The following is a 70,686-nucleotide window of genomic DNA, read 5'->3' as shown; positions in this document are numbered from 1 at the left end:
CTCCATTTGGGTCGTTTTCATCTAACTCCCCACTTTGCCCTGTGTTGTCTACCTTGTTCCTTCCAGGGTTTTATTTATTACTATTGTTGTTATTATTATTTAAAATATGCATTTTATTTATGTGTATGTGCACATGTGCACAGGGTGCAGGAGCCTGGAGAGGTCAAAGGAGGCTCCAGAGTCCCCAAAGTTGCAGATACAGGTGGTTGTGAGCTGCTAGGTGGGTGGTGGGAAGTAAATCTAGGTCCTGTGCAAGAATGGCAAGTGCCCTTAACCACTGATTCATCTCTCCAACCCCAGATTTTTTCATCTTTTAGTTTGTAAAATATTCACCAGATCTTAGTAGCTTTCCCTGGGACAGGGAATGAGACAAGGGGGACACAGGAGCTTAGACAGCTCTTGAAGTTTTGAAAACTGCACTAAGCCCACGTATTGCTCTTTCACACAGCAGCCAGAGGGCGGGGTCAGGACCCATAGGTGACTGCATGCCGAGCAGCTTAGTTGCCTGGTAGGTTCTGCTTGAGCTCGGAGAGGTGTGATGCAGAGAGGTGTGGGAACTCCAGGTTCATTTGTTAATCTTGGGAAGTACCTGAGAGCAGGAAAGAGGAGGCGAATGACAGATGACAAGAGCCAAACAAAGCCATTCTGTCTCCAACTGAGTCTTCCTTTTCCCTCTCGTGAGATTTAGAATGGGTAATTTGTCCCTTTGAAAAGTGCTGGCTATGAGAGAGGTGCCTTCCTCAAGTTGATGTGCTTTCTTCCCCCAAGTGTGATGTAAGACTAAGCAACGTGGGTTTAAATGATCTGAAGATTGGATACACGGGTGTGTGGGTAGATCCGGGAATGGGAGGGAGTGCCTAAGGGGACTCTGTGTCCCCAGGGACGCTCACTGATTGTCAGGAATGGAAAGGCATCTGGCTTTTGGGGAAATGGACAAAATAATTTTCTTTTCCTGGGCTTGGGAGGAACTTCACAGAAGAATATTTTGGGTTACAGATGTGCATCTTGGTGTTCTCTTTGGCTCTCAGGGGTGAAAACAGACCACAGAGTCAGTCCCCTGAGGCACTGCAACTGAGAGAATTCTGACTTCAAGTGACTCCTGGGAGTGTATGGGATGTCCTTCTCCCCTGTCATCACCCCCCTCCCATTGCCACTTGCAATCTTTGAGACTGTCTCCATTGCCATGGCTTTGATCCTTCACAGACTGATGACCCTTGACCTGTTTCTTCCTGAGAAGTTTCTATTCCCTGTCTTCCAGCTTTCTAGGTATCTGTTTCCTTCTCTGCCTGGACTTAATATTGGTACAGTGAGAAGCGAGGCATTAGCAATGTGCTTACCTTCGTTAGGTGAAGGGATGGTATGTGAAGGTTGTCACATTAGTCAGGTGCATATTTTGGAACCTGAATTTTAAGATGATTTATCTGGAAGTGTGTTGTAAAGAGGATGACTAATACTGTTTGGATTTCCAGTGCTACCTTGAAGTTTTGATTGATGGCCACTGCTCTAGGCTCTCTTCTGTGTTTAATAATTGATCAGTACACATCTCTACTTGGATGGCCTCTGGGCACTCATTGCAGTTAATGCTGATCTTAAACTTTTGTATCCTTTGTCTTCTCCCCCCAAACTTACTTCACTTCAGTTTTCTTTTTCTGTCTCAGAGAACACCACAATCTCATAATTAACTAGAGTTAATGCTTTTCTTTTGAGGCAGGGTCTACCTTTGTAGCCCTGGCTGCATCAAACTAGTCTGCACTTTGTAGAGATCCATTTGCTCCTCCCTCCTGAGTTCTGGATTAAAGGTATGAACCACCTTGCCCAGCCCTCAAATTAATAATTTTGAAAATACCCCCAATTCTTTTTCCTTTCTTGTATTTTGTTTCTAGTTTATCATTAAAACCAATAGTTTCCCTTTTCCTAATATTTAGGATGGACCTTCTGAAAGTCCTTTATTCTTTTCACAAACCTGTGAATATCTATACCCATCTAAATACTTTCCCTCACTTTCAGACTAAGGTGTCCTCACTCCTATTTGAGACAAATTCTTCACGTGTGCTATAGATTCCACCCTCCCCCTCATTTCTTAAATTGTGTCGTAAGTTGCCCATTCTATCCTCCATTTTCAAATACTTCTCGCTAGCCTATACTCTTGTCCAAGTCTCTTCCAAGTCCCTAAACAGCTTTGCCTGACACCATGTTCCTTCTATCCCACATCTCTGCATTTTACTTATCTACAAGTCATAAAGGTGTTTTCTGTAATCTGACTTATTCAATTGACATGATGCTTTCCAAGATTGAGGATTTTTGAAAAAATATTTTGAGATTATAATTCCCTCATTTCCTCCTCTCTTTCCTTCAAACACTCCCCTATGCCCCTCCCTGATTTATTTCAAATTTATGACTTATTTTTCATTAATTTTTGTTACATGTATATATGTATGTGTCCCTAAATAAATACATAAATATACCCTGTTGGCTATATATATACATATATGTGTATATATACATACATACATACATACATACATACATATACATACATACACACACATATGCTTTTAAGGTTATTTGGTACTGGATACCAATTTGGTGTGCTCTCCAGCATGCCATGATAACCCTAAGGGTACAGTGGTGCATGCATAGCTTGGCACAACCAAAACCTCTCTACTTGGACTTAAAGCCCTTGGACAATAGGGAAATCATGCCTCATACTGGAAATATAGCTAACCATTCAGGACTCATGAGTTCATGGATCTTGAAGGAGAACCCGCAACCACCAATTTACTAAACCAGCACAATACTTAACTACATTCTAAATTTTTTTCACACATGGGTAAGTGCAGTCCTTGCCAAGAAAGAAACTTCTCTTTGTGTCTGATGAGGACCATTACAGAAGCTGGAAAGAACCCAGATGCCCTTCAACAGAGGAACGGATACAGAAAATGTGGTACATCTATACAATGGAGTACTACTTAGCTATCAAAAACAATGATTTCATGAAATTCATAGGCAAATGAATTGAACTGGAAAATACCATCCTGAGTGCGGTAACCCAATCACAGAAAAACACACATGGTATGCACTCACTGATAAGTGGCTATTAGCCCAAATGCTTGAATTACGCAAGATACAATGAAGCTCAAGAAGAAGGATGACCAAAGTGTGGATGTTTCACTACTTCTTAAAAAGGGGAATATTCATAGGAGGAGATATGGACGCAAAGTTTGGAGCAGAGACCAAAGGAACGGTCATTCAGAGCCTGCCCCACATGTGCCCCATATATATACATACAGCCACCAAAACTAGATAAGATTGATGAAGCTAAGAAGTGCATGTTGACAGGAAGCAGACATACATGTCTCCTGAGAGGCACAGCCAGAGCATGTCAAACACAGAGGCGAGTGCTAGCAGCAAACCACTGAACTGAGAATGGGACCATTGGAGGAATTAGAGAAAGGATTGAAAGAACTAAGGGGCGGGTGACCCCATAAGAACAACAGTGCCAACCAACCACAGCTCCCAGGGACTAAATCACTACCCAAAGACTACACATGTACACACCCATGGCTCCAGCTGCTTATGTAGCAGAGGATGGCCTTGTAGGGCACCAAAGGAAGGAGAAGTCCTTGGTCCTGCCAAGGTTGGACCCCCAGTGTAAGGAAATGTTGGGGGTGGGGTAGGATGGGGGGTGGATGGGGAGGGGAACACCTTTATAGAAGAAGGGGCAGGGGATGGTACAGGGGACTTATGTCCGGGAAACTGGGAAAGGGAATAACATTTGAAATGTAAATAAAAATACCCAATAAAAAATATATACCTTATGAATCCAAAAAAAAAGGAAAAGAAAAAAAAAAAGAAAAGAAAAAGGAAAGAAACTACAACTGATTGAAATGCTAAGTTGTGAAGCCTAGTCCAAATGGATACATCTATAAAACAATGTCCACACCCAAGGTTCAGGGAACATTGCAGAAAGCAGGGTGGAAAGATCGCAAGAGCCAGAGGCTCAGAGAGTTTGCTGGGAGGCTATGTCTCTTAGGAAGGTCAGAGTGACATATGAAGTCTCCCCAACACAACTGCTTAAACATGAGTGTTGACCAATGGCAAAGTGGAAGGGGGAAAGCCCATGGCGCCTCAGCCCTACACAAAGAACGACAGGCAGCTAATGCTGAGACTGGGAAGGACTTCTTAAATCATGAACTCTAGGAATAGTTTTTATCTTTGTAGATTTCTAGGTGCACCCAGTTTTCTTCCTCCATTTAACTAGTATTTATTATGTGCCAGGGACTTAGCAAGCCATTGGAAGAGGCCGTCATACTCCTACCTTATGACTTTTAAATTCTAATTGGGAAGACAACAATTGAGCAAGTCAGTAAAATACGCTACTTTTGCAAGATGTGAGACTCCTCGTGCAGCTGACTCCAGTTACGGTTAGGAGTTCATAGAAGGTTTCATGGGGAGTGCTGTTTCCAGTGTAAGCTTGCTAGGACTTGGCAAAGACAGGAGCAAGGGTTTCTGGCAGAGGAAAGAACTTGTGGCAAAGGTCTGGAGTCAAGTGGGAGCAGATGACTTGGGATGCCTGCGTAGAGACTGGTGGCAGAGCCCGGGGGTGTGGAGTGAGATGATGAGGCTGAGGGGGAGGAGAACTGAGCAGTCCCAGGAGGCTACCTCTACGTGTCCTTGATGCTATGGAAACTTTCTTGGGGCCCAATGGATAACCTGTGGACAATGCCGCAGAGGGAGGCAAGAGTGGATTTGAAAGGACAAGCTAGGAAGACCGTGGCAGCACTTCTGCAAACAGGAGGATGTGTGTGCACTTAGAAACAGGAGAATGTCAGGGTGACACACTGTTTTGAGAGTTCTATGGGAAGCCCAATATACCCACCCACTACATTTGACATCAGATTTAGAGGAAATCTAAACTGTGCTTAGAGAAAATGGTTTGAGAACAGGACCATGTGCCGGTTAGTTTTATGTCAATTTGATACAAGCTGGATTATTTGGGGAGAAGACATCTCAGTTGACAAAATGGCCCCACAAGAATGGGCTACGGGCAAGCCTGTGGTACACTTTCTGGATTGATAATTGATGTGGAAGGGCCCAGGTTACTGTGGGTGGGGCCGTCCGTTGGCTGGTGGTCCTGGGTTCTATAAGAAAGTAGGTGGAGCAAGTCATGGTTAGCAAGCCAGAAAATTTCACTCCTCTATGGCCTCTGCCTTAGTTTCTGCTTTCAGGTTCCTGCCATTTGAGTGCCTGCCCAGACTCTCCTCAGTAATGGAGTGTGATCTGAGAGTTTTAAGCTGAAATAAACCTCCCCAAGTTGTTTATGGTGTTTTATCACAGCTACAGAGACTGTGACTAAGACAGGGCATTGCCTGAGATGTACAAGTTTGCATCAAGCTTGGTTGGGGGAAATTATGTTGACAAAGGGACTTTGTGATGTTTACTGCTGATGCCAGAATGTGCATATATGGAGTTCAGAAGGGTGACTTAGCTGGAGCATATAAACTAGACAGTTATTGGAATACTAATGGGGGTGAGGAATTGCCTCCTGAGAGAAGGGAGTGGGGAAGGGCAGGGGATCTGAGACTGAACCTTGAGTCCACCAACATTTTAATGACCCGGAAAGGTCAGCCTTTAAGGGGGTCCTTAATCATCAATGTCTCTAGGAATCAATATACTTGTTTAGTTTCTACCACATAGTACCAGGTTCGTTGGTGTGTATCTGATAGATTATGTCAGAAATGGTGACATGCCACTTCTGAGACAAACGCTGAAAGATATTGTGGCTTTCTTTAGGTTGTTCTCTCTTGTGATTCTTTTCCCCTGTTGGACCATCTCTGGTCAGTCCCTAGGCTGTGACTAGCCTCAAGAAGGTAGTAGGTGTCAGGAAACTTCATAAAGTGTTTCGCTGACAGCCTCATTGTACAGAGGTTGGAAGGAGAGCCTATCCTCGTTTCAGAGAGGGTACGCTCAGTCAACAACTAGTCTACAGCCTTGTTAGCTATCTCAAGCTGAAATTCACTTTAACTACCCTAACCCCAACTCTCAGAGGTCATGTCAGTTGTTTGTTTCCAGCTGTTGAATTTTAGGATAATGTGTTACATATCCACAGATTACCACAGAGGGCAGAGACCAGGGAGATGAGTAGAAGGAATGGAAGAGAGGTGGAGTGGCCACCCGCTGCTTCTGGATTGGGAGGTTACTAATGCTTATTATTGTATGTCAACATGACAGGGCCATGGGCAGCCCAGAGACTCGGCCAAAGTCTATTCTGGGTGTGTTACTGAGGGTGTTTCTAGATGAGAGGAACATTCGAAGCAGTAGACTCAGTAAAGTAGAGCAGGTGGTCTGGCTGAGGTAGAACAGAGAGGTGGAAGAGGAACAAGCACCTGATAGTCTGAGCCTTTCCCTCTGCCTTTGGTCTTGACCTATTCTTGACCTACTAGTTGAGGGGCTGGAAATACATCATCCCCTCTGAGTCAGCGTATGAACCTCAAAGAAACAAAAAGTGTGGAAAAGTTCTTCTAGTAATATATCTTCAATGATCACATTTATTTATTTATTTATTTATTTATTTATTTATTTATTTATTTATTTATTTATTTATTTAAAAAAGACAGACAGGATCTCACTATGTAGCTCTGGCTGTCCTGGAGCTCACTATGTAGACCAGGCTAGCCTTGAATCCAGAGATCCACTGGCCTCTGTCTTCTGAGTGCTGGGATTAAAGGTATATATAACTGTGCCCGACCTAAGCAGTTCTTAATATGATCAAATATATCCACATTCCCCTTTAATGGTGTCACATCCTTCTACAAGTTTTAAAGATATAAAAGTCCATTTGCATTTCGTATGTATATGAGAAAGTGTTTCTATGTGGACGTTTAATAGACATCGAGCTATATGTAGCTATTGGCTATGCTATTTTTGCCACGTATGAAGCTTTAATGTCATCTGTGGTTTTCCTGTTATATTTTGTCATTTCCTAGGTTTTAATATATTATTGTAGTTTTAAAGTAAATCTTGATACCTCCACGGGGATCAGTTCAGTCCATTCTTCTTTAGAAACAAAGCAAAGCAATCTCTTTAGCTATGCTTAGCCCTCGATTCTTCTATGAGGTTTGGAAATAGACTCAGTGAGTCCCACTCCTGCTGGGATTTAGTTGGGATGCAGTTGAAAGCATAGATTATTTAGGAAGAAAGTGCTGTCTTTGTGACACCAAGTCATCCCCTCCTGGATTGCCATGTTTCTCCATGTGGTCACCTCTCTGCGTCCCAGTGTCTGCAGAGATGGGGACTAGATTTCCTTCTTTAAGGAGCAAACACAGTTTTGTGAGAATCCACAGGGCATATGCTGAGGAAACGTTTTCCAGAGTTTACAATTTTGTGCAGATGTGTTGCAGTCTTGACATGTTAAGACCAACTAGTTTTTTCTGACTTTTATCCCGGAGAAGAAAATTTATTAGAAATGGGCCACCCTTTTTGCTAACACATTTCCTATATATTTTTCTCTTGATTTTATATAATGCCATGCAGGCATACTTTTTTTGGCCCCTTTATTAGGTTCTTATATCTTCCACTCTTTCAATCATTATTCCACCCTAATCCCTTCCAACCCCCAATGCTAGGTAGGAGAGAGAGAAGGTTAGAGGGGAAATGGGTAACCAGCAAGGAGAGCAGCAGCTGCCACAGGCCCTCTTGGGCCTCTCCCATTTATACCCTCCCAAATGTGAACTGTCTGCAGCTGGCAAAAATCACGCCACCCCAAAAGCACAAGGCAGTCATAGTTAGCATCTGTAGACAATCTGAAGCAGCCCCATATCCCACATCTGGGATTGAAATGAAACATATTCACAGAACATAACTGGGTTTTTAAAGAAACCAAAATTCTCACTACAATACTAAATATAGAAGGATCCAAATAGATCCACATGTATCACCCCACACAAAACTCAACTCCAACTGGATCAAAAATATGAACATAAAACCAGATACACTGAACCTGTTAGAAGAAAAAGTGAGTGAGGAATAGCCTTGAACACATTGACACAGGAGAAGACTTTCTGAACAGAATACCATTAGCACAGGCATTAGGATGAACAATCAATATAATTGGGACCCCATGAAACTAAGAACCTTCTGAACAGCAAAGGACACAGTCATTCAAAATGGCTGCCAACAGAACAGGAAGTGATTTTTATCAATTACATTTCCAACGGAGGACTAATACCTAATATAGATATTATATATGCATATAATATATATCAACGGACTAGACTATAAAGAAAACCAATAACCCAGTTTAAAAAATGGGATACAAATAGAAACAGAGCATTCTCAATAGAGGAACTTTAAATGTCTGAGAAACACTTTCAGAAATGTTCCACAACTGTAGTAACCAGGGAAATAAATGCAAATCAAAACTACTTTGAGATTTTAATCTTATTCCCATCAGAAGGGCTAAAATCAATGAAACAAGAGGAACACACATCCATTGTTTGTGGGAGTGCAATCTTGTACAGCACCTAGTGAAATCAGTGTAGCTGTTCCTCAGAAAGATCAGAATTATCTGCTACAAGAGCCAGCTATACCACTCTTGGCCAACGTGATATTCTAACCTACGTTCCAGCTGGTCTCTAGGTAGTTTTCCTGATGATGAGAAAGCTAGGGAGGGTGAGGGGGAGGAGCTAGAAGAGTTTTTTGGTGAATTCATGGAGCGGGGATCACCTACCACATGTGTATTTAGTTTTCAAGATACGAAAAGCAGAAGCTGATAGGAATGCAGGGAGAGCCTATGTGGGAGTAAGCTGACGAAGCCAAGCAGGAGATGCTGTTGCTGCTTCCCACAGACCCAGGCTGCAGGCTCAGGGCTGAGTCAGCCTGTAGAAGCGAGGTGTGGTGGAGGCTATAGGGGTGACAGGAAGATGAACAAGTGAGTGCACAGATGCTTTTTCTTCTGGAAGGGCAATGCTCTTTTAAGTGCATCTTTCATAAATTTGACTAAATTAATCCTCAAAGCTTAAATAGGAGGAGGTTGGCTTGGCCTCACAGGAACACTGCAGTATGCCACTGTAAGTTACGTGCTATAGCACATTAGCAATGAACGACCAGGGAACTAATGGCAATTCTACTTTTGACTTCTGCTTTTTGTTTTTTGTTTTCCCTCAGATCTCTATCCTTTTGTCTAATTTCTCCTGTAAGTTGTTAATTTTCTTATCCTAACTTTCATCTGACTTTTTCATTTACATGTTTATGTGCATACCCTTTGACATTATTAATTATTTTAACATAGACTTGTTGATTCTTTTCTGGCATAGCAATCATTTTTTTAAAAGATATATTTCTTTATTATATGTAAGTACACCATAGCTGTCTTCAGACACACCAGAAGAGGGCATCAGATCTTATTGCAGATGGTTGTGAGCCACCGTGTGGTTGCTGGGATTTGAACTCAGGACCTCTGGAAGAGCAGTCAGTGCTCTTAACCACCGAGTCATTTCTCCAGCCCCATAGCAATCATTTTGATGTCTTTATATTTAGCTATCAGAGAGTTATGAGCTTTTGGAGAATCCACATCTCCTTGCCTTTTTACATGACTTACATATTTTATTTGCTTGTTTTGAAATATAGTTTTACAATATAGCTTAGGCTGGCCCAGAACTCATGATTTGCCTAACCTCCGTAAAAAGGCTAACCTTGTTAATGCTGGCATCATAGGAATAATGCCACCAGTCCAGTCTCCTTGTTTCTATGTTGCAATTTGCATACCTGTTGGGATGTATATCTCTTCTGTAATCTTATACAAGTTCTTCCTAGTGATCAGCCTTTCCCTCAGAGCTCAGTTCCCAATACCTCTTAAAAAGTAGGAAACTACCACAGCAGCAACAGCAGCAAAATAAACTAGCTATAGAAACAATGAAAACAACCTACAGACAACTACCACACTGCTAATAACAATGAAAAATGGTGATATAACATAAACTATGAAATTGAAAGTGAAGGAAGGTAAAAATGGTAAAAAGGAAAACAAAGTGTGAGGTGGGGAAAAGGAAAAAAGAAATATGGTTAAATAAGAGAAAAGAGGAAAAGAAAGCAATAGGAAGAAGACTATAGTAGAGCAAGAGATAAAAACCTCAAAGTACGAAATAAAGAAAGATACATAAATAAAATTAGATGCAGACATGTCAAGGAATGAAAAGTCTAAGTTAAAATATTTAAAACGGATATAAAAGAATGATAAAGATGAAGTCAAGATAAGTGAGCTATAAAACAACCTCAAAGCTCTCTGATACATGATTTGGCTAACTGATGTGATCTCTCAGACCCCTGCTTCTGCTGCCATAGCTGACACTCGTTGTCTTGCCTCCCTGCCCTGCTGGACTCTTATTCCTCTGCCATTGTGTAAGCCCAAATAAATTCTTTCTTTTATAAGTTGCTTTGTTCATGGTGTCTTATCACAGGAGTAGAAAGTAACTAATATAGAAATTCATAGCAGAGAGTTGGCTGTTGAGGTGAAAAAACTGACTGTGCCTTTCTTTTGGAGGAATTTGAATGACTTTGGAACTCTGGACTAGAAAAGTGGGCGAATGCTGCATGTAGAGATCAAGAGCCGGTTCCAGTAGGAGCAGGGAGAGCAATATGGACCATGGTGGCCCAACTCAGTAGCTTTCAGAAGGGAATAGCATTAGCAACCAGGCTAGAGGCCATTCATATGATATTTTTTAACAAAGAATATGGTTACCTTCTGCCCTTGTCCTGAGAACCTGCCTGGTGGAAATTATAAGGGTGGAAATTACAAAAACCAATATCTTCAGTGGAGAAAAATTTTAAGACTGCATAATGTTGAGTCTGTTGTATGGTTATTCCTGATAATGTGTATATAGGTCTCCAATGAAAAATTGAAAGTGGGGCAGAATGAGTTATGAAATGTACAGTTTGGAGAAAAAAATGGACACTAGGAATCTAAATGTTCTAGTCAAGGCATATGCTGAACAAGAATCTGTATTGTTAATGATATTAGTATCATTTATGTGCTCTTTACTGGAATGAAGAAGAAGGGTGCTCTCAGGACAAAAATACAGCCCAGATAAACTTCCAACTTGTGAAAAGAAACCTAAGGACACTTTCTACTTCTGTAAAGCAACTGCATACAAAAGCTGCTGTAAATGTGACTCGGTGGGGGCAGGGTCCATTCCAAGATGGCAGCCAAATGGCAACATTTTCCTGGTGGTGCTTGTGGGTTTCCAGGCATGACGGATGAAAAGTGAAAGAGTTGTGGATTCTTCCTTCACAGTTTCAGAGAACTTCTGAGGCTAGGCAATGTGCAGCAGGGAAATCCTAATGTGTTGGACCTGAAAGGGCAAGAGTCTGAGAGAGACCATTGCACAAAGCTGTGAAAGGGAAACCTGGGTTGCAGTGGGGACTTTAAAAAGTTGGAGATGCCAGAGGCATGAGACATCTGCCAAGAAATTTGCAAAAGGAGTCAAATCTTTAGAAGGGGAGGAGAGAGAGAGAGAGAGAGAGAGAGAGAGAGAGAGAGAGAGAGAGAGAGAGAGAGAGAGAATATGTTATATGTTGCAGGCAGTAAGTTAGAGGGACAGCACCATCTATGCCCTTTGTCACCAGACATGGAGGTACAGGATTCATTTAGTGTTTCTCTGCTGGCTTTTAGTCATGCTTTGGACCAGTATTTCCTCACTATGCCCCCATTCCTCCCATTGGGATGGTAATGTATATTATGTGTCATTACATATTTGAAGTATATAATTTGCCTTTTTGATTTTACAGGGGATAACTGTTAAGAGAATGCTTTTCAAAACAGATGACTTACAGCAAATGCTAGAGAAGATGTGGAGAAAGAGAAATCCTTATTCACTTTTGGCAGGGATGTAAGTTAATATAGCCATGATGAAAATCAGTTTGGAGATTCATAAAAAATTAAAAATCAAATTTCTATACGACACAGATATTTTGCTCCAGGGCATATACCCTCCATACCCTGTCACAGAAATATTTGGATCTACATATCTATTGCTGCATCTGAAAATGAAATACTATTCAGACCTAAAGAAAAATGAAATCACAAAATTTGCAAGAAAATAGATAGGCTTAGAATATATAATGTTAAGCTGAGATCATGAGGTCATCCAATCCAAGAAAGAAAGCTTCTCTCTCTCTCTCTCTCTCTCTCTCTCTCTCTCTCTCTCTCTCTCTCTCTCTGCTATGTTGTATACATTTCCTAGACCCCTAGTGTGTGCACGCGTGCATGTGTGTGTGTGTGTGTGTGTGTGTGTGTGTATGTGTGCGCGCGCGCGCATGTTCGAGTGCACACTTGCATGTGTGTCTTAGTGTTTCTATTGCTGTGAAGGGACACCATGACCATAGCAACTCTTACAAAGGAAAACGTTTCATTGGGGTTGGCTTGCAGTCTTAGAGGTTCAGTCCATTATGGTCATGGCAGAAAGCACAGCAGTGTGCAGGCAGACGTGGTGGAGAAGAAGCTGATAGTGCTGTGTCCATATTGACAGGTAGCAGGAAGCCAATGCCACATGGGACCTAGCTTGAGTATCTGAGACTTCAAAGCCTGTTCCTAATGACACACTTCCTCAACAACACCACATCTATCCCAACAAGGCCTCCTAATAGTGCCATTCTCTATGAGCCTATGGAGGCCATTTTCTTTCAAACCACCACAATGTACATGTGTATGCATGAAAAAATAAATATGAGGGTACAGTACAATATTTATAAAGGAGAGAAAGGATGAAATTCATGTAATAGAAACATGAGTCATTAAAGAGAATATAAATTGCTTTTAAATACTAATTCTGTTATTGATATTTTCTTTTTCTATTTGGTCTATGTATGTGTGTGTAAGTGCACAAAATATTATTGGTAACAAAGGTGTCAAATCCAATGCGACACTCTACAGCTTCAGCACCAGAATGGCTACCTAACCATATAGAAAGTCACTGAGATGTATAGACTTTGGATCTGGCTAAACTTGTTGCATAATATGTTGCATAATAATTTTTATTTGCAAGTCCTTTACATAAAAGTTTTGATCATTAAAAATAGTGCTGAGATGCTAAACACTAGGAGACCTTTGAAGTAGATCTAAATGCCCTTTGCACTATGACATGGCCATGAGTCTATGTGGTGGATTGAATGAGAAATGTTCATGCCTTTGAACACTTGGTTCCAGTGCATAATGTGGCTTGGGAAGACTTAGATGTTGTCTAAGTGAAGGGAGCAGGCCAGTGAGGGGAATGTTTGAGAGCATACATACTTGTTTTACTTCTAATTTGCCTTCTCTGTTATATGTTTTCAGCAAAATAGGTGCTCTCTCAGCTTTCTATTCCTTCTGCCATACCTGCTGTTTGCTGCCACACTGTCCTACCACAATGGACTCTTATCTCCTGGAAACCATAAGTTCAAATAAACTCTTATGTTAAACACACACACACACACACACACACACACGAGATAGACACAGACACACAGACACACACATGAGACACAGACACATACACACATACATGAGATACAGACACACATAAGACACAGATACACAGACACATACATACATACACACATGAGACACAGACACACATGATACACACACACATACACACACATGAGACACAGACAGACACATACATACATACACACATGAGACACTGACACACGCGATACACACACACATACACACACACATGAGACACAGACAGACACAGACACGCAGACACCACACAGACACAGACACAGACACAGACACACACTGAAAGATAAAAGTTTTAAAGTTGCCCCCCTAGACACAAAGTTTAGAGCAGAAAAAGAAAACAGGTTAGGCCCAGAATTGTATGTTCCAAGAAGCCTCTCCTAGGGCTATAGAATAGATAATTACATTGGCCAGCTCAACAGCTTTCTCCCAGAAACTAGCTGACCATAAATCTTAGAGAACAATTTTGAGAAGCAGGAAACAACTTCTCCTAGGAACTAGCGGACCATGAAGTTAAACAATCTGAGAAGTAAGAGACAGCTTCTCCTAGGAAACAATCTTGGGAGACAGAGAGTTCTTCCTTGTGATTTTTCACTGTTATTCTATGACACCAACCCTGCCCCCTCAGGTTGTGGTTTCTCCCTTTAAATACCTCTTCTCCCAGCCTCTCGGGGTCGAACTCCACTGCCCCTGCGTGGGATACGAGTCTCGACCCCAGTGCACTGGTTGCTATCGATAAACCTCATGTGATTACAACAAGGACGGTCTTGTGTGAGTTCTTGGGGGGTTGCGTCATCCCGAGACTTGAGTGAGGGTCTCCCCACTCTGGGGGTCTTTCAACACACACACACACACACACACACACACACACACACACACACACACACACACACCATAACAATTAGAAGGTTCCCTAATGTTGGGATCTTCTAGGTCTGGAAAGGGTAGTAGTGAGTTATAGCTGTTGTCTATTGTAGTTTCTCTCTGTTCCTACTATACAGATTGTTGCTATGTGGAGAGTGAAAGCTGGGTGGGTCAAGAATATGTTGTCAGCATCAGGGCTACATTCATTTTTAGGAGCTTTTCTTCTTTGTATAATATGAGCCATTTCTGGCTGCTATTGATCACTCCAGGTGATCTCTAGCTTGTGTACATTCAAGCTGAGAGATGTCAGTATCCAAAGCTGAGACGGGTCTCCTATGTGTGCAGGAAAGAGGAGAAAACTGACAGAACACTGAATTCAGTGGATTATTCTCTTGGTAAGTGCAAAGCCAATAGACACAATCAGACAATGAAAGAACAGAGCAACGTTCATTACCTGCAGCAGATAATGGAATCACTCCCCAAAGCACATGTTCCCTGACAAAGTAGATACAGGGATTTTACTCAGAGAACCCATACACAGGAAAGTACCTGGGGTGGGCACATTCCCAAGTATGCCCATTCTATACCTAGCACTCCCAGGTTAAGATCACAGTTGAGGGATGATGGACACAGTCCTGGATATATGTAGCCCAAGGTCTTGGAGCATATGCTTGAAAGGCTAAGATGCTGAAGAGAAACACACTTGAACATGCTTACTTTGCATCATGAAGATGGCAGAGAAATATTTTCGGGAGCACTTGGCTTGCTCCACAAAGATGGCTGTCAGGAGCACTTCTGGTCTTGTTCTGCTTCCCCACCCCCCCCCCGAAGGGTTTTAGATGAAATCAAAGGAACTAAAGGAAAGGTGTGTTAACACAAGAGTTTGCCTCTCAGGATACCTGCCCATTTAACTAACATTAGAACTGTTAATCCGTTTTCTTCAGGACAGTGGCCCTGTTCTGGTTCACCTTGTGGCTTCGTATTGCTGACCCAGAGGGAGCTGCAGTGGGAGTTACAGACTGTCTCTCAAGTTCCTGTTCACTGGGACGTTTCTTTGTGTTTTATAGCTCCTGTCATCTCTTTGTTGACTCCTAATGGCCTTTTCATCCTTTTCTTGGACTGTAAACTCTCCTTATCTACCCTGACTTATGATTCAGGGAGTCATATGCAGGAAGCTTCCCATCAGCCGTCTCACCCCAGATGAAAATACTGCTGATACTGAGAGTTTTAGTGAACTTATAAATGATGATGATATTATGTCCTGTCATTAAAGTTTTACATTTTTATCCACTGACAATTTCATATGTGTATATAGTGTATCTTAGTCATGTACATTCTCCTCCCCCTCTCCAGACCTCCCCATGTCTCTTTCTCACTTTCATATCTTCCTCTTCTTTCTCCTCCTCTTCTTCCTCTTCTTCTTTTACAATTAGTAATACCCACAAGCACATGGGTGTGGGGCCATTGAATGCAACACAGGAAATCTATCAGAAGTCATATCCCTGAAGAAAATTGCCTTCCTCCAGCAGCCACAGACACTCAGTAGCTCCTCACCTGAGGGTGGGACCTCATAAGCATCTGTCTCATCTACTTTGGAATAGCGACTGCTTGCTCCTGGGATGAGTATCCAAGCTGTTGTGAGTTCATGAATAGAATGGCTATTCCACATCCAGAGAGCAGCTTTTTGACTTATCACAGCCTGTAAGTTCCTGGTTTTGTTGTTCTACCTTCTGGGGACAAATACAAAAGGTCTCCACTTTCTTCCTCCCCAGGGAACTCTTTGTGGGAGGATAAGGACCGGATCTGGAGCCTGAAATGCCTTTTTTTAAAAGATTGTTTTTTCCATGCCTGTGGCAGATGGCCATGGGGTAAGAGGTGACTAGTGCTGGCTTTAACCTTCCCCATTCTGAGCACAGGATTTCCTCTTGTCTCTTTCACCACTGCATTTTATCACAGTCAGAAAGGCCTCTGACCAAGTTTTGGAGAAGAAAGGAGAACAAATAAAGTGGCTGGCATGTTTAGAACTTTGTGCCTCTGGATAAAGCGGAGGGTCCTTGTACTGCTTTAAAACACATGGGCCCTTGGCAGTGGCTTTTCTCTGTGGAGGCACTATAGGCTGCTGAAGTATTAAGCCAGGATTAACTATTTGAAAAATATTTTATGGAAATTCTTTTGTTTGTTTTTGTTTTTCGAGGCAGGGTTTCTGTGTGTAATCCTGTCTGTCATGAAGTTCACTCTGAAGACCAGGCTGGCCTTGAACTCAGACAGCTTCCCGAGTGCTGGGATTAAAGGTGTGTACCATCACCTGACTAACAAGTTGCTTTTTATTTATTATTAATTACTTATATTTTATTTTATTTTATTTGTGTGTGTGTGTGTGTCTGTGTCTGTGTCTGTGTCTGTGTCTGTGTCTGTATGTATGTGTGTCACATGTGTGAAGGAACCTGTAGAGGTCAGAAGCAGGTGACAGATCTCCTAGATTTGGAGTTACAGGCAGTTGTATACTGACTGCCATGTGAGTTGGGAACCCAGCCTGGGCCTTCTGTAAGAGCAGTAAGTGCTCTTGACTGCTGAGCCATCTCTCTAGCTTCAGAATTAACTGAGAATTAATTTTAGTAAGTTGTTTTCTAAAGGACTAGAATGTCTGCCAACACAGAGTCTCACAGATCTGCTTGATTTCAGTTCATACTGTGCTCAGTTGGGATAAACTACCATAAAAGGCTTTCTCCTTCCCAGTTCCTCCTTGTTATTGTCACCTTCTTGTTGGCTACAGCTTGTTCAACATCCAGAACTTTGCTGTCCAAGTCCCGGAAGGAATCTGTGATTCCCTACAACTTGGTCCTGTGCTCCCTTGAATTTGTGTGAGCCTCTCAGGTCTAGTCATCTCAGAGTGTTAGAACCCTTGGTGTAGGCTTAATGCAGGAAGTATATAGATGGGGAGAATCTAAGTCTCCTTTAGAAACTAGTAGATAGAGCTTGTAAAATAGTGACTCAAAGGACCCATCATGGAGGTAATTTTTTTTTAAAGACTAAGCCTTTCTTTTTCTTTCTTTTTTTCTTTCTTCCTTCCTTCCTTCCTTCCTTCCTTCCTTCCTTTCTTTCTTTCTTTCTTTCTTTCTCTTTCTTTCTTTCTTTTTGATTTATTCACTTATTTCATGTATGTGAGTACACTGTTGCTGTCTTCAGACACACCAGAAGAGGGCACCATCAGATTCCATTACAGATGGTTATGAGCCACCATGTGATTGCTGGGAATTAAACTCAGAACATCTGGAAGAGCAATTAGTGCTCTTAACTGCTGAGCCATCTCTCTAGCCCCTGCCATGGAGGTTTGATATACCTCCTCAATGAAATCTAGGAAATGCAGTGACTATATCACATGGCAATAGAGATACTCAGAAAACATTAAACAAATGTAACTATTCCTTTTGGATTAAAGGCATTGAATCGAGATAGGTTAGCATGGGTTTAGCAGGAGATATAGGTACACATGCAGAAGAAGTTGTCTAAGATGTGTAGGTCTGAAATAGCAAAGCAAGGGTGAAAAATCCCATGGCCTCAACTCATGGAGAGTACAGTTCCTATTTCTCACCATTGTTGTAACTGGACATACCAAAAGATATCATTTAAATCTCCTTTCTATTTTCCTTCAGTTCCTACATATAAACTATCAGTAGGAAAAGGGGCTTATGAAAAACAGAGGAAGAAAGGGGGACATGTGCTCATGGCCATAGGTAGAAACTGAGGTGGAGAGAAAAAAAAACAACCCTTGTTATAGAACTTACAAGACAGATAACTAATATCTTACATTATAAGACAATTTTATTATTAAAACACTCTTGTTAAATACTAAAAATTTCAAAACAATTTTGTATTAGACTAGCTTAAAAAACAAAAATAAAGATTAATTTTAGGATTAGCCTGTGTGTAGATGTGCAGAGATAGTTACATGATTTCTGGGCTTTGCTCCATCTAAAATTATATATATAAAATGTTTATGTATATTTATATGTATATATAAATTAATGTTGAGTTGATATAATTATGCTAGTGGAAAAATAAAAATTTCACTTAACGATAATTTATTTTTAATGGAAAACATATCTTGTTATAAATTCTGAGATTGGATATTTTTATATCTACTTTGATGATTATGTACATTTAAAGTTATCCAGATTTTATATCTTATTAAGATAATGGATTATGTTTCCAGGTGTTTCTCTGGGATTTTGACTACTTATGAGCCTATCTCAAGCAATGTCAAAATTCTATTAAGTTTATGTTAGTCTTTTAAATGACAACTTTATAAGAAGGTATTTAAAGTATTTTCAGTAAAATTAATACCCTATGTACTAGGAAGTTGTGTAGTTGTCTTCCTGAAATTGGTGTATTATCAAAAGCTTACAGCTACAGACATGTAATCAGTACATGTAAAGGCCAGCAAATGCTGTTTTACTTAGTGTATCTTGTCTGTTAGCATCTAAAATGACCTTTGAAATCCTTTTGATATGTCTTTTATTTTTTAATCCATACCACTCAGCTGAAAACATGTCATTTATGCAGGCCCCTTTAAAACCATGACCTATAGCATTTTCCCCTGACAAAATAAATATTTTGTTATTGTATACGTGTGATATGCTTGTATCTCAGAAAACGAGTCTGTCTGTGGTTACCTGCACTATTCCTTAAACATGTAAGAGGTCTAAACTCATGATTGTCAGTGCTATAGATCTATAAGTGACAGCCCATTCTGTCCATCACATGTACAAAGCAGGAATGGACTCTTTAAGCAGTATTTTATCCAGAGAGCCAAGAATCTGAGAAGGTAACGGGTTAGTGTTCCACAGATTGGTTTCCCATCTAATCTTCAGCCAGCAGACTTTATAGAGGGGGAACAGAAGCAATCATCCCAGGACTTGGTCACCCCTGTGGTCAGGGGGTCAGTCTTGGCTCTAAGACTATGTGGTGTTGATGTTTTTCTTATCATCTCCCTGGAGCAGGAGAAGTTCACAAACACCCAGGCCATTGAATCTTGAATTCCTCTTGAGCAGTCACTTGGATTCCATCTGGATGAAAGGTTAAGGCAGAGCAAACAAATCATTAACAGAGTGTACACATAGATTCCTTCTTATGGAGTAAAGTACAGTGTATTATGTAATTTGCTCTGCCCTTACTGTTGCGTCCCTACGGTAACTGTTAACCTACTGAAGCAAAGACTAGAAAGTAGAAGCTGAGGCTGGAGAGTTAGCTCAGTGGTTAAGTGTGTTTGCCGCACTTCCACAGGACCTGACTTTGGTTCACAGTACCCACTTTGGAACACTCAAAACTGTCTGGGACTCTAGGTCCAGGGCATCTGATGCCCTTTTCTGGCATCCATGGGCATCTTCACACACACACACACACACACACACACACACACACACACACACGTTTTAAAATGTAGAAGCTGGGTTTATTGTTGTTGTTGATGCTGTTGGTGGTGTGCCTGTGCGTGTGCATGCGGATGCATGTCCGCTCACGTGACAAGGGTACATGTGGAGGTTGGGGGACAGTTTTGTGGAGTTGGTTCTTTCTTCCCACCCTTACCTGGGTTCTGGGGATAGGACTCAGGTCACTAGGCTTGTGTAGCAAATCCCTTTAGTTCCTATTTGGAAGGCTTCTGTGTTGATCTTCTGATTAAATGTGTTCAGTCCTCTTGTACACAAGTCTTCTAAAAGATACAAAGTTGGTAAGAAACTCACCAAGCTGGTGTTATTGGTGCTAACTCTATCTAGCCTCTGAGCTCTGACCATGATAACTCCTGCTAGTATGAACTCAGGATCTCCAAAGATTTGGCCTCTCCTCTCCTCTCCTCTCCTCTCCTCTCCTCTCCTCTCCTCTCCTCTCCTCTCCTCTCCTCTCCTCTCCTCTCCTCTCCTCTCCTCTCCTCTCCTCTCCCCTCTCCTCCTCTTCTGTCCCCTCCCCTCCCCTCCTTTCCTCCCCTCCCCTCCTCTCCTCCCCTCCCCTCCTTTCCTCCTCTTCTGTCCCCTCCCCTCCCCTCCTTTCCTCCCTTCCCCTCCTTTCCTCCTCTCCCCTCCTCTCCTCTCCCCTCCTCCTTCCCCCTCCCCTCCCCTCCTCTCCTCCTCTTCCTGTCTGATCCCCCATCTTCCTCCCACTTCTTTTTTTTTCTTTCTTTTTTTCGGAGCTGGGGACCGAACCCAGGGCCCTGTGCTTGCTAGGCAAGCTCTCTACCACTGAACTAAATCCCCAACCCCCTCCCACTTCTTGATATATATTTCTTTGAAGTTCTGGAGGCCAGAGTCTGAAATCAAGTTATCACCAGGTTTGCTTCTGGAGGAGACAATATGCCCCCAAGAGCCTGCCTCAGCTTCTAGTGGTACCAGGCATTTCTCAGCTTGGACTGTATCGTTCAGTTTCTGCATCTGTGTGGATTGACTGTTTTTAAACAAATTGTATGAAAATGACTAACTTCTAATAGCAACACTGTTTATTATGGAGTTATCAGAATTGGCAATTATCATAACCCAAGGAACCTCATCAGAGGCAGAGGTACAAGACTGAGAGCTTTAGCACAAAAGCTACATTTCATGTAAAGAAAGACATTTCTTAGAAAAATTTATTTTAAAACTAAGGCATGTGGAGAGAATGCTATTTCAGAAAGAGGAAAAAGGACGAGAAATGCTTTTAAGAAGAAAATAATGCTTTATAAAAATGGAATAAGAATAAGTAAACCGAGGAGAATCTGCGTTGAAGCACAGAGCATTTAGCTCCTCTGTCAGAATGAATGGGGAGCAGGAATTGCATGTTTATAACCAAGAAAAGCAGAATTTCATCTCGCACTTCTCCCAGACTGTCAAGGTGCTGACTGAGGATGAACTGGGACACCCGAGACGGGGATGCTATTACCCGGCTCAAGGAGGTCCTGGAGTACAACACTGTAGGAGGCAAGTACAATCGGGGTCTGACGGTGGTACAGGCCTTCCAGGAGCTGGTGGAGCGGAGGAAACAGGATGCTGAGAGACTTCAGTGGGCCCTGGCTGTGGCCTGGTGTGTAGAACTGCTCCAGGCTTTCTTCCTCGTGTCAGATGACATCATGGACTCTTCCCTCGCTCGCCGGGGCAGATCTGCTGGTATCAGAAGCTGGGCATAGGCTTGGATTCCGTCAATGATGCTCTGCTTCTGGAAGCCTCCATCTACCGCCTGCTGGAGTTCTACTGCCGGGAGCAGCCTTCCTACCTCAACCCGCTGGAACTCTTTCTACAGAGTTCCTATCAGACTGAGATCGGGCAGACTCTCGATCTCATCACAGCACCCCAGGGCCATGTGGATCTTGGTAGATACACTGAAAAGAGGTACAAATCTATTGTCAAGTACAAGACAGCTCTCTACACTTTCCACCTGCCCACGGGGCTGTTGTGTTCATGGCAGGGATTGATGAAGGAACACGCTAACGCTCTAAAGATTCTGCTGGAGATGGGTGAGTTCTTTCAGATCCAAGATGACTACCTTGATCTCTTTGGAGACCCCAGTGTGACCGGAAAGGTCGGCCCTGACATCCAGGACAACAAATGCAGCTGGCTAATGGTTCAGTGTCTGCTGTGAGCCACTCCTCAATAGCGCCAGATCTTAGAGGAGAATTATGGGCAGAAGGACCCAGAAAAAGGGGCGCGGGTGAGAGCACTGTATGAGGCGCTGGATCTGCAGAATGTGTTCTTCAAGTACGAGGAAGACAGTTACAACGGCCTCAAGAGGCTCATAGAGCAGTGCTCCGCGCCCCTGCCCCCATCCATCTTCCTGGAACTAGCAAACAAGATCTACAAGCGGAGAAAGTGACCTCGAATTGTAGAGGCTGGGAGGGAGAGATCGCAATAAATTATTGTTCAACAGCAGTAAACAACAACAACAACAACAACAACAACAACAAAAGTAAACATTTTGGGACTTCTCAACTCAAAGATAAAAAATGGCTCATATTCAAATGTATTATATATTTTTTATTATTTTAATTATAGTTCTACCACCAAAATCTATAACATGGGAGATTCTCTTACCCACTTTAGCTGCCATTTGAGATGCAGCCTTGCTCCCTTCTGGACCACAGTGTACGGGTGCTGACTCTGAGAAAACACTATCAGAAGACTGTGCTATGTCTAAAAAGGCTAATGCGTTTGCAAAATGAATGATTTTTAATATAAATGCAAACCAATGAAGTGCTCCTGCAGTTGTATTTCTTCACCTTTGCTAGTTCCCCAATAACCACACAGAGAAACTAAGTTTTATTTCAAGCTGCATCTCAATATCTGGGCAGTGGTTGATCTAATAATCCTGTATGCTAATCTGGCCACTTCCCAGCTTCATCTCCATGATGCTTGCCATTTAATATTGTTCCAGCTCTCTTTGCTTTAGAGGTTTGTTCCCACGGTGTCTTCTTGGATCTTCTCCCAGCCATCAACCTGAATTCTCCTCTTTCTCCTCCTGTCGGCTGATGAAAGCACCCCTCACCCCCAGCCCAGTCTCTCTTCTGCCCAGTCACTGGGTGATCAGCATTTATTGATAGGGCAGAGAATAAATGGCAAGAACTGTTTATATAGACTTGAGACAGGAGATTCTAGACATAAGCATTACAATGCCAGTCCAGATTGAAACAAGATATGAGGGCAGAGAAACCAGCACTTGAGTACACAAGGATAAACTTTACACTGTGCACAAAGCACTGTGCCCACATGGGTTGGCTGCCCAGGAGGAGGGAGTGAGAACAGCTCTAAGTTCCTGAGCCTTTGGTGTGCTGGTACCACATGTCTCCAGCTGGTAAAGTGCTGAGCAGGCTCTTCAGCCTCTCACGTGCTTTTCCTCTGTACTCTGCGAACACATGTAAACATTTCTCTGGGGATATAAAGATATCTTGAGATACTTGTCCAGAACATCCTAGAAAGCTGTTTTGTGTGTAGATAAGATTGTACAGCCTGACACACTCCCAGTCTTATCCCTGTTGTGAGTCATCAGAGGTCTAAACCATCAGCCTCTCAAGGCTCCACGAAGTCCTTCTGGCTTCCTGTGTAGGAACTCTCCTGCCAGACCTGGTGTCTACCTGTGTCTTTACCAGTGGTTTCTCACTTACCCCATGTTGTGCTTTGCTCTGGGTCATGTGACAAAAATAAAGAGAAGTTGGTGATATTTTAGCTTGGTGTTTATCTTGGTATAAGAGATCCGCTTCATACTGGGTTGTCAGAAAAGTATACCCTGATTTCCTGAGTGATACAGAGAAGGGGAGTATAGCGTATTATAGTCCTTATAATGCTCTGCAGGAGATTTGTGTAGAAAATAATCTATGAGGCTTGAAAATTATAAATTTATAACACTAATTCTGAGTACTCATTAGAAATAGGACTGTACAGGAGAATTTTGAGGTTCCGGTCCTTTATCTGTTACAGCAAAAGTTTCTTTTCATATTTTTCTTTATTATAGTTTTATTGTTTGAAACCATTTTAAAATTTAAATATATTTTGATCTTATTCTCCTCCCCAAGTCCTTTTCATATCTTATAGGCATCACACTACTGTAGATAAAGGGTTTGAAGTTGGCTTGGTGTTTACCTTTTTCCCTTGACAGAGCACAGAGTATTTTCATGCATCCATGATTCTGGAAAGTAGGAGTGAAGGCTCTATGTAGGCACCAGCTCTACACTGCCATGTTGGATGAGTTGAGTAGGTGTTGTTTTTAGCAAGGGGGCCTTTCAGCTAGCTTTCTAATACTGCCTAAGCCTGCCTGGTTAGAAGCAGTACACACACACACTTAGGGGGGGGGGGAGAGAGAGAGAGAGAGAGAGAGAGAGAGAGAGAGAGAGAGAGAGCAAGCGAGCAAGCGAGAGAAAGAGAGAGATGTCTTATAGAATAGTTGGTTTCCCTTTAAGAATCTACATTTTTATTTGTTTATTTTATATTTATTTTATTTTTGTGGCTTGAATGTTTGCATGTACGTGTGTGCCTGGATACCAGGGCTGTCTGAAGAGAGTGTCAGAGCCCTAAAAACGGAGTTATAAATGGTTTGTGAGTAAACATGTGGGTGCTGAGAACCAAATCTGGGTTCTGTGGAATAGCAACAAGTGCTCTTTTTTTTTCTTTTTATAATTTAAATTTTTATTGAAAATAGAATATTTTCATACAATATATTCTGATCACAGTCTCCCATTCCTTGTATTTTTCCAGGTCTTCTCTACCTCCCTACCCACTCAAATCTGCACACTTCCTTTCTCCTCTCAATAAAAAACAAACTGACAACAAACAAGGAATATGTACAGACATACATACACATACTTGCACACACAGAAGTTCTTTAAAAACACAAAATCACAATTCATAATATATAACTAAAAGAATTGTAAGGTTAAAAAAAAAACCCAAGGAGTTGTGAGACAAAAACCTTCCAAAAATGCCATCTAGTTCCTTTGTGTTGCTTATCTGTGACTCTCCAATTGTCTTAGGGTTTCCATTGCTATGAAGAGAAACCATGACCAAGGCAAGTCTTATAAGGACAACATTTCATTGGGGCTGGCTTACAGGTTCAGAGATTCAGTCCGTTATCTTCAAGGCAGGAGCATGGCAGCTTCCAGGCAGGCATGGTGCAGGCAGAGCTGAGGGCTCTACATCTTCGTCTGAAGGCTGCTAGAAGACTATTTCTAGACAGCTAGGAGGAGGGTCTCAAAGCCCACCCCTACAGTGACACACTTCCTCTAAAAGGCCACACCTACTCTATCAAGGCCACACCTCCTAGTAGTGCCACTCCCCAGACAAGCATATTCAAACTACTATAGCAATGTACGGGCCCATGGCAGGCAACCATGAGATCATGGTTACAATGGCTGTGTCATGGCCAAAAGACAGTATTTCATGATCAGCTCTCCACCGTCCATCTCATCTTTCTGCTCCATCTTCCTCCATGTCCTCTGAACCTGAGATGATCTGATGAACTTCCTGTCTGGGGCTGAGCACTCAGCCATCACTGATTCTCAGTACTTGTGAGTGCCATTCACTCACTGTCAGAGGGGAGCCATTTGACTAAGGCTGAGAGGAGCACTTGTTGTTGGTCATTTTTTTTTTTTAACAAAGAGAGCTTTTTATTAACTTGAGTGTTTCTTATTTACATTTCGAGTGTTATTCCCTTTCCCCGGTTTCCAGGCAAACATCCCCCTAATCCCTCCCCTCCCCTTCTTTATGGGTGTTCCCCTCCCCACCCTCCCCCCATTACTGCCCTCCCCCCAACACTCACGTTCACTGGGGGTTCAGTCTTAGCAGGACCAAGGGCTTCCCCTTCCACTGGTGATCTTACTAGAATATTCATTGCTACCTATGAGGTCAGAGTCCAGGGTCAGTCCATGTATAGTCTTTAGGTAGTGGCTTAGTCCCTGGAAGCTCTGGTTGATTGGCATTGTTGTTCATAAGGGGTATCGAGCTCCTTCAAGCTCTTCGAGTTCTTTCTCTGATTCCTTCAACAGGGGTCCCGTTCTCAGTTCAGTGGTTTGCTGCTGGCATTCGCCCCTGTATTTGCTGTATTCTGGCTGTGTCTCTCAGGAGCGATATACATCCGGCTCCTGTTGGCCTGCACTTTTTTGCTGCATTCATCTTGTCTAATTGGATGGCTGTATATGTATGGGCCACATGTGGGGCAGGCTCTGAATGGTGTTCCTTCTGTGTCTGTTTTAATCTTTGCTTCTCTATTCCCTGCCAAGGGTATTCTTGTTCCCCTTTTAAAGAAGGAGTGAAGCATTCACATTTTGATCATCTGTCTTGAGTTTCATTTGTTCTAGGCATCTAGGGTAATTCAAGCATTTGGGCTAATAGCCACTTATCAGTGAGTGCATACCATGTATGTCTTTCTGTGTTTGGGTTAGCTCACTCAGGATGATATTTTCCAGTTCCAGCCATTTGCCTACGAATTTCATAAACTCGTTGTTTTTGATAGCTGAGTAATATTCCATTGTGTAGATGTACCACATTTTCTGTATCCATTCCTCTGTTGAAGGGCATCTGGGTTCTTTCCAGCTTCTGGCTATTATAAATAAGGCTGCAATGAACATAGTGGAGCACATGTCTTTTTTATATGTTGGGGCATCTTTTGGGTATATGCCCAAGAGAGGTATAGCTGGATCCTCAGGCAGTTCAATGTCCAATTTTCTGAGGATCCTCCAGACTGATTTCCAGAATGGTTGTACCAGTTTGCAATCCCACCAACAATGGAGGAGTGTTCCTCTTTCTCCACATCCTCGCCAGCATCTGTTGTCCCCTGAGTTTTTGATCTTAGCCATTCTCACTGGTGTGAGGTGAAATCTCAGGGTTGTTTTGATTTGCATTTCCCTTATGACTAAAGATGTTGTACATTTCTTTAGGTGTTTCTCCGCCATTCGGCATTCCTCAGCTGTGAATTCTTTGTTTAGCTCTGAGCCCCATTTTTTAATAGGGTTATTTGTTTCCCTGTGGTCTAACTTCTTGAGTTCTTTGTATATTTTGGATATAAGGCCTCTATCTGTTGTAGGATTGGTAAAGATCTTTTCCCAATCTGTTGGTTGCCGTTTTGTCCTAACCACAGTGTCCTTTGCCTTACAGAAGCTTTGCAGTTTTATGAGATCCCATTTGTCAATTCTTGATCTTAGAGCATAAGCCATTGGTGTTTTGTTCAGGAAATTTTTTCCAGTGCCCATGTGTTCCAGATGCTTCCCTAGTTTTTCTTCTACTAGTTTGAGTGTGTCTGCTTTGATGTGGAGGTCCTTGATCCACTTGGACTTAAGCTTTGTACAGGGTGATAAGCATGGATCGATCTGCATTCTTCTACATGTTGACCTCCAGTTGAACCAGCACCATTTGCTGAAAATGCTATCTTTTTTCCATTGGATGGTTTTGGCTCCTTTGTCAAAAATCAAGTGACTATAGGTGTGTGGGTTCATTTCTGGGTCTTCAATTCTATTCCATTGGTCTATCTGTCTGTCTCTGTACCAATATCATGCAGTTTTTATCACTATTGCTCTGTAATACTGCTTGAGTTCAGGGATAGTGATTCCCCCTGAAGTCCTTTTATTGTTGAGGATAGCTTTAGCTATCCTGGGTTTTTTGTTATTCCAGATGAATTTGCAAATTGTTCTGTCTAACTCTTTGAAGAATTGGATTGGTATTTTGATGGGGATTGCATTGAATCTGTAGATCGCTTTTGGTAAAATGGCCATTTTTACTATATTAATCCTGCCAATCCATGAGCATGGGAGATCTTTCCATCTTCTGAGGTCTTCTTCAATTTCCTTCTTCAGTGTCTTGAAGTTCTTATTGTACAGATCTTTTACTTGCTTTGTTAAAGTCACTCCGAGGTACTTTATATTATTTGGGTCTATTATGAAGGGTGTCGTTTCCCTAATTTCTTTCTCGGCTTGTTTCTCTTTTGTATAGAGGAAGGCAACTGATTTATTTGAGTTAATTTTATACCCAGCCACTTTGCTGAAGTTGTTTATCAGCTTTAGTAGTTCTCTGGTGGAACTTTTGGGATCACTTAAATATACTATCATATCGTCTGCAAATAGTGATATTTTGACATCTTCTTTTCCGATCTGTATCCCCTTGACCTCCTTTTGGTGTCTGATTGCTCTGGCTAGAACTTCAAGAACTATATTGAATAAGTAGGGAGAGAGTGGGCAGCCTTGTCTAGTCCCTGATTTTAGTGGGATTGCTTCAAGTTTCTCTCCATTTAGTTTAATGTTAGCAACTGGTTTGCTGTATATGGCTTTTACCATGTTCAGGTATGGGCCTTGAATTCCTATTCTTTCCAGGACTTTTATCATGAAGGGGTGTTGAATTTTGTCAAATGCTTTCTCAGCATCTAATGAAATGATCATGTGGTTTTGTTCTTTCAGTTTGTTTATATAATGGATCACGTTGATGGTTTTCCATATATTAAACCATCCCTGCATGCTTGGGATGAAGCCTACTTGATCATGGTGGATGATTTGATGTGCTCTTGGATTCGGTTTGCCAGAATTTTGTTGAGTATTTTTGCGTCGATATTCATAAGGGAAATTGGTCTGAAGTTCTCTTTCTTTGTTGTGTCTTTGTGTGGTTTAGGTATAAGAGTAATTGTGGCTTCGTAGAAGGTATTCGGTAGTGCTCCATCTGTTTCAATTTTGTGGAATAGTTTGGATAATATTGGTATGAGGTCTTCTATGAAGGTTTGATAGAATTCTGCACTAAACCCGTCTGGACCTGGGCTCTTTTTGGTTGGGAGACCTTTAATGACTGCTTCTATTTCCTTAGGAGTTATGGGGTTGTTTAACTGGTTTATCTGTTCCTGATTTAACTTTGGTACTTGGTATCTGTCTAGGAAATTGTCCATTTCCTGAAGATTTTCAAGTTTTGTTGAATATAGGTTTTTATAGTAAGATCTGATGATTTTTTGAATTTCCTCTGAATCTGTTGTTATGTCTCCCTTTTCATTTCTGATTTTGTTAATTTGGACACACTCTCTGTGTCCTCTCGTTAGTCTGGCTAAGGGTTTATCTATCTTGTTGATTTTCTCAAAGAACCAACTTTTGGTTCTGTTGATTCTTTCTATGGTCCTTTTTGTTTCTACTTGGTTGATTTCAGCTCTGAGTTTGATTATTTTTTGCCTTCTACTCCTCCTGGGTGTATTTGCTTCTTTTTGTTCTAGAGCTTTTAGGTGTGCTGTCAAACTGCTGACATATGCTCTTTCCTGTTTCTTTCTGCAGGCACTCAGCGGTATGAGTTTTCCTCTTAGCACAGCTTTCATTGTGTCCCATAAGTTTGGGTATGTTGTACCTTCATTTTCATTAAATTCTAAAAAGTTTTTAATTTCTTTCTTTATTTCTTCCTTGACTAGGTTATCATTGAGTAGAGCATTGTTCAATTTCCAAGTATATGTGGACATTCTTCCTTGATTGTTATTGAAGACCAGTTTTAGGCCGTGGTGGTCCGATAGCACGCATGGGATTATTTCTATCTTTCTGTACCTGTTGAGGCCCGTTTTTTGACCAATTATATGGTCAATTTTGGAGAAAGTACCATGAGGAGCTGAGAAGAAGGTATATCCCTTTGCTTTAGGATAGAATGTTCTATAAATATCCGTTAGGTCCATTTGGCTCATGACTTCTCTTAGTCTGTCTACATCTCTGTTTAATTTCTGTTTCCATGATCTGTCCATTGATGAGAGTGGGGTGTTGAAATCTCCCACTATTATTGTGTGAGGTCCAATGTGTGTTTTGAGCTTTAGTAAGGTTTCTTTTACATATGTAGGTGCCCTTGTATTTGGGGCATAGATATTTAGGATTGAGAGTTCATCTTGGTGGATTTTTCCTTTGATGAATATGAAGTGTCCTTCTTTATCTTTTTTGATGACTTTTAGTTGGAAATTGATTTTATTTGATATTAGAATGGCTACTCCAGCTTGCTTCTGACCATTTGCTTGGAAAGTTGTTTTCCAGCCTTTCACTCTGAGGTAGTGTCTGTCTTTGTCTCTGAGGTGTGTTTCCTGTAGGCAGCAGAATGCAGGGTCCTCGTTGCGTATCCAGTTTGTTAATCTATTTCTTTTTATTGGGGAGTTGAGGCCATTGATGTTGAGAGATATTAAGGAATAGTGTTTATTGCTTCCCGTTATATTCATATTTGGATGTGAGGTTATGTTTGTGTGCTTTCATTCTCTTTGTTTTGTTGCCAAGACGATTAGTTTCTTGCTTCTTCTAGGGTATAGCTTGCCTCCTTATGTTGGGCTTTACCATTTATTATCCTTTGTAGTGCTGGATTTGTAGAAAGATATTGTGTAAATTTGGTTTTGTCATGGAATATCTTGGTGTCTCCATCTATGTTAATTGAGAGTTTTGCAGGATACAGTAACCTGGGCTGGCATTTGTGTTCTCTTAGGGTCTGTATGACATCAGTCCAGGATATTCTGGCCTTCATAGTTTCTGGCGAGAAGTCTGGTGTGATTCTGATAGGTCTGCCTTTATATGTTACTTGACCTTTTTCCCTTACTGCTTTTAATATTCTTTCTTTATTTTGTGCATTTGGTGTTTTGACTATTATGTGACGGGAGGTGTTTCTTTTCTGGTCCAATCTATTTGGAGTTCTGTAGGCATCTTGTATGCCTATGGGTATCTCTTTTTTTAGGTTAGGGAAGTTTTCTTCTATGATTTTGTTGAAGATATTTACTGGTCCTTTGAGCTGGGAGTCTTCACTCTCTTCTATACCTATTATCCTTAGGTTTGATCTTCTCATTGAGTCCTGGATTTCCTGTATGTTTTGGACCAGTAGCTTTTTCCGCTTTACATTATCTTTGACAGTTGAGTCAATGATTTCTATGGAATCTTCTGCTCCTGAGATTCTCTCTTCCATCTCTTGAATTCTGTTGGTGAGGCTTGTATCTACAGCTCCTTGTCTCTTCTTTTGGTTTTCTATATCCAGGGTTGTTTCCATGTGTTCTTTCTTGATTGCTTCTATTTCCATTTTTAATTCCTTCAACTGTTTGATTGTGTTTTCCTGGAATTCTTTCAGGGATTTTTGCAATTCCTCTCTGTAGGCTTCTACTCGTTTATTAATGTTTTCCTGTGTTTCTCTAAGGGAGTTCATGTCTTTCTTGAAGTCCTCCAGCATCATGATCAAATATGATTTTGAAACTAGATCTTGCTTTTCTGGTGTGTTTGGATATTCCATGTTTGTTTTGGTGGGAGAATTGGGCTCCGATGATGCCATGTAGTCTTGGTTTCTGTTGCTTGGGTTCCTGCGCTTGCCTCTCGCCATCAGATTATCTCTAGTGTTACTTTGTTCTGCTATTTCTGACAGTGTTTAGACTGTCCTATAAGCCTATGTGTCAGGAGTGCTGTAGACCTGTTTTCCTCTCTTTCAGTCAGTTATGGGGACAGAGTGTTCTGCTTTCGGGCGTGTAGTTTTTCCTCTCTACAGGTCTTCAGCTGTTCCTGTGGGCCTGTGTCTTGAGTTCACCAGGCAGCTTTCTTGTAGCAGAAAATTTGGTCTTACCTGTGGTCCCGAGGCTCAAGTTCGCTCGTGGGGTGCTGCCCACGGGCTCTCTGCAGCGGCAGCAACCAGCAAGATCTGTGCCGCCCCTTCCGGGAGCTTCAGTGCACCAGGGTTCCAGATGGCCTTTGGTGTTTTCCTCTGGCGTCCGAGATGTGTGTACAGAGAGCAGTCTCTTCTGGTTTCCCAGGCTTGTCTGCCTCTCTGAAGGTTCAGCTCTCCCTCCCACGGGATTTGGGTGCAGAGAACTGTTTATCTGGTCTGTTTCCTTCAGGTTCCGGCGGTGTCTCAGGCGCAGGGGTCCTGCCGCTCCTGGGCCCTCCCCTACGGGAACCCAGAGGCCTTATACAGTTTCCTCTTGGGCCAGGGATGTGGGCAGGGGTGGGCAGTGTTGGTGTTCTCTTCCGCTTTGCAGCCTCAGGAGTGCCCACCTGATCAGGCGGTGAGGTCTCTTTCCCACAGGGTCTGGGAGCAGAGAGCTGCTGTGGGCCGGGCGCAACAAGTGCTCTTAACTGCTGAGGCATCTTTCAAGACCTACGCCTATTTTTCCCGTTTTTATAATGTATTTTTGCAAACTAATGTAAATAGCAAACCAATTTCATTGTTAAAACAAAAACCAAACCAAACCAAACCAAAAAATCAAAACCTAAAACAACAATCTGATGAAGCAAACTGAGCTGATTTTGTTGGAAAACGTAACTATTATTAATATTTAGGAATTACAATCAATGTACCATCATTACACTTGCTTCCCGTTCCTCCCAGGTCCACCCTCCCACCCTTGTACCCCTCTTCCCTAGACCCCACTGAGTCCAATTTGTGTTACCCATATATACTCACTGGAGCATGGTCAAACTCCCAGTGGCCAGCCCCCTTTAAAGATGCCTGAGTCGCCTTTCCTTTCCCCCTCCCCCCGCCAGAAACCTTCAGCTGTGAAGAGCTACACTTCAACATCATTATTAAAAATTTTAAGGACCTTCTTCAATAGCTTCATGTCTGGATTTTTTTTTTTTTTTAGTGGGGGTGGCATTATACAGAATCCCTCAATGTCTCTTTCTCACTTATGAGTCTGCAGTCATTATGATCACTGCAAGAGAAGCTCCCCCGCTTGGAGCAACAGCTCATGGACCTCAACATGGTTTTCAGAGGTAGCAGGGATTATGGAAGTCTTTTGAGGAGACTTTTTTCCCCTTTTCTCCATCTTTATTAATTTGTTTATTTCTTATTTACATTTCAATTGTTATTACCTTTCCCGGTTTCCAAGCAAAAATCCCCCTAACCCCTCCCCCTCCCCTTCTATATGGGTGTTCCCCTCCCCATCCTCCCTCCATTGCCGCCCTCCCCCCAACAACCCCGTTCACTGGGGGTTCAGTCTTGGCAGGACCAAGGGCTTCCCATTCCACTGGTGCCTTTACTAGGCTATTCATTGCTACCTATGCAGTTGGAGCCCAGGGTATAGTCTTTGGGTAGTGGCTTAGTCCCTGGAAGCTCTGGTTGGTTGGCATTGTTGTTAATATGGAATCTTAAGCCCTTCAAGCTCTTTCAGTCCTTTCTCTGATTCCTTCAATGGGTGTCCCGTTCTCAGTTCAGTGGTTTGCTGCTGGCATTCACCTATGTATTTGCCATATTCTGGCTGTGTCTCTCAGGAAAGATCTACATCCGGTTCCTGTCAGCCTGCACTTCTTTGCTTCATCCATCTTATCTGGTTTGGTGGCTGTATATGTATGGGCCACATGTGGGGCATTCTCTGAATGGGCGTTCCTTTAGCCTCTGTTCTAAACTTTGCCTCCCTATTCCCTCCCAAGGGTATTCTTGTTCCTCTTTTAAAGGAGTGAAGCATTTGCATTTTGCTCATCCTTCTTGAGTTTCATGTGTTCTGTGCATCTAGTGTAATTCAAGAATTTGCACTAATAGCCACATATCGATGAGTGCATACCATGTGTATTTTTCTGTGATTGGGTTACCTCACTCAGGATGAAATTTTCCAGTTCCCTCCTATTGGGTTACCTCACTCAGGATGAAATTTTCCAGTTCCCTCCATTTGTCTATGAATTTCATAAAGTCATTGTTTTTGATAGCTGAGTAATATTCCATTGTGTAGATGTACCACATTTTCTGTATCCATTCCTCTGTTGAAGGGCATCTGGGTTCTTTCCAGCTTCTGGCTATTATAAATAAGGCTGCTATGAACATAGTGGAGCATGTGTCTTTGTTATATGTTGCAGCATCTTTTGGGTATATGCCCAAGAGAGGTATAGCTGGGTCCTCAGGTAGTGCAATGTCCAGTTTTCTGAGGAACCTCAGACTGATTTCCAGAATGGTTGTACCAGTCTGCAATCCCACCAACAATGGAGGAGTGTTCCTCTTTCTCCACGTCCTCGCCAGCATTTGCTGTCACCTGAGTTTTTGATCTTAGCCATTCTGACTGGTGTGAGGTGGAATCTTAGGGTTGTTTTGATTTACATTTCCCTTATGACTAAAGATGTTGAACATTTCTTTAGATGCTTGAGGAGACTTAACCCAGAAAAAGGACCATTTTTCATCTCTCATGTCTTGCTGCTTAGATTCAGGGCACTAGTGTGGTTGGGCAGGGTGTCTGGGGGCAGGATCCACACCACAGGCTGGACCTGCGGGCCAATTGGCCACTGAATCTTTAGTTCTGTTTCTCTCTAACAATGAAGTCCGCTCTATTCTGCCATCTTTTTTCTTATTCGGGCCTATATTTGAAATTAATGGTGTTATTGAAAATAGGAATACAGGTAGAATCTAAAATAGATATGATACAATGGGCAAACATTCTCAATACTAAAATTCAGGTTCATGGCAATTTTATGAAAAGTTGCAATCATGCAAAAAGCATAGATTGTATTTGCAACAAAGCAGCCTGCCTCTGTGAAAGTATTTTTCTTATCTTTTTTTATATTCTCTTGTAAAATAATCCAGGCTTGATGGTGCACATCTGTAATCCCAGTCCTGGGGAAGACAAAGAACGTAATTAACCTCTGCTGTCTACACACATGAACACACACACACACACACACACACACACACACACACACAGACACAGAGAGAGAGAGAGAAAACATGATCACACCATCCTACACAGAAGGGCAGGGAACACTGGAGAAGCAGGGTGTATGAGTCTATGTCTTCTTTGTCACACTATAGTCTTACGAGGACAAAGCCACCATTGTGGTGTGTATGTGTGTGTGTTACTGGAGCATCTTGGAAGAAGTCTTGTATCCTCTGGAGTTTCAACTCAGGAGAGAACCTGTAGAATAATCGACTTGGTCCAGCTGAGCTGCCTCCCTTCCTGATATCTCCTGCCCTCACCAGCTCCACATCTCTCCTCTCCTTTCACACCTTCATGACCAAGGCATTCACCCAAAGCCAGCTGAGACTGGAGGGAGGCTTCCTGAGGAAGAAGAGCTACTGGATAAAGGCAGCAACTTTCTTTCTGGTACCTTCCTTTCCCTGCATTTATAGCCTTAGTCTTTCTCTGACAAGTGACAATTCCAGATTGGCACATGTCCTTTTAGAAGGTCTTTAAAGGGGCCTCCAGTATCCCTGCAGGCCTGAGTCATAGTGGTTTCTTAGCCAAGTGCTACCGGTTAAGGAATACTTTAAGCCTGGTATTTGGGTCAATGGGCATGTTGGGAAATATTTAATAGCTGGTTTCCTAGGGGAGAAAGCCATGGTAAATGTTGCAATTTCTGTGATGCTAATGCTCCCACAACGGTCAATTCCTAGCTGCTAGGGTGATGTCACTGAACTGAAAGTCGAGAAAAGATGCGAAATCTGCCATGAGTTCCAGTTGCAGCCTGTTACAGCACACTGCTGGGCTTATCTCCAAGGCTCTTTCCACAGCAGCTGTTTTCTATGGCAGCTTTGAGAGCTATGCTAAGACAAGTGGATAGACGCTTCAGAGAAGCTCCCTCAGGTCTTCTTCAAACACATTCTTTATCACACTTCCTGGAGGAGCCATGCTGAAATACAAATTCACTATAAAATGTGAAAACTCAACAGATAGCTTATTTTGTTCCCTAACTCTCTGACCTGTGTGAACTGCATTTTCACTGGGATAAAGTGAAGGCTGGATGTGAATTTTCAGAAGTGGGATAAGCCAGTGAAGAAGGGACTTTGGGAGTTCTCGTCATCATATTCTCTTGCTTCTCTGCCTGTGGGTGTGTCTGTTATTCTATTTCCACAGTCTCTGCCAGAAGGGACAACAAAGCCAGGTTGACAACTCACCATTTTCTGAGTCAGGACTTACTGTTGGAGTTCCAAGTCCACCTGTGCCCTGGTTTGGGCCTGTCACCTCTGTACAATGCTCAGTCTTTGCTTTTCCATCCCTACTGAAAATCTGATTCCCACAGAATGACCCTCCTATATGTCCTCACTGTCTCCTTTCTGATTTGGTTGACTGATGGGGCACACCAGTAGGAGGCTGGAAAGTGGAAAAAGAAAGAACTTGGGGCATGGTCCCCTTCGCCAATGTTATGTCTAGCAAATGCAGTCACTACCAGTTTCTGGGAACACTGTTCTTGTTCCTTCATGCAAGAGTGCTGACAGGATTCTTGTTGTTGCTAATGTATGCATGCCTTGCCAGATGATGTTTCGTGCTTTATAACCCCATCTATCCTTCTGAAAGGTGGCTTACATCAAAGACCTTCACCAAAACATTGATGGCAAAGGTGCTCTGTGCTTGCCCAGAATGATACAACTCTATTTTGGAGGGAGAAACAGTAGGCATTCCCTGGCAAGGCGGGTCCTTCAACAGAAAACCCTTGGCTGAGGCATTTCAGTGTAGCTACTGCTTTTCTGGAAACTGAATATTTCTCTACTCATCACTGTCCCTGAGTGGCTCCATCTATCCCAAAGGGATTTGATGATTAATCCTCATCACCCTGAAAGTATATTCTACATTCCTGTCCAATTTGTACAATGCTTTCGGGTGTAGTTTATCTTCCTCTGATCCTTTTGGGGCTAGAACAGTCTCTAAGATCATCTCACAAAAAGGGGACTCAGCATTATAAAACAGGCAAAAATACCATTTCTGTCATGGGTCCACATCAAGGGGACTGTGGAAGCTGTCTCCTGGAAAAGCATATGATCTTATCTGGCAAGCGGATATGAAGACTGAGAACCTATGACCTCTTTAGGTAGTTTAAGTGAGATAGGGCATATAAAGTCCCTTGAACATACAAGATGCTTGTAAAATAGAAAGGCAGTGGTTATGCTAAGGATCACACCAAGAACTGCCCCCTGTTCTCTGCTCCAAGAAACCAAGATGGGATGTTCATGGTCTGTTTTCTAGTAGGTCTAGTTGCTATAAGTTTTGATGGAAGTCAGTCATACTCTATCCTTTGTTGCCTATGAGCTTTGAGGCAGCTGTCCCCACCCTATGGCACTTGGCCAGTTTGAGTTGCTGCTGGCTGTTGGGTGTAGCAAGGAGGTGGGAACTGGCATGGTGCCTGTATCCAGAGTATAAGGCAACCCAGGGGCAGCTGGAGGCAGTTGGTGACTGGGCCCTGCAAGTTTAGCCATGGTCCTCAATTTCCTCTCCCCGAGCCTTTCCCGGCTCGGCTTGTGGGCTTCTGTAGTGATCCTGATGGTAATCGTTCTCAAGCTCTTCAGCCTGCTGCTTCGGAGGCAGAAGCTGGCCAGGGCTATGGACAGTTTCCCAGGGCCCCCCACACACTGGCTTTTTGGTCATGCCCTTGAGGTATGTGGGGATATAGAGGAGTCTAATGCTCTGGAGGCTGGGAAGGGAGGCCATCAATTTGGACAAGAGGGTGAGGGCTGGAGTCATGACTCCTAGTTAGCTTCTCACCTCTGCCTTTCAAGCTGGCTTCAGAAGCAACAGGACATTTCAGAGTTGCCACTTAAGAAGGCCTGAGATACTTTCCCATTATTCTGAGGCACAGAGTGCAAGTCTGTGTGGAGACTTGTTGATGGATCACACCAGGGAGAAGCTAAATCCTCAAAGTGTGACCCAACAACTAGGCAGTCATGAAGTGTCCTGCTCTATGCAGTGTAAAGATTTCAGGTGCCAAGGAGGACATTCAAAGTAAAGACAGAGGAAAGTGCTGTCTTCCAAGGCAATCTAGCATGTCTGAGAGGTTGGTACCCCCAAAGCTGGGAGGTACCCTCTCTCTCTCTCTCCTTTCTGTGGCTGAGGAACTATGGCGTTTCTCTAGGTTCAGATCCTGGTTAGTTCTCCTGTTAAAGCAGCACAGTAGGAGTTCACCTTAGCACCCAGTCTCAGGAATTCCTCTTGTCTTGGGGTTCCAGACTTTCTGAACACAAGGTAGGGGTTTGGAGTCAAGCAGGAGAAACAGATCCTCCACCCACCTCTCCAAGCATCTGGAGACTAACATCTTGGGTTGGAACTAGGAGCCTAGGAGTCTTCTGGAGTGTTTTGAGCTGCAGACAGGTTTGGGAGCCAGGTCTGGATGTCAGGAATGGTGTCTTAAAAGGGGGTATAATTATTTCTGCTTCTTTATTCCTATGTCTGGGGAGTTGACACTGGAAATGAACTACATCTCTAATCTTATTCTTGCCCCTTACAGATAGATAACCTGTAAGTAACCTGTTGGGTATAGCCTATGAACTTACTTGTACCACTGAACACCAGGGCAGGGAGGAGGATGGCTTGGGTGAGAGAAAACAGACACTAGAACTTTTCCTACTCCCAGAAGGGTGGAGGTGCTTCCCCAGGGTCCACTTCTGCTCCGTTCTTTTAGTTTTAGCATTGCTCCATCTTTTTTCTTTTAGTTTTAGCATTGCTCCATCTTTTCTACTGGTCTGAGGCTTTTGGAGAATGGTGACCTGGTTTGATTTATTCCTAGGCCCTCAGGGTCCAGCACAAAACTAGGGATGGACTGAACATGGCTGAATGAATGAACACAAAAGGCTCTATTGTAGGGAGAGGACCACAGAGGATGGAGAGTGGTGGGGAAGAGAGGTGAGGATGACTTGGGAGGGTCTCTGCCAAATGTGGAAGGGTGAGGTCACATTCTAAAAGGGTACGAGAGGCACTCGAGAAGACCTTTAATCCCTTTCTCTGTGCCCCCTTTGTGCTTACCTGCCTTCTTCAGGGTTGGTGAAGCTGGGGAAGTCCTCAATCAATAGCATATGGCTGATTCTCTCACAACTCCATGCCAGAGCTGGCTGTCCTCCTCTTCCCTGGTGCTCCACCCTATCTTGGAAGTATATAGACAGCCTCAAACACAGCCTAGCTTCAGCTTCTTTATGCCAATATAACGATCAGAAGGGCATTGGCTTGACACCGGGAGGCCATGCCAAGGCTGGAGTGGAGGCTGGTCTTGAGTGCTACAGTAGTGTCCTGGGGAACAATAACAGGCACAGCGTCATTGCATTCCTCCAGGGCTTGGCACCTCCACTGCGGTTGGATTCTCACTTCAACCTGAGAATGGGAAGGGCAGGGTGTGGATTTGTTCCCCTAGTGTGAGAAAAGATGGGGAAGTGGAGGTTCAGAGGGGATAAGGTGTCCACTCAAGGACACATATTGGTTCAGGATTCAAGTCAACACTGGACTAGGGACTCCTGCATTTTAATCCAGAACACAGTGAATCCAAAAAGCAAGCAAACAGATAAACAAACACCCAATCAGTTAACCCAACGGATAAACAAAAAAGCCAAGGAACTGAAAATTGATCCTAGCACACATTGAGGATGGCATGGGAAGGAAAAGAGGAGAGGGGGGAGGACCCTCGGTGGGGAAGGATCAGTGGTAGGGAAGGACCCATCAGCGTGAATTCCCCTCCTTTGGTTTCCAGTTACAATCTGCAGGCCTTGGCATCATCTTCTTCTCATCCTATTCAGATCTCAGAATGTGTCCCTTTGAGGCAGGGCATGTCCTGAGGAGCACAAGGAGTACTTTGAGCTGACATATTTAATCCACATGTGTGTGTGTGTGTGTGTGTGTGTGTGTGTGTGTGTGTGTGTGTGTGTGTGGTGTTTAAGTGTGGTGTGTGTAGAGAGTATCAAGTTTCTAGCCCAATCTCTGGCTTTTCCTATTGAGAGCTCTGGCTTCTTCTACTCAGCCAACATTGACTGTGGGCCTTTGCTGTGTCCTGTTTCATAGGTCAATCCTTTGCTGTTGATAATGTGGGAGTCATCATCTTCAGACTGCTGAGGTAGACGAGTATCGATAGGATAAACTATAAGAATGGAGGAAACAGCTGGGGCAGATGGGTGTCAGTTGTGAAATCTCTGTGGTGGGATGCTTGGTGGAAAATACTCTGACGCACTTGTTTCCTTTTTCTCCTTCCCTCCCCAATCCATTCTCCCCACCAAACAAAGATGTCCGAACAACTCCATGGAAGCAGATGGAGAGGGACAGGGACCAGGGTGGAAGGCAAACAGGAGGGGATGCCAGGGTTGCTCCGGAGATGGTGCTTCTTGTTTCTGTGGCTCTGCCTGGAAGGCTCCTGCTCTTTGGCTCTATTTAGGATTTTTTTATTCTTTTAATTAGAATGAAATTATACCACTAACTCCCTTCCTTTATTCCTTTTAAAAAATTAGTTATATCTCTCTGTGTGTGCATGTGTGCTCTCAATTCAATATATATATATATATGGTTTCAAGACTGATCATTCTGCATTGGAAACCCAATAAGGGGGTTCAACCCTGGGAGAGTCTTGGTCTCTCAAGAGTCATTAGTTTCCTAGTTCTTTGTCTAAGGGTTGGGCCCTGTGAAAATTTCCCCCTTCCACATTAACATGCCCTTTTCTATTGTCATTATTCTGGTCTTGAATATGCATCCATTTCTAGGAGAGATTTTTTCACAATAGACCCGGTATTCTGTCTCTTATTTAAAATCTTGATAGTGGCTTGGACTCCAAATACTGGGCCCTAGTCATCTTGTATGTGGTAGAAAGAGTACCTAAGGTGTCAGTATGACTGACACTAGACACACAAGGACACCAAGGTATAGTCAGAAGGAGAGCTACTAAGGTGATCTCCACAAGACTTGCCTGAGTGGCCTCAGAGGAAACCGTAGAGACTCATAGGAAGGGTTCCTATTGGGTGGCATTCAGTTCAGGGAGTGGGAGATCTTGTTAAGAATCTGGACAGAAATAGCTGATCTGAAAAGGAGCTAAGGTATTATATTGGAGTACCTGAGCTCCTGTGTCTGGACCTAGCATGTTGGGGGAGAGGAGTCCCTGTCTTCTACACCCAGTTGTTGGTTTTTCTAAACATTCACCTCTGTCTTGTAAGCAGATGAGTGTGTGTGTGTGTGTGTGTGTGTGTGTGTGTGTGTGTATGTGTGTGTGTGTGCATGTGTGTGTAGTGTGGGGATGTGTACATGTGAGTGCTGGTGCTGTCAGAATCCAGAAGAGGGTGTTAAATTCCTAAGAGTTAGATTACAGGAGGTTATAGGCAACCCCCTGTGGGGGCTGGGAGCTGGGTCTTTCAAAGGAGCTCTTAACTGCTGATCAGTATCTCACTTTTTGAGAGAAGGTCTCTCACTAAACCTGGAGCTCTCCCTTTTGAAAACACTGGCAGGTCAGCAAGTCCTCCCTCCATCTTTCTATCTCACCCTCTGGTCACAGATGCTAACCACCTTGTCTGGCTTTTAAATAGGAGGCTGGAGTTCGAACTCAGGTCTTAATGCCCGGGGAGCAAGTGCTTCTCCCTACTGAGCCATCTCCCCAAGAGATGGATTCTGTCCTCAAGTAGTTCCCAAGAGCACTGTAGCCGAAGCAGACTGGCGAAGCAGGGAGCTCGTTCCTTGGACACTGGCCAACTGATCTTTAGGTCCACTAGGGAATGGCCTGAGCAGATTTGTTGACAGGAAGGAAGCTCAGTCACGATTCCTGGTCTGCCCTGTCACGTGTGATAGTTCTGTTGGCCTTTGAATGCACTGTTACCACCAGAGAAGAGGTCATGGTTCAACCAAACTTCACTGATATCCCTTTCTGATCTGATTCCTGAAGTATAACTTACTCAGACTATTGGACAGCAAGACCTTCCCATTGCTCACTGCTGCCGGGGTTAACACTGGTGCAAATGAGTGGATGGGGGCTTAGGAGCTGGGCTCTATGTCCTATTTTCTTGTTTTCTTCCTTTGTGAGAAAACAAACTGTCCCAGAGCTGTATCCTGGCTTGGGGTGTCTGAGGATAAATCTGAGGCATTTGTTGTATAACAACAGATGTTGTTTGCCAGCAGCCACATGACCCATACAACAACAGCCTTAGCAGTCAGTTTTGAGGGATTGCAGCTGCAAAAGTGGGCCCAGATTCTGAGAGTTGTCCTCATCCTTAGGGGTTCCTGGGGACAATCAGGGATCATAGGAGAAGACTGTCTCTGGGGAGGCCATGACCGTCTGTGACAGAGGCCAAGGTCTCCTGTCTGTGGTTGGGATGCTGCAGAAGGGCACAGGAATGCTTTCCAGAGTTGGGAAAGACAGAGAGCAGAATGTAAGAAACCCCAAGTTGGGGAAATAATCTCCAATTTGAGAGTATCCAATTAAGAGTATTTCATTGAATTAAGTGATTATTTAAGAGTAATTGATCCAAATAAGAGTATCAGAGTTTTCTAATTTTAGGTAGCAACCAAGAGTAGGTTAATGCCTCAGAGCTTCTTGGTACCAAAATTCAGGGGTACAGCATTTCTAAAATTAAAAAAACCCCACAATTACATCAATGTTAGATAAGTATGTTACAAGAATAACCTTGTAACATTTGTTTAGTTATGTAGACGTAACATGGCAATTATTCTGGTTAAAACATCTGGATGGTGGGCAGAGTCCTAGAAATCCCAAATGTGTTGCCAAGACATGCATGGCTATTGGGAGGGGTAGAGTGTTGAGAATTCTCTAAGTGGACACAAAATGGAGTCAGGACAAGATGGTGTTACCTCAGTCACTTCAAGTGCAGACAGAAAGGAAGAGAGACAGGGCAGAAGGGAGAAGTCCAGGGATGCCAGCCGGAAAGGAGGAAGGGGCCCCACAAATGTCCCTTTGATCTATAGGTAAAGGTGATTTTTATCACTTTTGCTCCTGGCCAATGCATGCACAAGGCAACCTTTTGGGCTGAATTCAGGATTCAGAAAGATGATTCTGCAGGGAGATTATAGTAAACTCTGTAGAACACTGGGTCCAGAACTGCGCAGAGCTGTGCAGAGAAGGCACAGCTGGTGGTAGGCTAATCTCCAGGGTCTTAGAGGGGAGTGGCTTGGGTGTGACAAGGATTCCTGGGTTTAGAACAGCAGCTCTGGGACTGGAGAGGGTATTAGAAAAGTACAGGAAACAGGATACGGGAGGATGGAAGGCGGTTCTTCCGGGGGTGGGGAGGGGGGGAGGGCATCTGCCTGGTCAGCACCTTTCCTTCTTTGCTCAGAAACCTGGGTTCTGCTGGGAATACTGGGTTTCTGAGTGGTCCTTGTCTTCTGTTACTGTTTCAGATCCAGAAGTTAGGGAGCCTGGACAAGGTGGTATCCTGGGCCCAACAGTTCCCCCATGCCCACCCACTTTGGTTTGGACAATTCGTTGGTTTCCTGAACATCTATGAGCCCGACTATGCGAAAGCTGTATACAGCCGCGGGGGTAAGGTGCACTGGAAAGAGGGTGGGGTTTCCTGAGATTAGTGGCCCCCGGGACCAAGTTGGGAGAGGTCAGGGCATGTGTCTAAACTCTGGGAAGAGAATGACCACATCTCTACACTGTGGGATTCATCACTATGCCTCATTTGAGAATGCCTTATTTCTTTTTGACTGATGTCCCCTTGTCCTACAGATCCGAAGGCTGCAGATGTGTATGACTTCTTCCTCCAGTGGATCGGTAAGTAGGCATCTCTCATTCTGCGCCACCTTCTCGTTCCCCGGTGCTAAGTGACCAGAATCCTGCCGTGCCACACAGGTCATCCCTCCATTGTCCTAAGCTTAGTGTCTCTGTGGGGAGGTGGGGGAGCAGTAAGAGAGCTCCCGCCTGTCAGGGGATGTAGGAGTTAGACACCTTTCTTCGCTGGCCATTCAGCTTTCCTCCCAAGAAGAGGCAAGGCAATGTACGCACTTGAAGAGTGGCTTCCTAGAGGAGTTAACCCTAGAGTCGACCCTGTAGGATATTATAATGGTGGTGCTTTCCAGAGAAGGGTCTGAGAGAAGGTCTAATAGTCATAGGACTATGGAGGCTGCAAGCTGATGGAGGGGCTGGAATGGAGTGCAGACTCCTATTAGTAGATTAGGCTGGGCAGGGAAGATTGATCTCAGCTCTCAGGGGTAGATTAGGATTGCCTGGACTCCACAGCCTCCATCTCCCCTCCCTTCTCAGGGAAAGGCCTACTAGTTCTGGATGGGCCAAAATGGTTCCAGCACCGCAAGCTGCTCACACCTGGCTTCCATTATGATGTGCTGAAGCCCTATGTGGCCATATTTGCTGAGTCCACACGTATGATGCTGGTGAGTCCTCTTCCCCCCCCACCCCCCAGGCAGGCTCCTAGAACTGTGGGCTGCAGGACCAGCCCTATACCCATCCCCATTTACCCGGGGTGAGCAAGTGGTGTTCTCTGAGGCCCTGTCCTCATTTGCAGCAATGGTGCCAAAGGCCTGCTTTGCCTCCCCCTCTCTGCTGTATGCTGTGGAGGCAGAATTGGGACTTGTCTCTGCCGGAAGACCTTCCTTTTTCTGGCTACAGCAGTTGGTTCTGGGAAGCTACCTAAGTCCCCTACTGGAGAGTTTGAAGGTTGCCTATATTTCAGAGTATTATAAAACACTTTACATTACCAAATTCATTTACATTTTCACAACTGTTTAGACCTTACCACGGAGAGCAATGTCAGGTCTCACTTAGGGCCTTGGAGCTGGAAGAGTTGGGCAATATCCCTTTTGTTTCTATTTTGTGGAATAACTTGAGTATTGGCATTAACTCTTCTTCAAAAGTCTGGTAGAACTCTTCACTAAAAGCATCAGGCTCTGGACCCTTTGGTTTTGGTTGGTAGACTTTTAGTGACTACTTCTATTTCACTAGGGTTATAGGTCTGCTTAAATTTCTTATTTGATCTCGATTTTAACTTTGGCAAATAGTATGTACCGAGAAAATTGTCCGTGCTTTTTAGATTTTCCAGTCTGGTGGATTACGGATTTTTATAGTATGGCCTCATGATTCTCTGGATTTCCTTGATGTCTGTTGTTATGCCCCCCTTCATCTCTAATATTGTTCGTTTACATACTCTCTCTTTGCCTTTAGTTAATTTGGATAAGGCAACTTTTCAGCCTGCGGGAGTTGAACAATCCTTTCACAGAGGTTGCATATCAGATGTTTTCATTATGATTCATAGCGGTAGAAAGATTACAGTTATGAAGTATCCATGAAATAATTTTATGGTTGGGGTCACCAAATCATGAGGAACTGTATTAAAGGGTCGAAGCATCAGGAAAGTGGAGAACCACTGCAGTAAGTGCTTGTCACCTTACTGATTTTTCCCAAAGAACCAGCTCTGTTTCGTTAATTCTTGTTGTTTTTGTTTATTTGGTTTCATTTTATTGATTTCAATCATGAATTTGACTATTTCTCACCTTTTACTATTTTTGAGTATAATCCTCTGTTTTATCTTAGAACTTTCATGTGTGCTCTTCAGTTACAGTATGAAATCCATTCTTTTTTTTTTTTTTTTTTGGTTCTTTTTTTTTCGGAGCTGGGGACCGAACTCAGGGCCTTGCGCTTCCTAGGTAAGCGCTCTGCCACTGAGCTAAATCCCCAGCCCCCATTCATTTTTTAAATGTCTGCACTTAGTGCTATGAACTTGCCTCTTAGAACTGCCTTCATTGTGTTCTATAAGTTCAGATGTATTCTATATTCATTTTCCTTCTAGTCAAGATTTTCCCATCTAATTCTAGAATTCACTCAATTCAAGTCTCCAATTTCTATCTTGTCCCATTTTTCATTCAGCAGTGTGTTGTCCAGTTTCTATGAGTTTGTAAGCTTTCTGTTCTTGATATCTACCTTTAGTCTGTGGTGGTCAGATAAGAGGCAGGGTGTTATTTCAACTTTCCTGTATCCGTTGAGATTTCCTTAGTGTCTTGAGTATGTGGTCAATCTTGGAGAATGTTTCATGAAGTGCTGAGAAAAAAATTTTTTTTTTTGTGTGTGTGGGTGAAATGCTTTGGAAACATGTGCTAGGTCCATTTGGCTTATAACTCCAGTCAGCTCTAGCATTCTGTTTAGTTTTTGTTTGAATGACCTGTCTATTAGTGCGAGTGTGGTATTAAAGTCTCCAATTATTGATATGCGAGTGCCGATATATGATTGAAGCTGCACTGTTGCTTTGACAAGCGTCTGTGCCCTTTTTTGAAATGTCCTCATAGCGGATTGTTTTTTCTTTGATGAGTCTGTAGTGTACTTTGCTCTCCCTTCTGATTAGTTTTGCACCAAAGTCTATCTTGCCAGATATTAAAAACTGGCTTGCTTCTGGGGTCCATTTTCTTTTTTCTTTTTTCTTTTTTTGGTTCTTTTTTTCGGAGCTGGGGACCAAACCCAGGGCCTTGCGCTTCCTAGGTACGCGCTCAACCACTGAGCTAAATCCCCAGCCCCCCATTTTCTTAGAATATATTTTTCCATCTTTTTATCTTGAGGTGATGTCTATCCTTAATGTCGAAGTGTGTTTATTGGATGCAATGGAAGGATGACTCCTGTTCTCAAATCCATTCTGCTAGTCTGGGTCTTTTTATTGGGGAATCAAGTCCATTGATTTTGGGAGATATGACTGAACAGTGTTTGACACCAGCTATTTTATTGTTGTTGTTGTTAGTGTGTGTGTGTGTGTGTGTGTGTGTGTGTGTTTCTTCCCCCCTCTTTAGATTTTCTGGTATGGGATTATTTATTTTTTGTGTTCTTTCTGGGTATAATTAACCTCTTTAGATTGGAGTTTCCCTTCTGTGAGGCTGGATTTGTAAATAGAGATTGCTTAAGTTTTGCTGGGTATAGTAGTTGGGCTGGCACCTGTGATCTCTTAGAGTTTGTCAATTATCTATCCAGGTCATTTTGGCTTTTAGAGTCTTCACTAAGATACCCAGTTTTATTCTAATAGGTCTGCCTTTATATATTACTTAGTCTTTTCCACTTGTAGCTGTTAATATTTTTGTTCTGTGCATAAGCATTTTGATTATGTGCTAAGGGAACTTCTTTTCTGGTCAGTCCATTTGATTTCTGCATGCTTTTTGTACCTTTATAAGCATCTTTTTCATGAGGTTAGGGAAATTTTCTTCTATAATTTTGTTGAAAATATTTTCTGTGCCTTTGACCTGGATTTCTTTTCCTTTTTATATTTCTATTACTACTAGATTTGGTCTTTTCATAGTATTCCAGGTTTCCTGAATGTTTTGTGCCAGGAGCTTTTTAGGTGTAACTTTTTTTTTTTGTTTGGCCTGAGGTATTCATTTCTTCTATTTTGTCTGAAATGACTGAGATTCCTTCTTTTTGTATTCTGTCAGCGAGGCTTGGTTCTGATGTTCCTGTTGGAATTTCAAATTTCCAGATTTCTCATGGTTTGGTTTTTCTTTATTTGTTCTGTTTTTACTTGCAGGACATGAACAGTTCTATTTATTTTCTTCCACTGTTTGTTTGTGTTTTCATGAATTCTTGAAGGGAAATATTAATTTCCTCTTTAAGGCTATTTTAAGGTCTTTGTCTTGTGCTCCAGCCATGTTGAAATTCTCAGGACCTACTGTGATAAGATAGCTAAGCCCTGGGGTCTTGGCTGTTATTGATTTTGTTTTTATGCCAGCGTCTAGGCATCTTAGTTTGGGAAGATTATAATTCTAGGTGATGATACCTGGTCTTATCTTTGTTGCGTGGGCATTTTGGCCCTTGGTTTCTTTTGCCTCTCTGGTTCTTAAGAGGGTGGGTGGCTATGTGTTGCCTAGTGGGGGATTTTTCTCAATCCTGATAAGTATTTTCGCAGGGGACATGTTCCTGGTAAAATGTGTTTCTAGGTATTGGGAGCCGACACTTAGGAAAGGAGATGGGCTAGGAGGGGTGAGAGGGTCCACAGGGGAAGAGTATTAGGGTGTGCTAAGTCCCTAGGGAACTGGGGCTGAGAGCCGGGAGAGCCCACAGCAGGGAGTATGCTACACATTTGGGGCTAAGACTTAGGGACCGGATTTGGAGGAGAGAGGGAGAAAGAGAGAGATTTGTACTTAACCTACCTGCTTCCTTGGCCAGCCCCACTCCTTCCTACATTACCTCCTTTCTCTTTCTGGATTCCAGGACAAGTGGGAGAAAAAGGCTAGTGAAAATAAGAGCTTTGACATCTTCTGTGACGTAGGCCACATGGCCCTGGACACCCTCATGAAGTGCACCTTCGGCAAAGGAGACAGCGGCCTAGGCCACAGGTCAGGAGCACCTCTACTTAAGGCTCTCGGATAAGGAAGGTGGAAGGGGTTCCTGGTCTCTGCTTGGAGAGGAGATATGTCCTGCCCTGATTTGTCCAGAGCCCACTCATGGTGGGAGACACTTATGTTAGTGAGGCGTCTTAAGGGGGCAAGAAGAGGAACAGGAGGTATTGCTGATAGGAATTCTTAAAAGAAAGTCGCTCAGGCCTCTACCCCTCCCTCTGCCCTTCCATGTAGAGACAACAGCTACTACCTGGCGGTCAGTGACCTCACACTGCTGATGCAGCAGCGCATCGACTCCTTCCAGTACCATAATGACTTCATTTACTGGCTCACTCCACATGGCCGCCGCTTCCTGCGGGCCTGCAAGATAGCCCATGACCATACAGGTGGGCCTTTCCCTCAAGCCTTCCCTCACCCCTCCACACCAACTAGGAAGCCGTGGTTCTTCCTCTGGGATCCTCTGTACCCTTCTTGATGCAGGGCCAGAATAGTCAATGACACTTATGCTCTTGGTCCAGATGAGGTCATCAGGCAGCGGAAGGCAGCACTGCAGGATGAGAAAGAGCGGAAAAAGATTCAGCAGCGGAGGCACCTGGACTTCCTGGACATTCTCCTGGGTGTCCGGGTGAGTGCACATAGCCCACCCTGTCTGACAGCTGGTCCCAGGGAGGTCTTTAGGCTCTCTTCCTGAAGCAGGCTCCTTGCCCAGCAAGTATAATGTATTGCTTACCCATGGCGCAAATCAACAAAGGTAAAATGTGCAGCATGTGTGTGACTGGGCTGTGACATTAGGGAACTGGCAGCCTGGGCCGCATGGTAGCAGCTTGAAGACATTTCTAGACTTCCAAGATCCCTAAAAATCATGGCGTTGCAAAACCTGGGAGTTTAGATTTTATTCTCTTCCCTCCTTTCCTCCCTCTCTCCCCTTTCCTTCCTTCCTTTCCTCCTTCCTCCCTCCTTCCCTTCCTCCCTTCCTTCCCTCCTCCCTTTCTCCCTCCCTCTTTCCCTTCCACCTCTGTCTCCCTCCTCCTATCTTTTCCTTTCTCCCCATTTCATCCCTCACTTCCTTCTTTGATTCCGTAACACTTAGTGTCTCCCTGAGTCAATTCCTGTGCTAGGTTGCTGAGATAAGAAAGAGCTGGTATTGTCATCCATTTGTACACAGCATGCCTTTGGGAAGGCAGTAGGTAAATGTTGACAATGATGTTTTCCCCTGCCAGTTGGAAGCAATGTCCCTAATGAACTTACCAAGATTGAATAAAGTCGCCAGTTATGTGTCCAGAGGGTTTAGGAGGGTTTCATGAACTAGAAGCATCGAGGCTGGGTTTGGAAGAAACAGAAGAATCTGGACACTCCTCGTCTACCAAGAATCTGACAGCTACTGCTGGGCATTCTTCTCATCCCTAACTCAGAGGCCACCATCTGTTTCATTGTGCCTTCTCTCAGGATGAAAGTGGGATCAAGCTGTCAGATGCAGAGCTCCGGGCTGAAGTGGACACATTCATGTTTGAAGGCCATGACACCACCACTAGTGGTATCTCTTGGTTTCTCTACTGCATGGCCCTTTACCCTGAGCACCAGCAGCTATGTAGGGAGGAGGTCCGTGGGATCCTAGGAGACCAAGACTCCTTCCAATGGTGAGTGATCTGAGTGCGAGCTTGGCCCATCTTGCTCAGCCCAGGCACGGGTTGCACTCACCTTGCCAATGCCTGCCAAGGACAATCACAGCTGTTCCAGAGGTGAGGTGAGGTTGCTTCCTTGTTGTATAGTTTTCTTGGGAGGATTCATTCTTCACAAATGGAGGCTTTTCAGTGTCACATAAAATTGTCAATGGAGTCTGGATTTCATAATGGCAGAATATGAACCCCCGCTGGGTTTCTGGATAGAGTAGAGAAGGTTGAGAAAGAGGAAGCAGGAGATGAAGGTGAGAGGACAGCTGGGAATGGCAGTCCCTTGCCACCTGCCATCTGCCACCTGCTACCTTCCACCTGTTACCTGCTACCTTCCACCTGCTACCTTCTACCTGCCTCCTGCCTCCTGCCCCCTGCCACCTGCTACCTTCCACCTGCTACCTTCTACCTGCCTCCTGCCTCCTGCCTTTCGATGCCAGCACATAGCTCCCAGACTCCTCATTTATCTTCATAATGAAGGAGACTAATTTCTAAATGCCAAAATTTAAAAACTTCTATGTTGTCCCCTCTCCTTGTTCCTCAGCTCGAGCCTAAAGTCCTGAATGTGATACCAGCAGAGACAACTTTCTTTCAGAGTGTCTGGGAGTCCTACCAGACTCTCTTGCTGTTTCCTCTTTGTAGGCCTTTGTAGCCCGACAATAATCTCCTCCCACTGAGTTCCTGATGTGCCTCTAGCACTGGACAGGACACATAGTAAGGATACAGAAATTGGCCTATTAACATCAGGAATTTCTGTTCTCCTAAGGAGGACTGATCTGTAATTCCAGTGTCAGAGATGTGAAGGATGGAGTCTTTATAACTAAGGCTTATTTACTGGATGTAGGAAACTCTCCAAGGGGTCCAGCCATGAGCAAAGTGCTATCTGGAACACATTGCAAGTGTGAAGAGGAGAGGAGGAGCCAGTTTGTTACTCTTGGGGAGTTTTCAGAAGCCAGACTCACATGTTCGAAATCCAGAGAAGGACAGAATAACTTCAAGTGGCCTGGAACGGGGGTGTGTGTGAAGGGGAGGGGCTTGAATTGACTTTAAGGAAGATTAAACTTCAGGTGAAGAGAGCTGTGCATTCTATGCTAGAAAATCATGTAGGTGGTCTGAGGCAAAGGATTAAATGTGTATTTTATTTTTACTTAGTTTTATCCAGAATCCAAAGCAACTTCAAGGATGCTTATTTAATAAAATAGTACAAGAAATGAAAGGTCATGATTGTGGGGAGAGTGACTGGGAGTTTGAGGCTCTCTAAGATGGTATTATAGACTTCTGATGGTTGGATCTCACATTTGGGTCTGAGACTCCAGGTAGTTAAAGGGGTATTTGTATGAGTTTATCTTTATTCACCCATGGACATTGGTTGGTTCATTCAACTAAAAATTATCAGGCTACCTTTTTCCTTTCCAAGCCCACAGGGAAGCCAAGCAGAAAGTGCAGAAATGACTGTTCCACTTCCCATACGTCCCCCGTCTCCATCTCCAGGAGGATGTCCTCACAACTCCACCCCCAACCCACCAGACTCCCCCACTCCCTGGGGCCTCAAATCTCTTGAGGGTTAGGTGCATCTTCTCGGACCAAGTCCAGGCCCAGCAGTTATCTGCTGTATATGTGTTGGGGGCCTCATATCATCTGGTGTATGCTGCCTGGTTGGTGGCTCAGTGTCAGAGATCTCGGGGACACAGGGTGGTTGACTCTGCTGGTCAACCTTCCTACAGAGTCACCTTCCAGCTTTTTCCTAATTCAACCACAGGGGTCACCAGCTTCTGTCCATTGGTTGGGTGTAAATATCTGCATCTGACACTTTTAGCTGCTTGTTGGGCCTCTCTTATAGGGCTGTCTATAAGCACACCATAGCATCAGTAATAGTGTCAGGCCTTGGGACCTCCCCTGGAGCTGGATCCTGATTTAGGCCTGTCACTGGACCTCCTTTTCCTCAGGCTCTTCTCCCTTTATGTCCCTGCAGTTCTTTCAGACAGGAGCAATTCTGGGTCAGAATTTTTGACTGTGGGATGGTAACCCTATCCCTCTACTTGGTGACTTGTCTTTCTACTAGAGGTAGACTCTACAAGTTCCCTCTTCCCACTGTAGGTTATAAAAAAGAAAGTACAGAAATATCCCTTGTGCTACTTTAGCATGGCTCTATATGACACAAAAGTGGCCTTGCCTTTGAGGGTTGGGTGCACAAATGTCTCTAGGATCCTGTGCCTTCTCCTTCTAGCTTGCTAGGTCTACACGGTATCAGTGTTACATTATGCTTAGGCACTTGGAGCCCTTGTGACTCCTTGTCGGAAGTATGATGGGGACAGGAAGTGAAAACAATATTGTGCTGAGGTTGGTGATGGGGCCTACACTCTCCTGGGACCCCACTGTTCCCAGTTCTCAAGTGTCTTGTGTTGCTGGCAGGGATGATCTGGCCAAGATGACCTACCTGACCATGTGCATGAAGGAGTGCTTCCGCCTCTACCCACCTGTACCCCAAGTATACCGCCAGCTCAACAAGCCAGTCACCTTCGTGGATGGCCGCTCTCTACCTGCAGGTAGGTGGTGGAAACAGTGAGGCTGGAGTGGAAGTCCTCTGGATGCTCTTCGGTCTTGCCTGGACCACTGGACTATCTTTATACCATGTGGAGAGAGCTCAGGCTTTCTGTGCAGAGACCTGGGCCTAAGCACCAGGCTCACAAAGAATGAGTAAAATTGCCTCTGCCCCCAAGCCCCAACTCCTTCTTCTGTACAGAGAATATAAAGTTCTTTTTTCTTCTAGGTTTCAGGGTGGTTATATGGATTCATTTTCCTGTGGATTGAAATAACAAGGAATACACACACACACACACACACACACACACACACACACACACACACACACACTCACTGTTCCTTTGAGGAATTGTGAGAGTTGGGTTTGCTTTTGGGTTTCATTGACCATTAGTGTGATAGGACCAGGCATGGCTAATCACTGGGCACACTTGCTGCACTGTTCTCTGGGGAGGAGTTCTTATAGCTTGAAAATTTTCTCTTTCTCTCTTTTTTTCTTATGCTTAAAACTATATCAAGTCGTTCTACTATGGTACTACTGTTCAACAACCAAATTGTGATGATATGCATAACATAAAAAAGCAAATGAGCATAGAGGGGGAGGAAGAAGGTATTGTCCATAACTGTTAGAATTTAAGAAGACAATGATTTTTAGGGTTTTCATGCACACTCTGCCTATTGTGCTTGGAGCCTGGACACTCCAGGGAGGTGATTCACATAGACTATGAAAAAATGCACTCACATGTTCAATTCTGTGTTGTGGCTTCATAAAGGTGTTCAGCCCCGAGCCTGACATATAGCAAGCATTGAATGAATGGTATCTCTTGTTATTACATCAACTTCCTGAGAGCTAGTGAATTGAAACCCAACAGGCTCTAAGAAGCAGCTTCTGCTTGTTCTCCATTGTGGTAGGGTAGGTTCACAGTTCTTTGTTTTAATCCCACAGACATCTGGGTTAGACACTCTGCTCAGTTCTGCGATATTGGAGCTGCAACTGCTGCTGATTATTAAAGTACTATGACTGTGATCAAGAGCTCAGTGTCGCCGGCAGTGAACCAGCAGAGGCTGGTGTCTCAGACGGGGGACATTAGGGGATTCAGGCTTAATGTGGAGGTGGCCCCGCTGCCTCATGATCCCTTGCTCTCAGGCCTCTTTTCTGCTTACAGGCAGCCTGATCTCTCTGCACATCTACGCCCTCCACAGGAACAGTACTGTGTGGCCTGATCCAGAGGTACTGCATCTTGGAGGTCAGACAGTGAGTAGGCTGTGGGGTTACCCTCTGCCAGGATTTGCTGAGTACTTAAGAAAGCCCTATCTGTCTCCTCAGGTCTTTGACCCACTGCGCTTTTCTCCTGAGAATGCTGCAGGACGGCATCCCTTTGCCTTCATGCCTTTTTCTGCAGGGCCCAGGTAGGGAGAGAGACAACCTTCCCAGGCCCTCACAGCTGGGGAGGAAAAGTGAATGCCATCTGCAGTGGGGGGCATCATTTTAGAGTGCTCTGTGACATAGGAGCCTTTTGCCACTTTTCCTGGGGAATGGGCAGGACAGATATTTTCATTCTGTGAGAGACTACCAGCCAGAACTCCCAATGTGAAGCTATCCAAAGGGGCCTTTACCATGCCCCTAAGATTTATGTTTTTTTTTAAGTCCAAGTTAACAGATCAACCATCCATTATGTGTCCAAAACTAGTGATTGGTTTTTGTGGGCCCCTAAAGAATACCAGACTCCATCAGTCTGGTTAGCCAACAGCTTGATGCTTCTTTGTGCTGTTTGCTGCAGGAATTGCATCGGGCAGCAGTTTGCCATGAACGAGATGAAGGTGGTCACAGCCCTTTGTTTACTGCGCTTTGAGTTCTCCCTGGATCCCTCAAAGATGCCCATTAAGGTCCCCCAGCTGATCTTGCGCTCCAAAAATGGTATCCACCTCTACCTGAAGCCGCTGGCTTCTAGGTCTGGAAAGTAGGTCTTCAGAGAACTAGGCCTGGGCAGCACAAGCCGTGACTCTTCCTGGGATGTTGCCCTCCTAGATAGAATGTGGAGTCATCATGGATCCCTGCCTGTGGGAGGCTTTGGAGGCAAAAGCATGGACACTGACAGTCTCCTGGAAGACATTCTCTTGTAAACATGTGTGTGGAATGATTCAACGCCCAGGCTCCAGAACTTATTTCTTCACTCCACAACATTTGCTGAACGTTTTGCTGCCTTGAGAAACTCCATTGATTTCACATAGCTACATTTATTTAACCATCTTGGTGTGTATTTGGAATACGATGGACATGAGGAAAATTGCTCAAACTAAAACTGTACAAAATAAATAATACTTTAAAAAGCAAACTCCCACCACCAAAGTTAAGGAATAGGAAAGATGTTTTTACTGGCGATTTCTTCCTGGGAATGTGTCTCTGTGGTACTTTTAGGTGTTGGTGTTTCACAGTCATGTAGTGCTCCAGACAGTCACAGTATCTCAGGGAAGGTGGTACAGTAACATTAAAGAGGGACTTCCCAGGAAAAAGGATTCTCTTTCCTATAAGGCGAGGCATGAAGATGCAAAGGGCTTTTGGGGTGAAGTTTAGGGAGGGGCCTCCATGTGATTTAGGGATCCTGTCCATCCTGGCACTCCTTGCAGCAGCTTCTTGATGGCTATGGGTACCCATATTTCTAGGAGTCAAGGTCTACGTTCACAACACCAGGAGGACCAAATCTTGGAATTAGCCCCGCATGGAAGGAAGGACATCAGACGCTAAGATCAGAGATAGGAGCCAGGAATTCTAGCCCTGGGACTAGGGCAGTGGCTTTACCTGTGGCTCATGACCCCTTTGGTAGTTGAATGACTCTTTCACAGGAGCCACCAACAATAACCAGAAAGCACAGATTTTATATTATGTTCTTTGCGAAGTTACACTTATAAAGTAGTAATGAGTTAATTTTATGGTTGGGGGTGGGGGTGGGGGAGTCACCCCAACATGAGGAACTGTATTAAAAGGTCAAAGCGTTGGGAAGGTTCAGAACCACCACTCTAGGGCATCTTGGGAAATGTGCCATATACCTTTCCTACTACCAATTCTTTTCTGCTTGGAAGAAGTCCACAGCTTGGAAGCTCTGCCCTAAGATACTTGCTAACTCCTGTAAAGCCCTCCCTGTACACTCGAAGCTGGGATGTTAAGGTCCCATTATAGTGTGCCTGTTAGCTAGAAGCCTTAATGCAACTAACTTGCCCTTTTGCCCTAGCACACAGATAAACTGTTCTCTGAACAGATGTAGCAAGATTTCAACAGTTATGACGTGGGCGCTGATTCTCCAGTCATAACCATCATGCGTCACTGGGTGGTGCCTGAGTCTAAACTGTAACATTTGTTTCTTCAGCACCTTGGCACTCGGGTAGTGTAGACTGGGTGGAGGTACCCCCTCTCTGATAGGAGGAGGCTGTGACTGAATTTAAATATTAAAGGAAGGAACCGGCGGAACACTAATCTAGAAGGAACTTGAGCTGAAGCTTCCTGACTCTGGTGTCTTCTAATCAAGACACCATTATTAATACCAGTTCTTCATGAGTATTTGAATAAATCCAAGAACTCTGATGTGTGCATGTGTGTGTGTGTGTGTGTGTATGTGTTGTGTGTGTATGTGTTGTGTGTGTACGTGTGAGTGTGTGTGAGTGTGTGTGTGTATGTGTGTGTGTGAGTGTGTGTGTATGTGTTGTGTGTGTACGTGTGAGTGTGTGTGAGTGTGTGTGTATGTGTGTGTGTGAGTGTGTGTGTATGTGTTGTGTGTGTATGTGTGAGTGTATGTGTGTGTGTGAGAAAGCAGAGCATGGCATCTCAGGGAAGGCAGAGAACTCATCATGGATCCTGATCCAGGAGCAGTTTCAAACAGAATGGGAACCTGTGTTCAGAGCCAGCATGAGAAGACAGATGCTGTGCAGGACACTGGACACTTTATTGGAGAAAGGAGGGAAGGTAAAGAAACTTGTGTGAGGAATAGTCAGGTAGAGAGACTATGCAGGGGAGATTTAGATGAACGTACCAGGTAACAGTCTTGTGAAGATGATATTAGGCTGAATAAAGGTTTCACAATAATGCTCAGGCCTTGAGTTTTGGAGCCCATGGAACAAATTGAATTATTCCTCATAATTCAAAAGGGACTTAGTAGGTTAGATGGAGTAAGGAATATTGAGATGGGAAATTATCTTGGAGTTTTTCAGTGGTCTTGATGATGTCATAAGAACATTTGTAAAAGGGAAGGCTTTTAGAAGAGGGGGTATGGGAAGGGTGCTGGCTTTAAAGCAGAGGAATATTCCAGTGCTGAGAAGGGTGATCTGTACTGAAGAGAGGAGGAGAGGACTCTCTGAAGCACTCTTCTGAAGAAGGCTAGTCACACCACCAACTCAGCTTTCTGCCAGTGAAACTCATTTCAGATTTCGGAGCTCCACAACTGTAAGATAATAACGTCCTGTTATTCCCGACCATCAAGGTTGTGACCGTTGATTATTGGTATAATGAAGAAGTCCTGTAGGGGAAAAAGATGGTAAGAAGTGAAGAGGCAAGGAGAGAAGGATGGAGGATGAAGGATGTTCAGGATCAGGTGCACAGTCAGATGTGGGTAGCAGGAGACCAAAAAACAAATGGGGAATCTAGAGGAGAGAGAGAGAGAGAGAGAGAGAGAGAGAGAGAGAGAGAGAGAGAGAGAGAGAGAGAGAGAGAGAGGAGACCAAGAGGCCAGGGAGCAAATAGGTGTGAGGATGAACAGACAGAAAGCAAGATGGTGACAGGAAGGGATGACAGGGGACAAGGTGCCAGGCCACATGTTCATAGAGTCTGTCCTTGTCCTTACCGGAATTAGTGGAGCTTCTTGAGATACAGGTAGATCCCATTTTTGGACTTCAGCACAAGTCGTGGTAAGGGGATGGGGACCTTGGTGGGATCTGGCAGTAGCTCAAAGCGGAGCAGGGTCAGGGCCACAATCACCTTCATCTCACTCATAGCAAATTGTTTCCCAATGCAGTTCCTGGGTCAGAAAGGGAAAATAAAACTCATTAGCTTCTTACCTGTTTTAAGGGCTGACCCGTGAAGGATCCCAGAACAACACTCAGGGCCTACTGTCACAGGTTCAGTTTAATGGCTGAGATGACGGGTCATGCCTACTTGGCTCTCCTGACTTTTTGACATAGCCTCAACATTTTTCAATGCCACCTTGATCCTAGTTTTTCTTGTTTTAGACGTATGAAATCTGTTAGGACAGTATTTTAAGGACTAGAAGTCAAACTTGTGAATCATTTAATAAGTTAATCGTTTACTCCATTCAGGAAGATCTAGCATATAGCTTTCACAGAGTGGAATTGGGTATCAGTAGAAGAGGACCTACAGGAAGACTGTGTTGAGGATCTTCAAGTGTCTGCCCCATCTGCCTCCTACTTAGGGTACCCCACATCCTTAATCCATCGGCCTCTATAGCTTTCCAACTCTACTTCAGAAATGTACACTATTCCTTCTTCAGTTTCCTTTCCTGGGCTTCTTTGGTCTCCCTGGCCCTCCCTCCACACTGATCCTCTATACCTCCACCAGGTAGGGCTGTGTTCAATGCCTAGTTGCCTCTTCAGGTTCCATATCTCCAGTGTAGTGAGTCACAGCTAAGGTCACCCCCATTGATTTTTGGGCTCCTCCCTTATCCCAGGTCTCTGTCTCCTCCTGGAGATGCTTCCCCCACCCCCATCAGTTGCAGATTTCCATTAATTTTCATGGCCATCCGGCCATCTCTCCTGTCCTTCCCCATACCTGATCCTAAACCCCCACCCCCTCCTCTCCTTCTCTTCCTCCCAGTTCTCTCCCTCCATCTGCCTCTTATGACTTTTATTTCCTCTTCTAAGTGAGATTTGAGCTTCCTTACTTAGGCTTTTCTTCTTGTTTAGCTTTTCTGTTGTCTGTATGTGAGATGTGTTCTTCTAACTGGGCTGCCTTGTCTGGCCTCAGTGGGAGAGGAAGTGCCGAGTCTCATAGAGACTTGAAGTACACAGGGTGGGGGGGGTTGGGGGGGTGGGGGGTGGCGGCACTCTGGAGGCCTCCATCTGCTCAGAGGAGGGGAAGAGGGGAGGGGAAAGGGGGGAGAATTGTGGGAGGGGTGACTGGAAGGAAGGCAGTAGAATGTAAAGTGAATAAATAAAAATATAAAATTAAACAAAACAAAACAACAAAGGTCTAGCTGCAGTTATACCCTCTACTGGCTGCTGCCCTCACCTCTTTCCTGCCCATCCCACTTCCTACTTAAGATCAAGCTGTTGAGGTATTTGAGGACCACCCCTTCCTTCATATCCCCTAAGCTCAGGTCAATGAGTGATTGGCTCTTATTTCTTCGATGACTGACCCTGCTCCTTCTAGGCCTCAAGGCACCATCTATACCATATTCAAGGCCATGCCACCCTCAGGGCGTGGGATGATGCCAGGAACATGGAACATTCTGCAAACTGCTGAGTGGATGAGTGAAAGAATGGGGGAAGAATATATTTTAATCACAGATATATTTGTCTTTGTGGGCCACAGTTTTGAACTCTTAGAGGCAGGAATGGGATAGTATCATTATTTCTATATTTTTATAGCATAGCACCGGACACACAGGAGTTGTTTAAAATTTATTTTGCAGTTAAAATAGTTACCTTTCCTTGGTTCTTAAAATGTAATTCATGTGGATTTAAGGGATGAAAAAAAATAGAACGAAATATAATAAAGATGAAAAAGCTTCTGACCAAAGCAAGCCATGGGGGACTGTGTCTGAATCCCAACACTTGGGAGGCAGAGGTAGAGGGACCATGAGCTCCAGACAAGCCTGAGACTCTGTCTTAGCAAACACCACCAGCAGCATGGCTCGGTGAGTTAAGCTGAGTTACTACTGAGTTAAGACAATACTCTCCTGTCTTCTAGTGGCAGTGGCATGATTTGCGGTGAGTGCATTCAATCCTGAAGTTTGCCAAGTGTGTGGACATAGCCTGTGTCTGGAAGAACAACTTACTTCTAGCCTGTTCTGTGAAAACTGATTTGCCACTTCATGAATTCATGAAAAATAGGCTCAGAAAATCCTTCTTCTGCACCACCTTTTAAAGTTTGCAGTGAGTTAGGTCCCGTGGAAGGATTTCCCTAGAAGCCATGGGAAAGTCTTTGTCCAGTTCAGTAGCTATTTCAAGAGTGTCTTCTATTTCACTCCCAGAAACCTTAAAAATGCTGTTATATGTAAAATAGAGGTTTACTTCAGAGCAGATTACTCTCCTTCTTTTTAATGCCTTTTGTCTGAAGTTAGACTACATAGCCTCACTTGAGGAATATACATTATCTGTCAAGCTTTGGCCATTGGGCAATTGCAAGAGAGATGTGAGCATCAACACGGATTGAAAATTGTGTTGGGAGAGAGAGAGCAAAGGTGGAATTAGCATACCCTGGTGTGAACCTTGCCTCAAATGATGTAATACTTCACTGGACAGTTGAATGTGGCAGACATGCAAGCAAATTAATTCCTTGCACAGTGATTCTAGAATAGAGAACTACGCAGGAATAGTGATGGGTCAGATAGAGGTGTGGAAAAGACATGCCCTTTAAGAGCCCCCAAATTGGACAAGCTGGACACCTGAAGTTAAAGTCATGTGAAAAAAATCAATGTAAAGTCCTGCCCTTAAAGTGAGGGAAACATCAGAACACAAGCAAGTGCATGCACTGCATAGAAATTTGTTTGGCCAATGGGTTAATGTCTTCACAGTGTGTCATGAAATGCCACCCTCCTTTGGTGCACAGACACATCCTCAAGAAGCTTCTCCCCCCCACCCCCAATCAGGATATACCCGAAGATGCCATATATGCATGAGATAAAAACCAAGGAATGCTGCAAAGATTCTTTACAGTATATTCAATCATCATACACAGGCTATCTCACCTCGCTCCTCCTGAGAAGGGCAGGAATGAGTGGCTGTGTCGGGGAGAGTCTGGTGCAAACCTGGAAGGGTCAAACACCTGCAGGGAGACAGCACTTCAGTCAGGATAGATAGAGGTCAAACCCTTGCTTGCAACTCACAATGGACAATGTGCCTAGAGGTGGGGACAATAGGTGGTATTGATCTTGAGACCAACTCCTCTGCCCTCCTTGGGGGAACCTCCTACCTCTGGGTTTGGCCACACCTTCGGGTTGTGGTGGAGACCATAAATGGAGAGTGTGACTTGGATACCTGTGGGGCAGATAGAAATGTGAGAGAAGATGGGTTACACCCAGGGGTGACTCCTTGGTTCCTGAGACAGCAGGGAATGATACGTTTGCACAAGAGGTTAGGGTGCTATAGACCATCACTTTCAGCACATGTGCATGAGTTGGAAACAAACCTGAGGCACAAGTGAGAAGTATAAAAAAATGGAATTAGAGAGAGAGAAGCAAAAAAGATGAACCGGTTTTGGGAATAAATAAAGTTAGAACTTAAATTTGATGAAGGATTTCCACTAAAGATGTTAAGATATTAAGATATTAAGTCCCCAGAGTGAGTTGATTTATTCTGTTTTTTTTTCAGGTGAGTTACTAAAATTTCAGAGAGGGGTTACATATCACCAAAGCAGGATGTGGCAATACTAGAGTTTTGCCATAATGAGCTGTGAGACAAAGGGTGCTTTCCTGACATTGCAGGGGTCTTGTATTTGGTGATCAGTTCATCTCTGTCACTAACCCAAGTGCTTCTCAGAGACTGGACCACATATGACTCACGGCATGGAATTCATTGCTCTTTTTTACTTGCTTTGTCTCATAAAAGAAACACATTCCTCTAGCCCCTGTCTGATTCTCTATCTACCCTGTACATCCCAGTGTATGTATGTATGTATGTATGTATGTATGTCTGTATATATGTATGTATGTATATATATGTATATATGAAGCTTATTTAGCTCAGATTTGGAGCTGAAAGTTCAAACAGCTCTCTCCCTTGGTTGCATCCTATCATGGTGAGGACAGGTGTATATCTTAGCAGTCTCCCTCCTTCTCTTTCTAAAGCCACTATATAGAATAATGTGAGACCAACCCTAATGTAATCTATCCACTCCCAGGTGCTCTAAAGCACGTAGTCAAGCCAAGTTTATCCATCTCATCTTGGGGATGGTAAGTGGCTCAGTCCTAGAGCACATGCTTAGCAAACAGGAGGCCTTCAGTACAATTTAGAGCACCACCATGATTAACATAAATTCACAAAAGCTTTCACCCTCCCAACCCCATTAACGTGTGACTCTGGGTATTACATAGCTGTATGAGTTTGGCAGGAAACAAATACCAAGCCACAGCAAAAGGTCAGCAGAAAAGAACTGTGGGGCTCCACTTCCAATGTACGCTAGAGACAAGATGTCAATCATCAGGGCGTGAGGAAACTCTGTTCCTTATTTCCTTCACAGACATCTAGATAGACACATCGAAGATTCCAAGGAGCTCTGCAAGAAAAAACTCTTCCTCTTCTGTTTAAATTTGCCTGATTTGCTCTTTTTATTTTTGAAAACTCTGTCTCTCTCTCTCTGTCTTTGTCACTGTCTCTCTGTCTCTGCCTCTGTCTCTGTCTCTCTCTCTCTCCCCACCCTTGTGTGTGTGTTCTGTGCCTGTATAATATAAATATATGTATAAATGTATAATGTAAAACTATTAGTGAAATAAGCTTGAAAAAGAGACCCTATTCACTATTTGGGTTAATAATTAGGTCTAAATCTAGTTGGGCACCAGATCATTTTCTCTGTGTTTGATGACATAAGTTGTGTCTTCAGCAATAGGGTCTGACTATCAGGTTATGGAGAGTAACCGGTTACTTGCCTTGGCAAGAATCTGAGGTCACATTTTATTTACTGATCTATATATAAATAGTAGTTTTTTATAAAAATGTCTACACATTATATCAAATGTAGAACATGATAAAAGATTGGGGATTGAGAGAAAGACCTCAATCCATATAAAAAAGACTGTGTGTGGTGGCACATGCTTGTTATCCCACTGCTGGTGAGGTGGGGACAGGCAGGTTCCTAGCTCAGTGGCCAGCCTAGCCTAAGAGATGAGCTACAGTCCAGTACAAGACCTCCTGAACTGAAAAATCATGGTGGACAGTGCCTGTGGAATGACAACTAATGCTGACCTCTGCCTCCCACTTCTATGTACAAACATATGCCTGTGTTTCCAGCCCCAACATGAAAACATATGTGACAGTGAGGACATCTGAAGAATAAGTGTGGCTATGAGTTATATGGTGCTGGCATCTGGAATTGAGTCTGGAAAACATCATTGTTCCCAAATTAGAATGGATGCTTCATGATGAGATCATAGATTCAAAAGAAGAAGGAATGTTAGCTGATGAAGAATGCTTTCAATGTCATTCATGCAAAGTAGCATTTAACTTTATAGGAGGTCATTTAAGCTTATTACTGTACTTTATGAGTAAGAAGCATTTATTTACTGAAAAGGAAACGGCACTCAGAGGGATTCAGAACTGTTGAAGGACACAGACTACTGAGCATCCATTCTCTCTAGGATGAAAGGCCTGGGAAATTCATACCCTTGGGTAAAGAGCGCCCATCAGGGAAGGTGACAGATGTGCTGAGTTCTCTGACAATGCCTGGAACAGGTGGGTAAAGCCTCAGGGCCTCCTTGATACACATGGTGGTGTAGGGAATCTGGTCCAGGTGATCCCTGAAATAAAGTCCAATGTGGAGGTCAGGTAGACTGGAGACCCAAAGAATAAGGGCACTTCTACTTGAACTCTTACCAGGTAATGGAGGACCCATCCCCCAGGACACTCTGAACTTCCTCTCTGCATCTTTGTTGGTGCTTAGGGTGTGTGGCCAGAGCATAGAAGATCCAGGAGACTCCACTGGCTGTGGTGTCATGACCCTCGAACATAAATGTGTCCACCTCAGCACGTAGGTCCTTGTCAGACAAGCTGTCCCCATTCTCCATCTGAGGGAAACAACAGGCATCATCAGAACTATACTTGTTCCTTGTGTGTTCCCAGGCAGACTCTCAGGCCTCTGCTGCACATACTCACTCTGGCAAGTAAGAGGATGTCCAGAAAATCCAAACGTCTTTTCTTCTTGACCTTTTCCAGCTCTCCCGCATTCTGCAGCTGATCCTTCCTTAGCTTGATCACACCATCTATTCCAGAACATCAATTATTCCAAAGACCTGAGAGCTACAGTAACCCCATGTAGCTCCATGTGTCTCCTTGCCTGAAGCTATGTGCGGGTGCGCTATATAGGATTGGGTAGGGTTAGAGGACCAGTGTGATCTGACACAGGTCAGAACTCTCTTAGCACCATGGGCAATAGAAGCTCTGCTTGAGTTGCTGGGTCAGGTCTCACTACACATTACCAATATGATGACATACATTCAACACCTGGCATTCTGACATTCCAACTGCTAACATTGTCAGTGTAAAAGTAACTAGCATGGATGTGACCCAGGTCCTATAGGGGGATGCACTGAAGGTCTGGATCTGCCTCAGAAGTCATCAATAGCCCCCTTGAGCTGATCTTAGGAAATGAGGGAGACAGAAGGCACAAACAGAACCTGTGTGATCATGGGCAAGTTGACAAGCACGGTTGAACAAGTGGCCATTGGAAGAAAAATTATAGATGGTATCATTCTGATGAAAGATGTTCCTCACACGGGAGTGAAAGAGGTCATTCAAGTTCCCAATGGCCTGGATATAGCTCTTGTAATTTCTGAAGAAGAAGAAGAAGAAGAAGAAGAAGAAGAAGAAGAAGAAGAAGAAGAAGAAGAAGAAGAAGAAGAAGAAGAAGAAGAAGAAGAAGAAGAGATAGAACAGATTAGACTGTAGAGCTCTCCAACCCACAGATAGTACGGACTCTGGGGAGATTTCTATATGATAAGAAGAGACAACACTGAGGCACATAACTCTGTCTCATAACCCTTGTAATTTTCAAGGTAGAAGGTGGTAGAAGGTGGCATGAGTGTCTAGGATTCCACCTCAGCTAGGGATCAGTGGTCTGTGGTTGGGATAGGATTCAATTGGGTCAGGGATTGACTTGGGGCTGGGATAAGACTCTTTATTGAGTATCCAAAATGTCCCACATGCATCACAGATAAATCCATATTAGTTGGTAAGATCAAAGGCCCTGAAGATCAAGGGTTGTCACTCACCCATCCACCTGAACACTGCCATTGTGGCTGAAGGCACACTTCATGACAGTGTCTAGGGTCATTAAGGAGATATGTTGAAAGATTTCTATAGAGGAGTCTTGACCTGCCAGCTGTTCCCATTTGTCCTGTAGTGGGAGGGGAACATTGACTTAATTTCCCTAGAAAATATGTGCTCAATAGACTGAATTGTTTCCCTATATTGTAAGATACTATGTTCTAAGTTACTCAATTTTGATAACAGATGTTTTACAGACTGCAAAACAAATCTTTGTGAAAGGACACCTATATTCTTGTAAATTACTTCAAAATTAAATATAGAAACTCATAAGAAAGGAAACAAGTTTCACATGTTTGCAGTTAGTTAACATGTTTTACCTGATAAGCAATTCTGTTTTTAGGAGATTAAAAAGATGATACATCAGTGATTGGAGAGCTCAGCTCAACCTGAGATAATGGTAGGACTTCTACATATAGAGTATAAAAACACCCAAGTAGCCACGAAGGCATTTCTAATGGGGGTCCCCAGTGTATTCATCAAAAGCTTGCTGAGAACAATTGACTCATTATTGTGGATGAATGAAAATAGCCCCTATAGGCCTCTAGGAAGCAGCACTATTAGGAGGTGTGGACTTGTTGGATTAGGTGTGACCTTGTTGGAGAAAGTCATTACTGCGGGGCAGGCTTTGAGGTCTCAGATGCTCAAGCTTGACCCAGTGTTTCACTCTCTTCCTGCTGCCTTTGGATATGACGTAGAACTCGCAGCTACCTCTCTAGCATCATGTATGCCTTTGTGCTACCATGCTTCCCATCATGATAATGGACTAAACCTTTAAACTGTAAGCTGGCTTCCATGAAATGTTGTCCTTTATAATTGGTTGTGTGGTTATAGTGTCTCTTCACAGCAATGAGACCCTAATTAAGACAGAAGTTGGTACCAGCAATGGGGTATTGCTGCGATAGACCTAGCCATGCTTTGTTTGGAGTAATGTGGACTTTGGAACTTTGGATTATAAAAGCATTTGAATGATTTAAGTGGGGCTTAATGGGCTGTAGTAGTTGAAGGACGGTGGGGCTGAGGGTAATTTGAATTGTGGGGTCCTGGCTCAAGAGGTTACAGAGGAGAAAAATTTTAGTATGTGGCGTAGATATCTTATGATATTTTGGCAAAGAATGTGGCTGCTTTTGCCCTTGTTCAAAAGGTTTGCCTAAGGCTAAGGTGAAGAGTTGGATTAGCTGCATTGGCAGAGGATATCTTACAATTGCCTAGTATGGATTTTGTTGTATGGTTATTAGTATTCGCTCATGCAAATCTACAGTGAAAAGGAGCAAACTGAGAAAGAGAAAAAATACAAAAATGCATACTTTGAGGAGAAAGGAGGCACCAGGAAGTAGACTGTAGCTAAGGCCTGTGTTGAAGGAGATAAACAGATTAGAGAAAAGCTTGATGCTAAGTGGAATAAAGGGAGCGGTGACCTCAGACCAAGATCCCACCCAGATAAACTTCCAATTTTGGAAAAGAAATTAAAGAAAAGTGAAAAGGAATTAAAGAAAAGCCCAGGGCCAGGCCTGGTGGTGCACACCTTTGATCCAAGTGCTCAGGAGGCAGAGGTTTGTGGATCTTAAAGTTTAAGGCTGGCCTGTTACACAGATTGAGTTTTAGGACAGCCAAGCTTAGGCAGTAAAGGAAACCATCAAAACCAGCTGGTGAAGATGTAATTGAATGAGTATGAGAACTTGGCAGCTTTGGCCACATGGTTCTGGTTTAGAGTCAAGGAAAGAAGGAATGGATTATGGGATTGCCCTCCTTGTCTAAGGAAAACTGCTGAAGCCAGGCACGTGTGATGGGTGTTCTTGCATAGAGGCTTAAAGAGGTTACTGTGTGAAGCTTGAAGATGAAGCCACAATTGCCTTGGAAGCCTACAGTGTTGGAGATGCCGTGGGTTGTTTGCTGAGCAAAGCTGCTAACAGGGAGTGGAACCAGCCAACAAAGCTGAAAGGAGTTGGAAATCAGAAGAGCACTTTGACATAAGACATTGAGATGCAGAGTTTGGAGTTTGCCAACGTTTTTCCAGTCTTGCTTTGGTTCAGTATTTCTTCACCATGCTGCCTTTTCTCCATTTTGGGATTGTAAGGTATATCCCGTACATGTCAGGAGTATGTAATCTGTTTTTTTTATTTTGATTTTATAGAGGATTAAAGTTAAGAGATTGCATGAGTCTCTTAGACTTTGAACTTTGAACTTTTGAACAGTGCTGTGGTAGACTATGAGGACTTTTGAAGTTGAACTGATTGTATTTCTGCATTAAGATATGGCTACAAGCTTATGGGGGTCAGGGAGAGGAATGTGGTTGGTGGTTTGAATGAAAACGGCCCTCATAGGTCCATTAGGAGGTGTGGCCTTGTTAGAGTAGGGGTAGTCTTGTTGGAGGAAGTGGTCATTGGGGTAGGGCTTTGAGAACTCAGATGCTCAAGGCACACTAGTGTCTCACTCTCTTCCTGCTGCCTTTGCATCAGGATATAGAATTCTTAGCTACCTCCCTAGCACACCATATATGTCTGTGTTCTACCATAATTTCCACTATGATGGCAATGGACCAACCTCTGAACTATAAGCTAGCTCCAATGAACTAAAACAGTCATAACCCAGAGGCCTGTTGAAAGGTGGTAGTATGGAAGGTTTGGCTCTGACAATGTGGATCTGGAGTCCATCTCTCTGACTCAAGTCCATGCAGAAGCACTAAGACCCAAGGGAAACCCCAACTAAGTGTCATCCTGGGAAGTCTCTCTAAAGTTGAAGATTTGAAGAAGGAGAAGATGCTCTGATGCTCTTTGCCTTGGGTAATAAGCAAGTATGGCCATATCCTAGTACCTGGAATATTTCTATTTTAACTATATGTGAAGAACCTGTATTCAAAGTAGAATACATATGTAAAGCTTGTTGATGCATACACTGAGTAGGTGAAGAGAGAGATTGAGGAGAGAGGAGACTATAAGCAGAGAAGGAAGAAGAAAAAAGGAGATGAAGACGATGAAGAAGAAGAAGAAGAAGAAGAAGAAGAAGAAGAAGAAGAAGAAGAAGAAGAAGAAGAAGAAGAAGAAGAAGAAGAAGAAGCAGCCGCAGCCACAGCAGCTATGGTATCTGTGGCAGTAGTAGTAGCCAAAGCTGCAGCTGATGTAGAAAGAACAGCACAGCTGAGGGGAATAGAGGAGAATAAAGTTAAATGAACTCACTAGCATCAGTCGAATGGAGTCAGCCATGTTTTTTACATAGGGTTTCAGAATGTCATAGTGGAAGGCTGGGGTTAGCATTCGCCGGTGCTGGAACCACGGTTGTCCATTCAGCAAGAGCAAACCATATCCTGGGCAGGAGAGAGGTGTGTGTATATGTGTGATCAAATCAGAGAGACCACTAAATAAATTGGGGACAGGGAACTATGAAGTGTTAGAGATAATTCTGAAGAATGCTACAGTCCAGAACGTGAATTTCCCAGCTAGCGGCACTGGCATACATGCTGTGATTATGAGAGCTGTGAGATAAAACTCGGAAAGAGTTAGAAGGAGGCAGATCACACTGATGTTCAGATAGGACTGTTTGGAGAAGTGAAGGGTCAGAAGTAGAGATTTGGGGGTAGACCATGATAGTGGCAGTCTGTCACATTTATTCTCTGTGAACCAGAGGCACAGCACTCGGAAAATCCAATTAGAAGTAGACCACATTCCCAACTTAGACATACATACCGATCCAAGGAGCTAGCAATCTGTAGACGCCATTGGCCTTTGGATCTGAAAGGGAAACAATGACTTAACAAGAAAAGGGATTAAAAGGCAGCCCCAAGGCAACTGTGGTTAAAGGCACGAGTTTCTATGATGTTTTAAGTGCTGTCTGTTGGCAAACTGTCTGAACTCACTGCCCAATTTCTCATATTCCCTTCAAACTCTGTCCTAACATTCAGGCTTAGGAAGGTTAGGATTCGTGTTCTAGTAGCTGGACTCCTCCATGGCTGAGATGCTGAGCTGGTGAGAAACAGTCCATGAGATCAAAGTCAAAGAATGGAACAAGTGGTGTGTGTGTGTGTGTGTGTGTGTGTGTGTGTGTGTGTGTGTGTGTGTTGGTGTGTTTGTGGTGGCTTCGTTATTCTATGAGTCAGGCAGGTAACAATTAGAGATTTCAAACCTGAAACAATTAACTAGACTTACCATCTTAATTTGAATAAATAATAAAGAAAGACAAAGACATTAGGCTAAGAGATTTGACTTTTCAGTTCTGAGTATTGTTGGCCCTGTGCTGGGTTGTAGTCTGGAAGAATGGTAGAGTGTGGAGGGTCACGCTCTTCTGGAATTTGACAGCCTAGGGCAAGTACCAAGGAGGAATGTGCTTATGTCTTCACAACAGCGTGTCACGCTCACCTGATCGCCCGAGAATCACCTTCATGTAGTCAGGGTCATAGACAATTAAGTAGGCTTTGCTTCCCCAGAACCATCGAGGAAAGGCACTTGGGAAATTCTCCACACATGTCATAATTTGCTGTAGTTCTTTGTCACCTTGAAACTGCTGTTGAGGGAAAAAGAAGGTAGTGGGACTCTTGATTATTTTTTGGACTGGAGACAAGAGGAGACCAAACACAGGAACATAGTTTTGGATTTTTCCGAAGCTGTCAGGAGGGTGAGGCAGTTCGATGAATTATCTGTGCTATTACTCATAGCTTTGCTGTACGAGGGCTGATCCTGAGGGAGATTCGAGAGTCCTGGTGGTTGGAGCTGTGTTCCTCAGAGGAGCCACAGGGTCAGATTCTCAGATCTGCACACAAAACACTGCATACCCAGGTCTTTCTAAGAGCATCTATTGCACAATCCTTTGTTGAACGCCTTTCTATGTAGCCTCATTGGCTCTGTACATTATTCCCTGGGGTGACAGTGCAATGGGTCAGTGGCCTACAGCCTTCCTAGCCTACAGGCTGCTATCCCTTTCTAGGGAATTTTATAATCTGTTCCTGGCTCTTGAGCTGAACTCTGTGGTACAAGGAAATAAATTCAATCTAAGTAGCTTACAGTGCAGGGTGTGTGGGAAGGAGAAGGGAGAGCTAAATGACCCTGTGGGAATTCTAACATTAGTGCTGTCATCTGAGGACCCTCCCCAGCCTTTTCCTTTAATGTGCCATGACTTTGGGATTTCAATTTGGACTTCACCAATCCTGAAAATACTCCTAGTCTGGGGCAGCCACCCACTGATCCCAGCAATGTGAACCCTTCCTGTGCCTGGTATCTTCTAAGATGTGCACTACTGCTCTACCAAGAACCCACAGGGGCAAGATTTTCAACTCACTGATTCATTCCCTGGCAAGCCCTGAGCTTGGGAGAGAATAGCGGTAGGTAACTCACTAGGTAAGGAACTACTTAAAAGTTGTTTGAGAACAGCAGAGATATTAAAGGTACTCAGCCAGAAGAGGAGGAGACTAGGTAAGACCAACTAAAGCTTTCAAAGTGTGGGGCTATCAGTACAGAGTTGAGCAACAGCCAGACAGGTTGAATAACCCTATCGTTAGGATGGTGTGCCTCAGCCTGAGCTGGGTATCTCATGAGGTACTTGGAATTTTTATACATCAGGCTTTGTCCTGTGATTTCGATGACCAGTCTCTGAGACACCCATCTTCCCTGCTTTCCCACCCATCCTTCCCTTTCCTTCATACCTTGTGCCCAAAGAACCAGTGGAAGGGAGGTGATGGGAACTGCTGGAAAGCCTTGAGTAGCCATTGCCTTTGCAGGTAGAACTGGACTGCTTTGACCAGCAGCAGAAGCAGACCAAGCACGGAGGCCACTTGGAGGAAGCCAGAGATGCTGCCCGTGAAGCGGGTGGAGCTCAGTGCAGAGACGCTCATGGTGCAGCCACTCCTCAGTAGCTGCCCTCACTCTCACAGATCCTTTCTGCCTCTTGCCTAAATCCTGTAAGGATTGCCCGCCTACCTGTGGGAGGGAGAAAGGTGAGGCAGACCAATCTTGATCTCAAAGTTCAGTTGGCAGGAATGATTTACCTTGGGAATCAGAGACATGATTTTTTTTTTTTCCAGCCGACAGTGGCTAATAGCCAGACCTGCACCCATTTTCCTCTCTTTGTGCTAGTCAAGAACATTGACTTGTTTGACTTTTATTTCCCTTTTTCATTGTATTTGGCGTATACACTTATAGGATACAGTGTGATATTTCAACACCTGGGTACTGCACATATAAGTTAAGCAGAATAATCATAATTTCCTTAAATATTCATCCATTAATCTTTTTATCTTTTCTTGAAACATTTAATTATTAAAAATCAAACAAGGTTGTCATATAAAAATAAATATCTCTTGTTAAAGTCTTGTGTGATATGGGGGTCCTCACACACTGGCTCTTTCCCAAGCTGCATAGCTTATGTCTGTGGCTTTATTTGTTGCTCTTGTGAGGTCCTTGAGTTTCCACAGCAGACCCAGCACCTACATAGTTTCTTCTGAATTGTCCATGCCAAATGGATGGTGGCTGGTTGCTAATTCAGACTAGAAAGCATCTAGGCACTGCTGCTCTTCTCCTTCTAGGTAGGCCAGTCTCACGGGCAGTC

General features: G+C 43.7%; 2 protein-coding genes, 1 long non-coding RNA gene and 1 pseudogene across 14 annotated transcripts; 2 read left to right on the top strand and 2 right to left on the bottom strand.

Annotated features, from left to right (window-relative positions):
- The first annotated feature begins 15,809 nt into the window (after positions 1-15,809).
- On the top strand, positions 15,810-54,298 carry Cyp4b1 (cytochrome P450, family 4, subfamily b, polypeptide 1). Of its 9 annotated transcripts, none has more exons than XR_015687511.1 (13): positions 15,810-16,063; positions 16,561-16,653; positions 42,815-42,956; positions 43,146-43,190; positions 43,680-43,807; positions 47,613-47,737; positions 47,975-48,126; positions 48,259-48,365; positions 49,187-49,377; positions 51,823-51,956; positions 53,118-53,198; positions 53,279-53,361; positions 53,733-54,287. XR_015687511.1 is itself a non-coding variant. In XM_087660329.1 (13 exons), the coding sequence occupies exons 5-13, from the start codon at positions 43,799-43,801 to the stop codon at positions 53,914-53,916; spliced, it is 1,050 nt and encodes a 349-aa protein (XP_087516455.1). In that variant the 5' UTR covers positions 15,810-16,063; positions 16,561-16,653; positions 42,815-42,956; positions 43,146-43,190; positions 43,680-43,798; the 3' UTR covers positions 53,917-54,287. The 9 variants fall into 9 exon arrangements, 6 of the variants coding, with proteins under 6 accessions (XP_087516455.1, XP_087516456.1, XP_087516461.1 ...); XM_087660329.1 differs by having other exon boundaries at positions 53,118-53,182; XM_087660330.1 differs by having other exon boundaries at positions 16,557-16,653; positions 53,118-53,182.
- Positions 21,098-23,541, top strand: Fdps-ps2 (farnesyl diphosphate synthase, pseudogene 2; annotated as a pseudogene). Its single transcript, XR_015620441.1, has one exon. The product of XR_015620441.1 is annotated as a farnesyl diphosphate synthase, pseudogene 2 (transcript).
- Positions 32,572-38,697, bottom strand: LOC134486968 (uncharacterized). The gene is made up of 2 exons (XR_015620442.1): positions 38,468-38,697; positions 32,572-34,353 (listed from the first exon to the last, which is right to left on the bottom strand). It is a non-coding gene; the product is annotated as an uncharacterized LOC134486968 (long non-coding RNA).
- Positions 54,299-55,869: 1,571 nt separating the features above from the next.
- On the bottom strand, positions 55,870-70,048 carry Cyp4a1 (cytochrome P450, family 4, subfamily a, polypeptide 1). 3 transcript variants are annotated; one of them, NM_175837.1, is given in 13 exon segments: positions 55,870-56,384; positions 56,784-56,957; positions 59,865-59,941; positions 60,089-60,153; positions 62,494-62,627; positions 62,704-62,894; positions 62,983-63,089; positions 63,504-63,658; positions 64,098-64,222; positions 67,329-67,456; positions 67,836-67,880; positions 68,505-68,649; positions 69,785-70,012. In NM_175837.1, coding segments are annotated over 12 exon segments (1,530 nt in total). In that variant the 5' UTR covers positions 69,974-70,012; the 3' UTR covers positions 55,870-56,384; positions 56,784-56,788.
- Between the last annotated feature and the right edge of the window lie 638 nt (positions 70,049-70,686).

This window comes from Rattus norvegicus, chromosome 5, assembly GCF_021556685.1.
Source record: "Rattus norvegicus strain SHRSP/BbbUtx chromosome 5, alternate assembly SHRSP_T2T, whole genome shotgun sequence".
NCBI lineage: Eukaryota > Metazoa > Chordata > Mammalia > Rodentia > Muridae > Rattus > Rattus norvegicus.
Note: the sequence above shows the minus strand (reverse complement) of the source record. Positions and strands in the feature narration are given on the sequence as shown.

Excerpts from the sequence above, each read along its gene's own strand:
- Cyp4a1 (XM_087550839.1), bottom strand. The coding sequence starts at position 69,973 with ATGAGCGTCTCTGCACTGAGCTCCACCCGCTTCACGGGCAGCATCTCT. Across the intron at positions 68,650-69,784 it reads ACTGGTTCTTTGGGCACAAG|CAGTTTCAAGGTGACAAAGA; the intron begins GTATGAAGGAAA and ends TTCCCTCAACAG. Across the intron at positions 67,457-67,835 it reads ATTGCTAGCTCCTTGGATCG|GATATGGTTTGCTCTTGCTG; the intron begins GTATGTATGTCT and ends TCTCCTGCCCAG.
- Cyp4b1 (NM_016999.2), top strand. The coding sequence starts at position 36,926 with ATGGTCCTCAATTTCCTCTCCCCGAGCCTTTCCCGGCTCGGCTTGTGG. Across the intron at positions 43,808-47,612 it reads AGTCCACACGTATGATGCTG|GACAAGTGGGAGAAAAAGGC; the intron begins GTGAGTCCTCTT and ends TCTGGATTCCAG. Across the intron at positions 49,378-51,822 it reads GACCAAGACTCCTTCCAATG|GGATGATCTGGCCAAGATGA; the intron begins GTGAGTGATCTG and ends TGTTGCTGGCAG.